This window comes from Cinclus cinclus, chromosome 6 (assembly GCF_963662255.1).
Source record: "Cinclus cinclus chromosome 6, bCinCin1.1, whole genome shotgun sequence".
NCBI lineage: Eukaryota > Metazoa > Chordata > Aves > Passeriformes > Cinclidae > Cinclus > Cinclus cinclus.
This window is the reverse complement of record NC_085051.1, coordinates 40,603,984-40,675,116: the sequence shown is the minus strand read 5'-3', so window position 1 is coordinate 40,675,116 and position 71,133 is coordinate 40,603,984. Positions and strand designations below refer to the sequence as shown.

Here is a 71,133-nt window from a genome sequence, read left to right as displayed (position 1 = left end):
CGACCACACTGCTTGCATGTGACCAAAATCTTCACTCTCAATTTTAGTTGTATCAGGCCACATAGGACAAAAGGTTGTATCTAGCTCCTTCCCAGAGATTAAATCTCTTTTGATTTTGTGTTTGGCAAAATAAATAATTTTTATTTATCAAGCCTTTCTGGAATGAAAATGTGGTCTCAAACACTTCAGCTGAAAGAAACCATCCAATCTCCCGGCAGGTTTTTCCTGGTGTAAAGGTAACAATCAAACTCCAGAGCAACAACAATGTGGCAGCTAAAGTGGACACTCAAATAAATAAAAGTGAAACCTGCCGCAGGCCAGTTCCCATCTCTATTTGATTATGTTGTTTTCTTACAGAAGATTTTTGATGGCTGTAGCTAATCTAGAAACTTAAGTGCGATAATTGAACAAATCAGTTTAGCTGGGCATCTGATTCTGTGCAAACCTAAGTGGAATAGTAATGTGTGACTAATACACAACAGCATTTTGCATAAAATAAAGATCCATGTGTAACATATGCAAGTCTAAGACACTGTGGGAAGAAAACACCAAAGATATTGAACAGCATGTATGTGCTACTCCTCTACTCCAAAGCACACCCTCTTCCTGTACAACAGACAGTCCTGTAAGGACAGTGAAGCAGCAGGACCTTCACTCTCTGACATCAGGTACCCTGAGATCCCATTGCTCCCTCTTCCTTGTTTTCCACTCTGGAAACATGTGAGACACTTCTCACTCCTGATCCAGTTTAACTGACCATAGATCATCTGCCTGCTCTGATAAACCAGGAAGCTCATTTCAAAGGAAAATCTGGGATGCTGCAAATCTTGTTTTCTGTTATGTAACAACGATTATGTGTCATGCAAAAAAGCCTCTTTTTTTTGGTGCAAATATAAAATCATTAGATGTTCACAACTCTCTGGCCTTAATTCTGAGTCTGCATATGTTGGTATTTCATTTTATGCCTCTTAGGATGAAAAAAAGAAGATTCAGAAAAGGATTTCTTGGGACTGAGGGGGAGAGAGGCACGGATATTTTTGACTGGCATACCCAGGGAATGGTGAACATTTGGTCAACAGACTTGGAGCCACTGAAGAGCATTCTAGGACAAGACCTGTTTTAAACAACAGCCTCAGAAATGCAGAGTGCCTACACTCAGGTCTGTGGACCAGCTGCAGTAACTTCAGTAACTTCTTGGGTCCAAGAGATGCTAAGGCTGTCCTGCAGCAGTGAGACATCACCCATGTGGGCCAACAAGCAATGGCAGAGTTGTCACCCCAGTACGGACCAGCTGTCAGGTATCTTCAGTTCCTCAACCACAACCCCACTGAGACCAGCACAAAACATGCCACAGCCACTGCTGACCTACCAGCCTCTGGAGCAGGGAGCTGGAGGAACACTATACAAGAGTTAAAGTGATGCTCTCATTGGTAGTTCTTCACAGAAAAGCAGCAATGTGGTAGTTGTGGGAAGAGTAGCTCAGGTGAGACCCTACCTGCATCCAGTTCTGAGGTCCACAGCACAAGAAGGACATGGACCTGTTGGAGCAAGTCCAAATAAAAGCCACCAAGTTAATTAGAAGGATGGAGCACATCTCCTTTGAGGAAAGGCTAAAAGAAGTGGGACTGCTCAGCTCGGAAAAGAGAAGGCATTAAGGTGACCCAGTTGTGGTCTTCCATTACCTGAAGGGAACCTACTGGAAAACTGGACAGAGACATGTTGTAAGATTATGTAGTGATGGGACAAGGAGGAATGACATCAAACTGAGAGAGAATAGGTTCAGATTAGATACTAGTAAGAAATTCTTTGATGTGAGGGCGATGAGGCACTGGAATAGGCTGCCCAGAGCAATTGTGCATGCCCCATCCATGGAAGTGTTTAGGCCAGGTCGAATACAGCTCTAAGCAACCTGAGCCACTGGAAGGTGTGCCTGTCAACGGCGGGAGGTTGGAACCAGAGGATGTTTAAGCCCGCTTCCAACGCGGGCCATTCCCCGATTCCATGCAAACAGGCTGTGCTGACACCTGGCGGCCGGCGCGGGCACTGCCCGGGGCTCGCGGGGCTGCCGGGGGCCGCAGCGCGGAGAGCCCCGCACGGCCCCGAGCGCTCCCCGCTCTCGCCGAGCCGCAGGGCAAGGTCCTGTCTTCGGCTACGCTCCTGTGTTGCTTAGGCGTGGGATAGAGTTAATTTTCTTCCAAGAGGCTGTGTTTTGGATTTGTGCTGAACACAGGGTTGATAATAGATACGTTTTTTGTTGTTGCTGACAGGGCTTACACAGAGCCAAGCTTTTCTGCTTTCTGTACTGCTAAACTGGTGAGGAAGTTGGGGATGTGGGGGATACTGGAAGGAGACAGCCAGGACATGTGACCCCCAAATGTCCAAAGGGATATTCCAGACCATGTGATATCATGCTCAGTGTAGAAAGGGAGGAGGAGCAAGAGGAGGGGAGGGATGCTTGGAGTGGTGGTGTTTCCATTGTCTTGGTGACTTCCCAAGTCACCATTATGTGTGATGTGGCCTTGCTCTCCTGGAGACGGCTGAACACCTGTCTGCCATGGAAAGCAGTGAATCTATTCCTTGTTTTGCTTTGCTTACATGTGTGGCTTTTATTTTCCCTATTAAACTGTCTTTATTTCAACCCACAAGTTTCCTAGCTTTTTACCCTTCCGTTCTCCTCCTGATTGTGCTAGTAGAGGAGTGAGCAAGTTGCTGCTAGGGGCTTGATTTCTGCCTGGGATCCATACCAACCCTAGCCACAATAGCTTCTATGAAAATGTACCTCAGCAATAGTCAAGTGTTTAGAAATAGCCGAGAAACACTAATGATGTTTCCAGGAGTGATTAGGAAAAGAACAGAAAACCCTAGTCCTCTGTATGTGCAAACTGGCCAGCATTTCAAATGCTGTTCTGATTCTTCATCTCAAACTCCCCCATATTCTTTAGGTGAAGGTGGCACTGACTGCAATCACAAGGCAATTCTGGAAGAGTCACAGGCATCAGAGGACACAGACCTGCTGGGGTATTGAGCTAAAGTCTTCTGAAGGTGACTGCTGAGCAGACATTACCAATGCCATCATGCCAACCGTCATCTTGACCATGTTGACTGGGCATTGGAGCCGCCTGAACTCTATCAAAGGTTTCAAGTTATTTCAAATATTTTTTTCTACATGGGAATTCCACTGGGAAAGAGACACTTATCAGATTGCAACTAGCTTCTTTCCTTTCCACCAAAAGCTGTTCTTCCCAAAGTGGCCAACATTTCCCAGTTCTTCAAGATTTTTGTTGTGAAGTCGATGTTGGCAGTTGGTCATATGCAAAATGCACTTCCTGTACATGTTAGCATTTTCTATATTCTATTCTTAAATAAATATTAATCTATGCAAGGCTTTAATTCCTCTTAAGAACTGTAAAATGTATTTTTTATTGTTGGTTTAAAAAAAGTATGGTATTTATGCCATTTAAAATCTGTTATGTCTCCCATCTTTCTAACATTTTTTTCCCCATGGATATATTAAAGAAAATTTCTATCACCCATAGCTTTTTAAGCAACATGAGCTGTAGTTAATAATGAATTTATTTTTTTCTCTTGCAAAGGTCCCTGTGTCAGATCTGCTAAGGAGGCAGGGGATGACTGTACGGCCCTTATGTCAGGGTTTGTCCACATGCTTTACCTCAAAAGAAGATAATAACAATATATGAGCGTCTTAGTTTCCCAATTCCCACTTTTTGCCTTCATCTTTGTAAGTAAGTTCTTGCTCTGTCAGCATACAGAGCAAGACAGATTTAGTAACCAGGTAACCAATCCTTCCTTAATGGAAAAAGACCAAACTGTATAGGAACCTGCTGTGTAATGGAACATCAGCTTCATTTTTACATTCAATGACTTAGACCATCAGAGCTCCCCAGTGTTGGGCTTCCCCAAGCCCAGAGCCACTCTAAGCTTTCTTTCAGTGGATCTCATACAATCTTGCATTGTCTAACCTGCTTCCTTGCTTCATTTTTATGGCTCTTCCTTCTCTTCCTCCTCAATTTCCCCTTCCACAGGCTTCTGTGCTGGCTCCTGGTCTTTTAAGTGACTGATTGAAAAGAAGTGAACCAGTATTAATCTAGTAAACTGAACCTTCTCTGTCAGGTATTTTAAAGCTGCTGAGAGGATCTTGAGGAAACTGCCTGAGGTAGGAACAGTAAGGACAGCGAAGGTCACAATTCTTGTCTGCAAGGTGAATATTACCATTTCACACATGTTACAGTGATAAAATGCATCAAGATACTAGATAAGGGGTACATACCTGTATCTATTTTTTCCTTTATATCAACTCTACCACGTTAATAACACTAGATGAAGTCTTATCTGGCCACTGGGATTCAACAGTTTATCTGCTTCCTGCTTAACCATTGTAAGTTCTTTAAGTTGTGCCTGAAGTGCTTGGGAATTCCATGTAACCTCTGATTCAAGATTAACCAGCCTAAACCACATCTAGCATCTGAGCATGGGTGCTTTTAGTATGGCACCACTGTATGTGAAGGAATCCGACAAATTAATTTGGTTCTTTTTGAAAACATTAGGAGGCTAAGAGTAAAACTGACCCATTGCTTCTAGCTTTAAAACTAGGCTATAGCATATAATTAAACCCATTAGTATGTGCTGAGGGATGGGAATATTTGGGCATGATTAACAGGGCTTTCAGCTGATGAGTCACATGTCAGAACTGACTGAAAATCTAGAGGGACTTCTGGGTCCAATGACAAGCAGTTTAGCCTGCAGCAACTGACAGCCTCTTAGGAGTTTGCTGCTGAATGCTCAGGCTCTCAGAACTTGGACATGATTGCTACAGGCACTAAGGAGGAGGCACTTTCAAGAGAATGAAAAGTACTGTAGTTTGAAGGTGGGTTTCCAGGGAAAAGTAGGTCTCCTAAGAAGAGGAATCAGAGAGACGGAAAAAAACAAGAGTCCCTGAGGATGGAGGCAAAGTTTTGACAGCACAGATATGCTGTCTTTGCAAATCTTACTCTGGCTGCAGGGGGGATAGTGTTGAGCTGATGCTTCTCATCTTAGGTTTAGGATGAATGAAAATGCCATTCATCTCTGAGATTCCTGCAGGATTCTCATGGCAAGTTTATCAAATCAGAAAATAAGAGTTGTAGTTTGATTCAACAGAACTTCTAAGCATATAAAGTGTTTTTTCATTTGCCTTTTACTTGTGTAAGTAATGGACTGGGCAAAAGCATATGTCCCTTCACATCCTAAGGTGTACAAGTTTATGCTTATTTGGTGTCAAGCTGATTTAAATAAAGACAAACCAGGAGTCATTCACCTGTAATCCACAACTACTGTCTGATTCCAGTCTAGATTGTGCGCTAGTTCCAATTTGGACTCAGTTCAGTGGGGTGCTTTGTTGGCAAGAGAAGTGCTAGGAAACCTGGCTAATTTTAAGCAGAAAAATCCTCCATATCAGAGTGGGGCCTGGATGTCTTTTAATAGGTGAGCAGATGGCCTGGTGCATGGAGGAAGAGAGATAGAAAAAATCCAGAATGCTGGTGGGAAGGCAATTTAAGCCAATATTATTATTATTATTATTATTATTATTATTATTATTATTATTGTTATTATTATTATATTATTGCTGTTTTTCTAAAAGAGCTTAATGTCTGGCTGACCATTGCTACTAATCCCAAACACCACAGTGGTTTTGGCAGGAAGATAACTGTCTACTCCATTGTACAGATGAGGGTTTAGATGCCTATTTTTCACTTCGCTGTAGCAGTAAGACATAAGAATCTGTCAAGATCCTGTATATCCTATACAAACAGTTGGTGTCTGTGATATTCTAAAGTTAGTCCATTATCATTAATGCTATCTACAGTATTTATTTGGTGTCATGGCATTTCTGTTGGTCTCATTCTTGGTTCGACTTTTGCTATGAGTGAATTTCGCCTTTTAGCCTTAACAATCACAGAATAGTCTGAGTTGGAAGGGACCCAGAAGCATCATGATGTCACCAGCAAAGCTGGCTGGCAGCTGTGCTGCAGCAGAGGGGTTTCCCTAGAGCAGTACCCTACCAGAAGAACATCTGCATCATGGCTTTCCAGAAGGCTGCCACAGGAATCTTTATGATTCCATCCTTATCAATATTCCCAAAGAAGTTCTCCAAGTTGTAGGTTGTGATCTTTCAAAGAGTGCTATTGGAAGCAGAGATAAAAACACAGGCATGACCATGAAGCAACTACTGATACCTGCCTCCAGTTCTCTTATTCTTCCATCACCCTGCTTTTATTCAGCCCGTCACTGAGAGATACTAGTTCTATCTCCTTGTGCAGTCGGCCTTTTGTCAGAATAAAGACCTTTTGTTCAGGTTGATTCCATTCTTTTCAGTTATACCTCCTTCTCCCCCAACCTTGAAACAAGACTCAGTAGCAAACCTGGCTTTTTTCCCCTTATAATTGCATATGCTTATTTGGTCCTTATCCTAGCAGCCACTGCTTGGCTAGGCTGTCTAATCAAGACAGTTCTGTCGCCCAGATCTTTGATCACTTTAGTTACCCTTCTTTGAATTCTGCTTCTGTTTGAATGAGAATACCTGAATACCATAATGATTATTAAAAACTGCAAAGCATGGTAGTGCAAGTGTCACTAGATGTGAAGCACAGCAGCATTGTTTGATGTGAGCTAACAGTCCAAGCTTTTGCTTAAGTTCATCTGAAACCTTATCCACAGCTAATTCTCACCCAATTAGCTGAAAATCTTCATAGCAGCAAAGAAACAGAGTGAAGCTGGTAGTGCAAAAGTGTTATTTAGTCAGCAAAGCGCAATTGCTTGCATTCGTTTCCAGAAAGGAGGACAGCACCATCTGCTGCTATCCGTGGAGACTGCAGACTTTGAAAAGCTGAGTAATGTCTATTTCAGGTAGTAAATACCGTATCCTTGTAATACCATATCCTGCTTCCATGAAGCACATTAATTTTTATGCTAAAACAAAACTGTCAGAGAAGTGTTTTATGAAAGTTAGCTACTGGGGTGGGCTTGTGATGAGGATAGACATTCATTTGGATCATACCTGAAATCGATCAATTTGTTTTACACAGCAAGAAGGTATCTATTCATCTTCCTTTTCTACCCCTCAGTGCTCTAAGATCCCGAGGTAATAGCTTCTCCAGATCAAAGGTTTTGCTTAGTCAGTCTGTGTGTACTGAGATGTGTGAACATTGTGATTATCTTTGTGCATTTACTTTTCTAAAGGAACGTGACTGAATTTCTCACTTGAAAGAAAACTTACCCCTTTGTACCTCCATCCCTCCAAGTGTCTGCAGCATGTGTACTGTGTACAGGGAACTAAGGACACAATTCAGTAACTTGCCTGAATCACTTCCATGGGATTTGGATGCTGTTGGGGATCTTGGCAGTACAGCTTTTGACCTTACTGTAGATGACATCTAGTTCAGGATGCATTTGACACACCAAGTCCTGCAACTTGATGAAGGTTTCATTCACCAACTCATTGAGCTACATAGAGCAAGGAAGTGCAGTCAGTGTGGACTGAGAACAACAGTGTGGACCCAGAGAACAACAAAGCCTTTCTTGTGTTCATAAATACATTAGCCATTCTCTCCTAAGGACAGTGCCTTCCACTATCTTTGCTCTCCACTTTCAGGAAACCCTGGAGACCCAACTGTAAGTAAGTGTTAATCTTTCTCTTTTTCCATGTCTGAGACAGAAAAGATCTATTAATTTGCATAGAAATTAGCTTAATGCAAGGTAAGTGTTCATCAGTAAATGTCTACACCAAAGACCTCTTATTTTCTGCAATTCAGGTGATTAATGTTCATTCCTGCGTCTCCTCTCCATTCTATTAGGACCAAGACTGCAAGTTGAACAGTTAATGGCCACAATGTGGCATAGAGTTCTAAAAAATAAGCAATCAAAAATCACCCAAGACCTTAAAGGACTAGTCTCTCCAGCAATGGAACTTTATAGCCCACAAGAAAGATTATCCTCTCTGGGAAGTGTCTCCAGATGAACAGAACTTGTGGGAAAACTCTGCTTCATTGTGTAACCCTAAGAAGTTCCAGTCAGCAGAAGAAGCCCTGACTTTTTTTTTTTCCCCTAAGAATTTCAAACAGGATAGTGACAGCTCAGCATTTCAGAGCTCATGTTGTAAGTTTTATGCTTTAACATATACTGAATGGGCAGTAGCGCAGTGTCCTGATTCAGGAGTTTGGACTGTTAGAAAGTGAGCTGTCAATGCAAATATTATTGATGCCACTGTAAATTATTCCTCTAAATTTAAGTTATAAAAAATTTTACTTTGCATTGATTGATATCTTAAAGTCATGACTATGATTTTGTTCATACCCATTATGAAAGGGGAATAGTTCATGTATTATATTAGTTATATATTTCATTGTTGAAAGTTTCAAGGCAGCTCAGAAAATTTATGAAAGCTTTTGTTTCTGTCATTGTGAGAGGTTCAAGCACTGTGTTTTCCCCTAAAGTTTATTTACAGTTTGCCAATACATTCTTACAGTTTCTTTTTGGAAACAAGATCCACTCTTCTGCAGATCCGTCTACAAGCTTATCATCTATTGTGCAATGTTTCTTGACTGTTACTACTCAAACCCAGTCGTGAACCAGTCTGGGTCCAGCTGGGTTTATCAGCTTTCATTCAGCACCAAGAGTTTGATGGATGTGGAGTGGCTCTCTGAAGAAGCCATTGCACTATGGACAGCAGCAGAGTGACTTACTCCTGGGAATGAAGCACAGGAAAGCTCGAGCTGTCTTTAAGGCTGCTGGCTCTCCCCAGGGTTGCCCACCTGGTTTAAGCCCATTCCAAAGCTGGTGGACTGCCAGTGCAACTTCAGGTGCAGCATAGCCAAAGCACCACATCTGGCCTAACAAACAGTGCTGGGGTCAGGCAGCATCTGGAGGGAGCCAGCATTTCTGTATGTTTGACACAGTCAGTCCAGTCCAGAAAAACAACACACAGGCAGCTGAAAGGCAGCTGAAAGTAGTTTCCTGTGTACTGTGATGCTGAAGATGAGCATGTTACAGCTAAGCTACTTTGACTCATGATTTCTGAAAATGTCTGATTGTCATTATCTGCAAGTTGGAACCCTATAAAGAGTAGATTATAAAAAGAATGTAGGGAACAGTCATGCTTAGAAATATTGTCAGAAGGAATAAACTTTTTAAAAATATGCCTTTATATTGCTTCACTATTGCTAGTACTGTCAAACCCATGCAAAGATTTCTAGATATCCTTATTCCAAATTCCTTTTATAGACACGCTAATTATTCATTCTTTAGAAGTCAAGATAAATATGCATCACTGAGAAAAGGGGCTTTTATTTATGTCTTCTCTTAAGTTTCCTGTAAAGGATTAACACCTTTACTTATTTCTCCAAGATTCAAGACAATGTAAGGCACTTTATATTTACAGTTACTCAGAACTGAAATGCAAAGCTCCCTACATCACAGGTGGAATGAAATCTGTCAGACAGATCAGAAGTTTACCTACAAACATTTGATTGAGATACTGTAATATCATTGCAAATTCATGCCATTGACCATTTATCTTGTGAAATGCCAGGTAATTTAGACTATTGCAAAGGTGAGGGGAAGAAAACAACTGTTAACCCTAAAAAGCAGATCCATAGTGAGATTTAGGTTGAAGATTAACTCCTTGCCTAAAAGTTTCTGAAGTGTTTTCTTTTAAATAAATGAATTTCAATAATCTCTTTTAATTTCTCAGAATTTAGCTAAAATTTATTGTTCTTTACAATTTTATTAATTCTTTAGGTTATTAGTAATAAATAAATTAGTAATAAATTAGTAATAAATTACTAATAAAGGACCATGTCTATTGTAATGCAGTCCTTTACACCCATACAGCCTGTTTTAGTTTTCCTTTGCAGAATGAGGCCTGATTCCTTGCAGATTTGGAAAATAATTCTCTTTAATCTTAATTTATGCAGGAAAAAAACTTTACCCTAGAGGAATGCCTGTTCTGCAGATGATCTCTGCTGAAAGTACTTGATACTCTCAGGAAAGACTATGGATGAATATTATTTATTCTGCTTATTTTTAGTTTATTTCATTAACATAGTAACAAAGAAGCACATGCAAATGTAATTTAGATACAACCCATTACATGAGTGTTCAAAACTGCCCAACTACTTTATTTTTAGTTGGTTTCAAGTGTGAACATAATATTTATGTTCTAAGTCCCAAATCTATTTTTTTGTCATGAAAGCACTCTTTCCTTTAATCATGGTGCTCCCAAATGTGGATGGAGGGCCCTGAGGCCCCTGACACCTGTAACTACTCATGAAGAACCAGTGGATGGATGGGAAGGCCAGGACTGGACTAATATATAGACAGGTGTTGCCCTCATGTTGGTCTGCAATACAACCCCTGCCCTCACTCAAGGGAGTGTTTCTCAGTCTCCTATTTTAGAAGCAATAGAGGCAGCACATGAAGTTGCAAGAATATGTGTCATGCTCCCACCTTGCTACAGAGTATACTAAGATTTGGTCTCTTTGGTTTCCTTTTCCTTCCTACTAGCTTTTTAATGTTTTATTTCCATTTTTTAGTAGAAATGCCTTGCTTTCAATGCCTTGAAGTATCCATCTTCTATTCCTCGGACATACTGATGGAGTATCAAAGTACTTCACAGTATCTAGCATCTTAGGCTACCCTGTGGTAATTCACTCCTTGTTCTAGTTCTGCTGTTAGAATGAAATGTGGTGAAACTACAAGCACTTCTCCAGAGCTAGACCAAAGCCAGATTCTGTATGGCACCTGGAAGAGTTATCAAATACTAGCCTTTTTTTATTAATGACTGTGCATAAATGAAACAAACAGCAAGTGGTAGAACAGTCTTGGAAAGGGGCAGTTCTGTGATCCACTCACCTCCTAAAAATGAATAGCGTATGGTGCTGGAGTCTTGAATTTGGAAAGAGATCTGTTCTTCCTGATGGTTGTGACTAGTGCAGTGGCATCTTCTGTGGTCAGGGGATTACTGGCCGCCTGTAAAAGAAGAGACATAGATCCAGACATGGTGAGAATAAGGAAGTCATGTCTAGCAGAAGGCATGATGTAACCTCAAGGATGACCCTTTCTTCCCATTCTTCAGCAGGCCCATGGAAAAACTGTGCTCCTTTTCAATGGGTTTGTCTGTTATCTCATATCTTGTCTTTGTCCCACAAAAGTTTGCAAGACTTCCAAGTCAAGTGGAGTTACCCTCTCAGTTTCTCTCTGCCTCCCACTGTGAAATTCCATATATCAAGTCCTTTACATCTGACTTACGGAAGGATGTGATGTGGATCATATTCAGTCATGTGATGCGGAGAGGCTGAGACAATGGGCTACATTTAAATGTGTACTTGCTAGTAGTACAACCCCTCTGGATGGGGTTGTGCACCTTGGGACATTTCCCATTTGCTTGACTCCTCTTGGCAGCCCAGCAGATCAAAGCTCAGGCTGGTTATCTCCCTGCTACAAGGTCAGGCTATCTGGTGTTACAGGGTTGGCACTACTGTGTGCCTCTCTTAGTGCATGAACATCATCTCTCCCCCACTTTGGACCTCATGTGCAGTCCCCATTATCATGATTAGAAAGAAAAGCTTCTTTGTTAATGTTGGCCAGCAGAAGACATGCTCTTGTTTAGGTCCTTTGTACTTGCAGCTCCTAAGACAATCTGAGTGGCTACAAAGAGAGAGGAATGCCTCTGGGTGAGCTCGTGACTTTACCTCAAGCCTACCTCAAGGTTAAAAGCAAGGTACACAGACACTTTTATTTACATAATCTGAAACAGCAAGCTCAAAGACTGGTGTGGTTGCAGTGATTTACAAAGACAGGGGTGTCCAGAGAGAGGCCTACATTGACAGCTTTAAAGATGCTTCTCAACCACCATAATGTCATTTGCAGGCTCTCAGGATGGTGATGTTAGATCTAGCTGAGAATGCAGCTCGTATGCAAGATGACTTTTCTGAACTGAATTCCTAGAGTCTGATCTTGGATTGAGAAGGTGTGTTACCTCTCAGTTCTCACCTCTGGAAGAATCTTAGCTGGTTATTTTTTTTTTGCCCTTTCAGGGATTATTGACCCCTGTCTTACTAGAATACAGTTTTGGCTTTCTTTTGCCAGGGCTTGGTAATACCCCTCTATTTAAGTAGTGCTGTGGCATTGCTCTGTTGTGGCAATGACAGTTTATCCTGTGCTTGAATAAATTCTTAGCAAATCATTTACATTGTGAAGGAGAAAGGTAGAGAGAGGGAGAATTTCTTATATTAATAGACACTGCCTGTTTTTCTGACTATGAAAAATGGCCAGATTCTCCTTGCCACATCTAAAATATCAAGACTCATTCTACTTATGTTTGATTAGCAGAGGAGAGGAATTCAGCATCATATGATAGCTGTGCCCAGCTGTACATGTGCCAATTCACATGCATCACACACCTCATGGTGTAAGTTCTACTTAGAGCAGGGTATGTGTGAATTCATCTGTGTCTGCTGTGACACTGGGAGGCACAGGACTTGTTGCCAACACTTGCTTTGCATTCTCAGAGAGAATTTCTCATCCAAATTTTCCATGTATGGAAGGTTGTATGGAGGCAGATGGTGAATTTAGCTGACTTAAAAATATTCCTTTTGGAAACAAAACAGAAAGAAACAGATTCTGCAGTAATTTCTGCTGCTCCTGCCTCAAGTGAGCTGGAAGGAGAGAAGAGATGTAAAACCTGGAACTTTGGAGAGGCATTTTTCTGGGCCAGAAGGTCAAAAGTTTTAGTACTGATCTCTGTGTTGCCTGTGGGCTTTTTCAAGGCAGGAGCACATTGCCTTGCTCTCACTTCAGTTTTAATTGTTCCACATTTTAAAGATATGGACTTCTATTAGAAAGAGATAACATATCAGTGGAAATACTGAATCAGGAGAAGGAAGGTGTTAATGAAACAGAAGACATTGTATTATTGAAATGTTCAAGGAACACTGGATGCTCACAGCACATGCTTGTGGCCATTATGGTAGCAGGTGAGGGCTGCTATGGGGAAAATTAACTCCATCTTGACCGGACCCGATAGGGAAGTTAGTCACTAGTCTACTTTGCTTCATGGAGTTGGAATTACCCAAAGATGTTTGAGATGCTCCAGAAATTAACTAAGTTCCTCTTGAGGGATGGGTTTTCAGAGATGCTGGAAATTGGGCAGGTCAAATATTTAATCACCTGAAGTCTAGATTTTCCCAGATTGTTAATCTGGGTTCCTGTCAGAGACGTTGCTGAGAGATTGATTTTGCTCATAGTCTGAGTAATATTTTCAAGGTGAGAGACTGGAATGAAACACGTATTACTTCACTTCTACTGCCATCAGTGTTTGTGCACATACAGCCCCCCAAGAACTGAAAAACATCGAGGTAGGACAAATTATCCAAAAGCAAATTGTCAATGGCTTCAGCTCCTGATGTGTCTAGATGCTTATTAGACATGTTTTGGAAGAAAAGAAGGGAGTATAAGAAGGACGAGTCCAAATAATTTATTTGTTTTACTGTCTTCTTAGTGCCCAAGATACTAAGGGAATAATGCAAGACGAGCATTATGAGAAATGTTAGCCAGACAGTAATGAATGTGTAGGTTTCCTAACACAAATAAAGCCCTAGAGTCATCAATTTCAGTAGATCTTTGTCTCCAGTGAACCAAGAGGTTCACTGCTCCTACCTCTCTTGAGCTGACTGACAATTCCTCAGGCACAGGAGCTGACTTTGTGATCAGACTCTGGGAATGCTTTGCAGTATACTCTTTCTGTACGGCAGAAGAAAAAAACATTTTAATGCTACCATATATTTGGACTGAGTGTATCACTGGAAGCGATACAGCTTCTCTTGCCCACAATTCATAATTTATTTTATAGTTATAGGGAAAGAAAATTTGGAATATTCCTTTTTAAGGGGACTAAATGCATAAACAAATTATGAAGTGTTATTTTGCCAAAATAATTTCTGGCTAATAGCATAATACATTTTTTTCCTAGTCTAGATCTTCCTTTTCCTTCCCTGTCACTGCTTTTATTGCCTTCCCTTACTCTCTATTTCCCTTTAGAGCTCCAGGCTATTAACCTGTAATTTTGTACCCTTGCTGGGTGTCACCAAGCATTGATGTGGAATGTGGAGCAGTTTAGCTGTTCATTCAGATCTGTGTGGGGAACAGACTGGCCAGCTGGCATCCACATCACCATCCACTTCAACCAGCTCTGCAGCTAGCTGCAGCTCCTTTATTAAGACACTTTCCTTCTGCCAGATTTTATTTGTCAAATGATGGATTTACTTACATTACTCTAGTGTGAGAAAGACAAAGGGAAGGGTAAAAATAGGCTTAAATCCCATGTAAAGAAGTCATGAGACAAGTCATGTGCCCAGTACATTAGTCAGTCCCCCAGTGTATGGATCGAGCCTTCTGAGTTAGATTCAGAAGTGATTTTGGCACTTCATAAATTGCATTATACACTATTTAAATATAGAAGAACAAGCCTAGAGGAGTTGTCCCACATATGTCCATGCCTTACATTTAACAAATAATAGCATATATGACAACAAAGGAAAATAAGTAATTACCTTGTAATGACTAAGTGACAGGCCAAAGGAGATTTAGAACTTTGAGAGGAACTGTTATGCTGAGCTCGGAAGTCAGGTCAAAGAACTGTGAGCAGCCGTGGCACCTGACTCTCCTGTGTACAAGCAGAGTCTGAGAGCAGCAGGTTCACAAAACCCTGCTCCCATGCCCTGCCTGTCCTTCTGGGCAATGAAGAGCTCAAAAAGGGTCTGGTCTCCAAAAATGCTGAGCTCTGACATCTCTTATGGGCATTAGGGGCATCTGGGTGGAGTGTCCTGGAAGCTGGTACTGCCAAGTCCTGTAATGATGCATTTTGTTTTTTCCGAGCTGCTCCCAGATGGCAACTCCCATTCTGGCTGCTGGTACCCTGGATGCCTGCTTGCCACCCTTCTTCTCACTGCTGCCTGGCCTGGGGAAAGAAACTTTCCCAGCTGATCACCACAGTCCCTCTTAGCTGCTGCTGATTTTTCTTTGGTAATTTCTGACAATTTCTGGAGTGAGTTTTCCTGTAAGTAAACCCTGCATCTGCATCCTTCTCAGATTCATTCTCTGTGTTACCACCAGCGAGTTGCAGGTTCATTTGCTTTTCCTTTTCTGTAACTGAAGAGTTCACAGCCACGTCCTGTATGTTTTTCACATTTACACACTAAAAGTGCAGCAGCTTGGAGTCAAAACATTTTCTCTCCAGGAGGAATGGTGCCACTTGTAAGACCTGGGTTCTTGATTTATGCTGTTTATAAACAGGAGAATCCTATGTCTTGCTTGCAGGGGCTGTCCCGGTGTTGTGAGAAAACCCTGCAGAGCCTGTGGTTAACCTGTGCTGCCGCACCATGCTTATGTGACCTCACCTCCACCTTTGGACTCCTAAGGGTGACATTCAGTGCCCAGAAACCCCATTGTTCTGGAATCCAGTCAGCTCACAATAACTGAGAATAGCTATGGTTTTGCTGTGGACCTTCCCCCTTCCTCCCTCAATAGTATCAAAGAGTCATGCCAGGCTGCTGCTAAGTGTTCTTCTCTCCTTTAAGTTCATATTCCAGTTTGTACAATTTCATGATAAAGTCAGACTGTGGCAGTTACAGTGTTAAATGAGATGAAGATAGGAATGTATCCACCTTTTTAGTCTGGAACAGTTCAGACTTCCTTACTGCCAAATTCCCAGTATGTTCAGTAATAAACTGTGGCTTGTAAACATGTCAGCACTTAATGGGGTCTTGAATCAAGTACTCACTCACTGTTGGTGCCAAAAGTGCTTCAGCGCTTATTATTTTACATCTCTTTACTGATGACTTTCTAACTTTTCATAAGGTGCCAAAACCAAAACTGTAACAGAAGAGGTTTTCTGATAAAGGTTGAGCAAAATTAATTCATACACTCAGAAATATTCCCATTTCCCTAAGAATAGGATAATTTTAGTGGCTTTATTCCCTTAAGTTCTACATAGACCTCTCAAATAGTCCAGTCATTAGAGACTGTGGAAGGATTATTATATGTGGATAAAGAACAAAATACCACAAAACCCAGTGGAAGGCTTGACCCTCAAGTGGATGACCACTGTCAGCTTTGATTTTATTGCCAGAGTTTGTAAATATTTTTCTAGTGTAGGTCAAACAACTGTGGCTATTGGCCACAGTTGCTTGCTTGTTTGTAGCATCAGCTAACATTCTTCTCTGATTTGAGGCAGATTATTCTGATGTGGGTTGGGTCTGCAGAACTTGTCTTAGATTTTTCCTTTTAAGGAACAGGCTGGTTTTAAATAACCCAGTCATGAGCTCTTAATGTGGCAGATCCTTCCTCTGGAGAGCATCCTCCCTTCTCTGACTAGAAACCAATGATGGACTGGTTAGTGCAACAGAAGATGGGAGTCCAGTGTTTTGCCAGAGACATCTGTGGGATTTGAGACAAGTCCCTGCTTCTGTGGTGTTTTATAAATGTGGGTTTGAAAAGGAATAGTAGGATTATTATTTATATACATTATATCATAATCTCAGATCCTAGCTGTGGACCCTCATTATTCTAATTGCTGATGGGAGAAATGGGTCTTAATGTCTTCATAAAAAACTCTATGTGAAAGAACCAATTAGGTTCTGGAAGAATGGCTGTGGGGATTTTAGGAGAAATGGGTCTTAATGTCTTCATGAATATCAAGCTGCATTTTTTGCAGAATCCAGATTATTTGAGATTCTAAACTTTAGGGCAATGTATAGTAGGTAGCTCGGGAAATCTGTACCATCCTAATACCTCAGCTAATGGGGGAAGGAAGAGGGCATCGTGTGGCCAGGAGTTTAGGATAAAAGGAGGCTGTGTCCTCCAAAAATTTGAGAGAGACCCCACAGGGGTATGGCCTAGTAGAGTCTATCCCTTTTCATGAATAAAGTTGCAGCATTCCTCTGTCTCTTTTGTGGACACTGGCTTTTCACAGCATGATTTTCTACACATGACCAAGTCTAATTTAGTTATGACCCATGAGATGGCAGCTGGTCACCATGAAGAGGACAGTTTCACAGAACTCATCAGTGCAAAAGGCAGGGATAACATGAATCTTGACATCATTGCAGGTAACCGTGTTAAGAGTTTGGAAGAAGGCTACTGAGATTGCACTTTAGAAATGTGTATTTGGTGTAAAAAAGGCTGTAGTGTGCTCAGCTCAATCTGTTTGCCTTTGGATGTTGAAACATTTGATTGTGGAATGAAGCACACATTGAAATTCTGGACTTCAATCAGGACTTCACTTTTCATATGCAACTGTTTTCAGCATGTGATGGATCTCAACTTGCAAATGCCAGAGTACTCACAGCCAGGTGAGGACTGATTTTGGAAACCTCTGATAACCTCTCAGCAGCACCGAGCGAGTGCACGATCCTGCTCCACTGTCTCCCCCACCCCATCGCTACTGCCGTATAGAGCTTGTGCTTTGCAAAACCTTGGCTATTATCCGTGGTGATCGAAAAGCCTGTGTAACATTTGGAGCAAATGGTGGCTTCCCACGAGGCATAAAAACCCAATAAAACAAAACCAAACCAAACCAAAACAAAAAACAAACAAAAAACCAAAAAAACCAAAAAACATATATATATATATAGTCCTGATTATATTTCTGGAGAACAGTGGGTGAACATTTTTGTTTTCATCTACAAATTTAAGGGTGGCGGGGCCATAAGGCAACTCAGCCCAGGGTCACAGCACGGCTGCTGGGCCCCTCCGCCGGCCCTGCATCCCGGCCGCGCTCCGGCCCTACACCGAGGCGGGCAGGCGGGCAGGCAGGGCCCCACCCCGGCCGAGGCCGTCCCACCAAGAGCCGCGGCCTCCCGGGAGCGGGCGGCCCTGGAGCGGCGCTCAGGGAGGGTCAGGTCCGAGCCGGCTGCGGGCCCCGGGAGCTCGACGCGGTGAGTGTCTGGGTACGCCGGACTCCGGCGAGCCCGCGCCGTGAGGCCGTAGCTGAGGCGGGGCCGGCGCGGCGGCGGGGCCGGGCTGGGGGCGGTGGAGGCCGGGCCGGGCGGCATGATCGGCACCGTGCTCTGCTATGTGCTGCTGCCGGCGGCGCGGCTCCTCCAGGCCGTCCGAGGTAACCCGGCCCCGGGCGGGCGGCGGTGCGGGCAGGGGAGCTGGCGGGGGTGGCCCGGACTGGTGGGGATGTCCCTCGCCGTCCCCCGCCCCGGCCTGAGGGGGTGCGGCCCGGCGGCCGGGGTCGGCCGGCTGCCCCGGAGCTCCTCGAGGCCCTGGCCCTGGGCAGGTGGGGCCTGGGGCTGCTGTGCCGGGCTGGGGCCGCTGGGCGCGGGTAGCGCGGGGAGCTGCGTGTTTGGAGGGAGCAGCTGCCGGCTGTTGTGCTGCAGAGGCAGACTGCGCTTTGCGCAGAGGCTCTAGCTCCTGCCCCCAGCCTGCTCTCCCAGCTTGGGGAGATCCTTGCAGATAGGCTGCCCAGAGATCTGTGAATCCCCAAGGACCTGCGGGTGACTTCGTGGATGGACTTATGCGTGCATCTCTATTTCACTTACTTTCCCTAGATACTGCTGCTACTTCACAGTCCCTGCTCACTGAGCTCATGTAAAGCCACCCTCCAGGCTGAACCTGTCCCCGGGCCTGTAGCAACTACTGGACGAGCTTACTCCTCTCAAATTCAGCTCCTGCTGTGTATTAACAGGCTCTTGTAGGCGCCCAGCCAGTGGTGTATGCAAACATTACCTTGGTGCGCTGGTGTCTCTGACATTAATGAACTTAATTACAAATCGACAGAGAGGAGTATGGTTCTTAAAGCTCCTTTTCTAACACATACAGAAAACTTTGAGACAACAGATACAATGAAACTATACATGGATGTTGCTGACTCCTGACAGTCACTGCTGTGGCTGACTGACAGGGATGCAGAGAAAAAAAGTGATTTGTAAACAACAGAAATTTCTAGTTAACAGTAGGGATGAGTGTCTGCGGAATTCATAGCAAAATGTAAATGCCATCTCTTGTATAGATGCAAGTGAAAGATGTCTTTTTCTGCTTTGCCACACAAATATTAGTATATTCAATGTTACATTAAAAACAGTTTAAAGGGGTTTTATTTTTTGCTGTGTCAGTCATCAGGTAATCTGTATTCTTACCAGGACTTCTTCTGTGCATATACTCTCTCTAATAAGGCATATGTTGGTCCTTCTGTGTCTTCATTTTTCATCTCTTAGTAACAGCATGCTTTTTCTTCTGCAACACTTTCTTGTGATATATTTTATTTTGTTAACTCACCTCTATTTCTTAGTCAGTCCCTGGAAAGAAACTTGCTCCAAGTGACAATCTAGAAGACCTTGATTTCTTAGTCCATGCCCCTGATCAGCTAACCTTTAGAGACTGTGCCTTTACATATGTTGCTGAGAGCTGATAGTTTCTACAAGGCCTTTCAGCTTGGCTGTCTGTGGTGCTGCATGAGTTAGAATTGCATTCCCTAGATTCAATAAAGCCATTGCTATTGTGTGCAGTTTCCATGACTTGGACTAGTATAACTGGACTTGGACTATGGCTTAGCATTCTGGAGGAGGCAGGGGAAGTTATTTAGACTGTAACTGTTTTTTCTCAGAGAAGTAATTTGTTTGGGTTGCTGTACTGAATGGTTGTATTGCACAGAGTTACAGCAAATGCATTGGAATAAGAAAAGAATGAGTAAGAAAGCATTTCTAGCTCTCTTATTTTGATTTTGTTTTTAAATGACAGATGCTTTCTCTACCTGTCAAAAGAATGTGCTTCTGGCAAAGAGCCCGTCCACCCAGATAGAAGGTGTCTTTGCTGCAACCACAGGAAGATCAGTCCCAGAAGAGCAAGAAGCCCTTCTCCAGCAGTGGCTGGAGGAAGAAGTAGGGAATTTGCCAGCCATTGAGAGTGTTCCAGCAGCAAGGAGAGTATCAGTTACACTCACTAGTGCCTGGTTAGAAGGTGCAGAGCTATTGATGACCAGCCTCAGTGACCTGAATACATCTCCAGAAGTCACCCAGTGTGCTGATCAGCAGCTCTCGGAGCTAAACACCTTGGCTTCTTCAGAACTGCAAGATCATGCAGTGGCTGAACTGGCAAGATTACCAGCAGAGGAAACAGTGACTGTAGCAGGCAGTGCCCCTTGGGAAGCTGTGGTGCCACAGACAGATCACCAGACAGCTGGCTGTGCTGCTGTCAGTGTGGAAGTGCTGAATGATGACCCAGCTGTGCTGGCCTGGAGTTTAGAATGTGATGCAGAGACAGTGCCACCAGTGCTCCCAGCCCAGCCCATTCAGGATGCAGTGCCATTTTATCCTGTCCCAATAGAGGTGCCCTACCATGGTCAGTGATGGCTTTGTATCTAATGTTTCATTTGGGATTGGCATTTGTAGTGAATGTGGTCAGGCTATTGTCAGGGCTTGCTGTCAGTAAGACATTGATTGTCCCTGCGAAATTTACAGGATCTGATAATGGAAACTATAAAGTGGGTTTTGGTGAGGAGGGGCTGGTCACAACTGGTGGTTTCTGTGCTGTTAGACTGTGGTCTGAATATCCATACATGGTCCTTACTGTTCTCAAATGCTGGCTTTGTACTCTAAAAAGCACCGAAAAGTGGGTTGGTGTTTCAGTATGCTTGACTCTGGTCATGTGTTATCCCTACAGACAACTATCCAAAGATATCCAGAAACAGCATCTGAAAACTAGAGTGGATGAGGGTTTGCTCAGAGGCTAGAGTGTCCTAGCTTAGAGAATGAGAAATTTCCGGGTCCTAGGGGAACCAAAGTATCAACAAGATACCCAGTGTGGCTGTAACTTTGCTTTTTGTCTCTTGCATATAGAGATCTTATGGAGAGACTGGGAGGATCTTTCTGTCCAGCCCTGTGTCTTAGAGCAGGTCTCAAAAAACACTTCTCTCTTTGAATTTCGGGTCATGTCTTACAACATCCTTGCCCAGGACCTGGTGGAGCAGGGTCTTGATCTCTATGTGCACTGTAATCCAGACATCCTGAGCTGGAACTACCGCCTTCCAAACCTTTTGCAGGAGATCCAGCATTGGGATCCTGACGTAAGTATGATGGAGCCCTCCCTATATCGGTGTCACCAGAATCTGAATTCCTTGTTTGATCTAACAGTATTAAGAAAAGAAAAAGATGGGGGAAAGTCCTAGGAAGATACTGCCTGCTTGGTAACTGGACACTGATTGCTCTGAGAGTGTTTGAGGACTTTCACAGACTGTGTTTTTGGTGTCTGTCTTGCTTTGATTGTAGAAACTAGTCATACTTTGATAGTGGGGCTTAATTTCTATAAACAGCAGAAGTAGAGGAAGAAGGACCTGTTTTCTAAGGCAGCACAGGAGGGGAAGCCTGCACAGAAGAGGACTCCACAAATTTCTCTATTCTTTGAGTCCTCTTTGTGGGATGAAAGATCTTTTATCTCATCACTGGAAAACTGAATGATGCACTAATGTGACCCAGAGAAGTTAGTGCTTTTCATCTGAAAACTGCAGGACGGAGTTGTGGTGATGACATTTCTGTTTAGAGGGTTGGTCTGTGAGTGCTCTTTTCCACTTTCTTCCTTCCCCAAAACGAGGTAATTAGCAAATACTTGTGGAGCAAGTGAGGTCTCTGCCTTCCTTCCAGGTTCTGTGTCTCCAGGAGGTGCAAGAGAACCATTACTGGGAGCAACTGGAACCGACATTCAAGGAGATGGGTATGTCCTGCTTTTGTGGGTCTGGACATTCAACTCATGGGACTGGCCAAGCAGTGCTTCCTGCTTAATATCTTCAAAGTACTCAGTTTCAAGAGACTTCTTCCTGTTTGCTTTGTGTCTGCTAGCCCTTCTGATCTATCTGCTTAGACCTTTATCCTTTCTTTTGCAATTGATGTCAGAGTAACAAAACAGAGGGCTCTAGAAGGACAAGGAGAGAGAAAATACCCCCAGTGACTAATAATAAAGGGTGATTATTGGAACAGAATTGGGTATGTTGCTGTACCCAAATGTAGTAGGAACCTTTTCTATACAGAGAAATATATATATATTCTATACAGTTGCTGAGCCTGAGGTAGTGACTGGATAAACCTTTTAAGAGGTGATGGTTTCTTTTCAGGCTTTGCATGCTTCTATAAACGGAGAACTGGGACGAAGACAGATGGATGTGCAGTGTGTTATAAGCACAGCAGGTTCCAGCTGATCAGCCTCAGCCCTATAGAATTCTTCCGGCCTGGCCTGGACATCCTCAACCGGGATAATGTGGGCTTGGTGCTGCTGCTACAGCCTGTGCTCTCAGAGGACCTAGGTCTGAAGGAAGTCAGTCCTTTGTGTGTGGCCAACACTCATGTGTTGTTCAATCCCCGTCGAGGAGATATCAAACTGGCCCAGGTGGCCTTGCTGCTAGCAGAGATTGACAAAATTGCAAGAACTACTGATGGCAGCTACTATCCTGTCATCTTGTGTGGAGACCTGAACTCTGTGCCTGATTCTCCACTCTACAAATTCATCCGAAATGGTGAACTTTCTTACCATGGGATGCCAGCCTGGAAGGTAGTTTTCAGCCAGAATTGGGATTGGATAGCTCTTTATTGTGTCTAGCTAGAGAAATGCATGCCTGCATTCTTTCTCTTGTGAGGAAGTAGTCTTAATACTGAATTAAGTTATTCAGCAGTCTTCCCCAATGTCTCCAGCACTGCAGAGGAAAGAAACAGACAAGTGTGTGCATGTTTCCATCACTCCTCTTTTGGTTTCTCTTGAGGCAGACTTGTGATAATAGACCACTTAATTTAAAAGTCTTTTTTTCCTTTCCTATGGAGTTTTTATGCCTGGGTGACTGGAAGTGTAGGGAAAGGCAATTCCACGAAGACTTACTGAAATTTTATGTGGACATTTGTTCCAAAAGAAGTTTGAAGTGGGTACTTTTGTTAGAGTCTCTTGTAGTTGTGTCTTGCTGTGTGTCTGTGATCAAATACTTAGTTGGTGTTCAAGCTAAATCATCACTTCAATAAGATGCCTGTAAAGTATCTTGTCAGGTGATTTTTAGCTAATTGTATCTATCCCCTGCAGCTGAAGGTTTACTATACCTACACCATATTATGAATAGCTTAGTTCGAGCATTTCTACAGGGGCATTCTCCTGTCTTGTTCTTGGCAAGTGTATATATATACATGGTGTATGGCTTTCACATCTGCTCTTTCTCACTGATGGTTGCTCTCCTTGTCTGGCCTTCTTGCAGGTGTCTGGTCAGGAAGACTTTTCCCAACAATTGTATCCACGGAAACTGCTGGCCCCACTGTGGCCAAGCTCATTGGGTGTAACAGACAAATGCCAGTATGTCACCCTGTGCCAGCCAAAGAAATTTGGTGAGTTCCTGTATGCACTGAACAGCCTGAGTTTGCTGAGGATGGGCAATTTGTGGGCCTTGCTGTCTCTCTGAGTGGCTTGGGCATGTGCTGCATGAGGCACTTGGCAAAGATTCTATCCTTCTATTTCATATATTAATTAAATACAACCTTTTCCGGAACCTATTGCTGTAGCCTCGTATCTTCCATTTTCTTTCTCTAGTCAAGAGCTGAATGTACCTCTACCAGTAAAAATTACTCTATGTATTTCTTTCATATTCCCAGACTTATTTTTTTGTGCAGCTGTAAACTATGTTCAGCAGACACAACTTTCATCTATAGGTGTTTGGGGTATGGTTTTGGATAGTATTTGCAAACCACTGTAAAGAAATAATTCCTAAGACACAGTTACAATCATGTCTGTTCTCTGCATCAGTAGAGAGGATTAAAAAAATGGAGTCCACACAAAATAGCTTTCTTAAAATCTTGAATGTATAATTGTATTCAGCCTGATCTTCAGAAATACTTTTCCTGGCAGATATTTTCTGGAGTTGCACACTAACTGATCTGCTTAAAAGTCCCTTGAATTTTTGGTGTCTCAGAGAGGGCATTCTTACTTTGTGCTGACCATGACTGCAGCATTTGAGGGATAGCAATGGCTGTGCTCTGTTCTTCTACTTTTATACATCTATTCTGTTCTACATGTAGGTTATTAGGTGATTTCTATTCTCATGGTATCAGACTGCTTGGGCACAAAAGCCTCTCAAACAAAAGAGGACTAAGAGGCTCAAAGGTCTAAAATATATGTAGGTGTTCCCTGATGATGTGACTTTGCTGCAGTTATTTCTTCTTTTAACTTGCCCTTTTCTCTGCAGGGAGACGTGAATACAGCCGTGACTTCCTGCTGCAGTTCCGCTTTTGCGATGTTGCCTGTGAACGACCACCACAGCTGGTCCTCTTGGAAGGTGTGACAGATGCTAAACCAGGTATTAACAGGAGACTTTCCTACTTGTCACTCTCCTAGCTCAATGGAGCCTCTCCTCTGAGGACAGACTGAGGGAGTTTGGACTGGAGAAGAGAAGGCTTCACTGAGGCCTCTTTGTGGCCTTCCAGTACTTAAAGGGGGCTTATAAATAAAGAGGGAGAGTGACTGTTTACACAGACATATAGTGATGGGACAAGGGGAAATGATTTTAAACTTCCTAAAACTCTTTACACAGAGGGTAGTAAGGCATTGGGCCAGGTTCCCAGAGAAGCTGTGGATGCCACATCCCTGGAAAATTTTCAAGACCAGGTTGTTTGGGGCCCTGGGCAGCTTGATATAGTGGGTGACATCCTTGACTATGGGATGGAGGGATGGAGCTAGATGATCTTTAAGGTCCCTTCCAGCCCATGCTGTTCTGTAACTGTATGATTCTATGATTTCAAGGAAAACATGAGGTGGAGGTAATGCTACAGCTTGTATTTCCTTTGGATGTTTTCCTTTAAGATGTTCATGACTGGAAGGTATGTGCTCTTCTTGGGCAAAAAGATTCATTTGGTTTCAGGAGAAGCTTCTCAGATTTGGATGAGCAGCCTGTTCTGGGATCTGTATAGGACTGGCTGGAATCTCTTTGCTCCTTTGCAGACCGCCCTGCGCACTGGCCCAAGCCTACTGCCATGGTGAAAGACCCTGATCCCCAGCCATTCATTCCAAGGTAACTTGGTGCATCTTCAGTGGCCTCAGTCTTCAAACTCAGCCTTGTTTTCCTGAGCACTGAAAATCTGGCTGATGTTAAGGCTGAAGTAAATGTGAGAGTGAAAGAGATAAGGAGGGGTATCTGGGAGAGCTAGATCCACCCAGGATTGTCCCAGCTGCTGGGTGCTCTTTGTCAGCATTGTGTTGGTGAGATTGAGAATGAAGAGCAGAGGTGTGTACAAGACTGCTTATTGAAGACAAAGGAAATTCACAGTCTATCTTTCTTTGGTGTAAGTGGAGTGAATAGTTCTGAAAGATTTTATGTGCTCACCAAGTAGGAGTAGTTTAGACAGCTGCATCAGCAGGGGAACATTCAGCTGTGACTGCAGTATTGAAAAGGCATAATTCTCTTTCCTTCATTGGTAAACAGTGACTGTTTGTGTGCAGGTGTTCAGGTGTTATCCAGCATGGCCTCAACCTGACATCTGTCTACAGCCACTTCTTGCCGCACAGGGGACGCCCGGAGGTCACAACGATGCCCATGGGGCTTGGAGCCACTGTTGATTACATTTTCTACTCAGCAGAGCCTGTGGAGAACAAGGCGGGTGAGTGCAGCAGTGCACAGCTTATCCCTGTGACATTGGAAGAGGACTTTGAGGCAGGCCAGATGGGCAGTGCATTTCATTAAGCTAGTGGATCTACAGGATGTGTCTTTGAAGTAATACACAAGGTGGAAGTAACACTTGCTCATGTACCATGAGAAGACACTGTTTATCTTTGCTGTGAAAAAAATGAGGCCACTTAGGTTCATGTAGACTTTTGAGGAGGCTAGAACAGAATAGATTCTTTTCTTCTTAGTATCTTGTGGTCGTGGTAAGAGGCAATGCTGGGTCCTGAGTGCAAGGCTTGGACTTTAGATCTCTCTGAGACCATATGCTGTTCTTGGAAGGAGGTGACTCTGGTTCCTTTACAGTGGTACCTTCTCTCTGCTGCTGGAAACATGAGCTCTGTTGATGGAAAGACTGCATGTAAATGCACCCAGCACTCTCTTGGTGAAGATTAGGGTCATGTCAGAATCAAGTTTGGGGGGCATTCCTGGGGGGTAGGAATGAAGAGATAAATTCATTCTTGAGGGAGAATCTGAAGTTATTGCTAGGTCACAGTCCATGAAAGGAGCTTCTCATGTAAGCAACTACCTGGTGAATTTAGTATATTCTTGCTTCCTATGCCTGTAAGTATATGAAACCATGAACAGCAGTATTGTAGGATGCTCACTGCTTTCATATCTAGACTCAAAGGTGCATGTAGTGTTTGTTCAGGCTGTCTTTATTTATCAGGGGAAGAACAATAAAGGATTGACAAGCATCCCTCTGTGAGTGTGTAGAGTTAATCTCAGTTAATGCCAGTCTCTGGCTGATGTTTCTTTCCATTTTATTTGTCAGGTCGCAGGCTGTACAAGGATGGAGCCCTGAAGCTGCTTGGCCGTCTTTCTCTTCTTTCTGAAGATGTCCTCTTGATGGCAAATGGCTTACCAAACCCTTTTTGTTCATCTGACCATCTCTGCCTGCTGGCTAGCTTTGGCTTGGAGATCTCCAGCCTCAGAAAGAGTTAGTGTTGTTCCCTTTCCCTAAAGAAAAGCTGTTCTGAATACAGCAGTTGAGACTCTGGATTGCACAACCTGCTTGCAAGAAAACCTTTTCCTTGTCATGCCCTAAAAGTCCTTTTCTCACCTCACACCCTTACTAAAAGCAGGGATGGGAGAGTTGGAGTGCTTCTTGCATTGATATTTTCTGTATCTCTGCAAACCTGAACTGTGTTTGCAGTGGGCTGCCAGGTGTATTGAGGCATTAGCATCTCTTAAAGGGATCATTGTTTCACTGCCTTGTTTAGCAGTGCTGCAGGAACCAACACAACTCCCATGTTTGTTTGTCCCTGTGTGAGATTTTCAAGGAGCTGAAAAAGAGAGGGACAATGCTCTCTGCTTTTGGTTAGTTTAATTGCTACTAAGGAGCATGGGATGTATATTCCAATACTTGTTCACACCAAAACAATAGTTCTTTTAATTTCTCAGTAGTAGTTCAGTACTTTCAGGGCTAGTTATTACTTTGCCTTTTAGATTGGATCTGCTAACTGCTTAGAAATGTCTTTTACTTAATGATCTGTAAGGGCTGACTTGCTGACAGAAGGTTTTGTGTGGTGTAACAGTTTTTACAAGAAACTGCTTGCTGTAACTAATGGACCAGGGAATGGGATTGCTAGAAATGGAGCCAGGGGTTCTACAGTGCTACCCACAGTAGCTCTAGAATTGCAGCAAAAGACTAGAGGCCTTGGGGAAGGCTTCTTTCCTTTCTAGCAGTCTCAGAATGGTACCTAATTTGTCATTTTTAGCAAAAATATTTAGGATCATCCCAGTGAATACCTTATCAAAATAATTACCCTGTAAGGCATGACAACCCCAGAAGGCTATAACTGTGGATGTCCCTGAAGAGAGATGAAAATGGAAGGCATGTGAGAGTCAGCAGAGCCATCAGATGGAAGAGCTGGTCTTGTCACTTGCCCTGTTTTTCTCTGTGCTCTCCCCATTGCGTTGAGCCTGCCAGGGGCCAATAGCCAACCTGTAGCATCCATCTCCTGTGCCAGATTGAAGGCCATGCTGCATCCTTCTTCTGGACCCAGCCATGTTTAGGTGTAGATAGAACCATTAGGATCAACTCCTGTCTCTTGGCATGTGTTCGGAGGAAGTGGAAGGCTGTGTAACTTGGAGCCAGACTGCAGTCACTTGGATCCCAGCATACTTCTGGTGTCCTGTAGGTGTGCTTTTCTTAGCAGTGGCTTGGCCAGTACAAAAGCAGTCAAGCTGTACCTGTTCCTAGAGTAAATTCCCCAGTTCAACCTGACATTTGGTGCTCAATTTTTCCCTAAGAGATAAAACCAATATTGGCAGAAACCAATATTGGTAGAAACATTATCAATCTTCTGTTCACAAGCAAGGCAGGAAATCCGCTCTCACCTCAGGTTTTTGCTGGAGGGTGCAGGAGACTTGAAACATTGTTTGTTCTTCACGGTCTGTATTGAGGGACTTTGATATTTTAAATGTTACTTTCTTTATTGAAAAATAAAATACTGCTAATCTAAAAAAATACCACAAAGTAACTGAGGCACCTTGTATTTCTGGCAGCTGTACCTCTGAAGAATTCAGGACAAGGCTTTGCTGGCTGCAAGGTGAAAGAGGGCAAATCGGCTACGCAAGAAAGTAATGAGGGTTGAAGAGAGGGAAGAAGTAAGCCTAGTTTAATCTCCCAATACATCCGTAAGGTGGCTTCTTTGGCATTGGGCTTGTCTTGCCCCTTCCATTCCTGTCCCCCCCCCCCCCCCCCCAAAAGATTTGCCTTCAGGAGCCCTTGCCCTCCTCCTTAAGAAAGCAATACTACTGATATTTTACAGATCACTTATATAAACTACAAAAACAAGGTGGGGGGGCGAGGGGGAGTTGTATTTTGTGCCCTTATGAGCATTTAGGGACTGCATATTCCCCTCTTGCCCTGCCAGATGGTGTGGTATTTGTCTGGTGATGTGTGGATGGCTTTTGCTACCATTTGTGAGTTTCTGTAAGTGAACAGCAGTCTTGGGGGGTATGAATTATTTTGCCCTTAGGTAATAGTTCTGGCATGGTACTGGTACATGAGGAGGGATGGATGCAGAGGTGTGCATTTATATGACTACATTTATCTCAATTTCTGCAAGTACTCTTATGCTGATTTTGTAAGTGGTGGTAATTATAGAGAGGGAAGGAAAGGGTGAACTGAGAGCTTTGCTTTCTATCTGGCTCAAAAAGAGGTTGCCAGAAGGCAGCCTGGTTTCAGATGACTCCCTCCTGCTGTTAACATTGTAATAGGAACTTTAGAAGTCACTAAAGGTTTAACAACAACCAACCAAAAGCACCACAAAAAATTCTGTGACACGTGGTGTTGGCACTTAGAACTTAAGCTATCTGCTTCTATTGTAATTGCTGGCTGAATCTGAGGTCAGTTGGTGAAGAGGTGTATATATGTGTGTGTGTATGTGTGTATGAAAGCTGCCCATAAGAGACCCATAAGGTGTGCACCATACACCAGCAGATGAAGTGGTTGCCCCTGCACTACCTGAAGCATCTTGCCAGTCCTGTGATGTAACTCAGGTGGGGGACTTGTATCACAAGTACATTTTCCATTTTATGTAAGCCAAAACCTTGACTTTTGGGCAAATTGAATAGGAGCATCTCATGGAGGTTTTAAGGTTCCAGCTATACTTTGTTGGAAAAATAATATTGCGCAGGTCAAACGAATGCTTTCCCTTTCCATGCATGAAATAATATGGTATGCACTTGGTGTTGTTAAGTTTTTGAACACAGGATATGGAGTCATGTGCAGAGAAACCCCAGGACAATGCTTACAAGTCCCCTTATTCTTCTTTCTGGAGGTTATGGTGCTCCCAGGGTGACTTGCAGTTCTTAAAGCACTGGCTTACACCTGCTTTATTGGGCACTTATAAGTGAAACTATGGCAGAAATGCAGGACCATTGCTAGTGAGTGCATAGAGACACAAAGGCAGAGTTGAAGACTTGATCTCTGTGTTTATCTCTTGTATGGACTCTTATGGTCTATTTCAGGAAAATAAAAACTCCAGTGTTCTAGAGCAATTTGGAGTTAATATCACATGGATCTGGAGACCTCTGAATGCATCCTAACTGTGTGGGATTATAGGAGAGGTTTGGAGGTGGGGTGGGTAGAAAGTTCCTAACTAAAATTGCAGCTAGCATATAGTTGTTGGGAGAAAATAAGGTTTTGTGATGCTTTAAGAATAGCACCCACAGATAAAATCAGAGCCTGTGGTAATGAGCGTTGTAATGGAATGTAGAACTGAGATTCCATATCTTAGATCTCTTAGAACTGTTCCTGGACCTAAATGCATGATGAGTTGTCATTAACATAGCTTTCTGATGAATTACAGAGGGGTCTGTAAATGGTTACGAAAGTAGAACAGCAATATCTGCAATGCTCAGAAAGGGAAGGTGTCACAGAGGTAATTAACAGCCACATCACCTTAGTAGTGATGTAGAGTTCAGGGAGACTGGTGCTTCGTGGAAGTGATGCCAGAGAGCACTGGCAATGTGTGTACATTTCCTGTTAGCAGCCTCCTAAGCTGCAGGAGCTCGCAGCTGTAGAGGCAATCAAGTATTTGACAAAGTATCTTTGCTAAAAAGCTTTGTTTTCACCACAGCTGCTAGGCTGTATTTAGTTATGCTATTTAGATAGAAGTTGGACTTCCTTCATTTTCTCAGTTTTAAGTTCGTTGCTTCAGGAGGTTGCCCTTCATAATCAGTTTTCCCAATTACATGGGATGGGAGGAGTGGTAAACAATATAATTGTTCTAGCTTCTTTCCTGTTCTTAATAAATGAAACTTGGCTGCTGTTTGAGGTCTTCTTTCTCCATGCCTTTTTCTTATGAGCTCTCTCTCCAGCAGCTGTTTTCCCATGACTGTTCTGTCCAGTTATCTTTCTGAGTTACTGATGTTTATTTTTTCTGCAGATGTATTTCTTAAGTTAAAAGTTATGGGTGCAATTCTCTAAGGCTAAGTTTTATTATAAATGCAACATTTAAATGGTGTCAAGATGTAAGAGTGTGTGTTTCCTCACCCCTGAGGAATTGAGTGGGAACTCTGAAATGAACACTTAGATGGGAATAACACTTGCTGTATAAAACAAAAAAAAATCAGATTTCTTGTTAGCGCTCTGTACACCACCTACTTTGTGAAAGCAGAACTCGGAAATGTACTTGACCTTAGTTTCTCTTCTCTGAGGAATCTGAAAGAGGTCATAAGAAATTCAGCATCTCAGCGAATCAAGGTATGAGTCCTGCTCTTAACAATGTGTTGATGGTGTTGGCAAAGTCTGCAAAGCAGGGTTTTGCTACAGTCCAGTATCTGCTCCTATTGCCACCACCTCAGTATTGAATGTTTCTTGGATGTACTGTTTAGAAATTTGCATGGGTCACCCAAATGCAGATGAACCCGTTTGTTGCTTACCTAAAGGGATACCACACAAGTGTTAGTGGGATACCATCTCCTTTCAGGCTTCATGTTGTGCAGACTAATTGAATTGCTGGCTGTGACCTGCTTCTTACAGACTGTAGCTGCCTGGCCTGTAGTGCTTCCCACAGCACTGTCATGCTGAAATGCACGTGCTGAATTGAATATTTTGCATTGTGTTTCTAAGTATGATACTGAGTTTCTGAAGAGAGCTCACCTGTTACACAACCATAACCAAGATGACAGATTTCACAGCTGGCATGCCTCTTAACTCCTTGTGTCAGCTGTAAATGTCTGGCTTCTCTTGTCAAGGCAAGTTGTCCTTCAGCTTCCACTGAAAATGTCATTCTAGACTTGAAGCTATTTTTATTTTTATTTATTTAAAAATTTATTTATTTTCTTTCAAATTTCGACTGTACATTCTTGTGCTCTTGTATAATAGCTGGAAAATTTATTTTTTTGTAACTTTGATAAGATAAACACAGCAGCTTTCAAGGTCAGAGTTTGGCAAATGGGAGAAGGACTAGGCTAGACACTGGCTTGTGCTACAACAAAAGATGTATTTGTTCCATCCAGTCTTTAATTTATACACATCAAAAAAAAAAAAACCAAACAAAAACAACCCAAAACTGGGCTTTAAGCTTTAGCAATTTTATTCTGTTTTTTGATTTTTTTTTATTTCTGGATGCAAAGCCCTCTACTTATATTTATTATATAAATTCAGTTATTGGCCAGTGTCTGGAGCTGCTCTTAAACTGGGAGTAGATCAATGCCATAGTTATTTTATAGGTATTCCTCTCCTCCTTTCCTTTCTTAAAATGAGGTTAGAGATAGGATGGCACTCACTCTTTGCCAAATATATATATATATAATCCAGGAAAGCAAACCTGGCTGAGTTAACTTAATTCTGTAATGGCCTGCTATCCACAGCATGTCATATGCCTTTGCTTGCCATAATCCTGCAGTCTCTGCCTGGATGATGCTCTTAAGGCTCAGTCTCACTCTCTCATGAATGAACTTCTATGTGCTTTTAGACATGTGAGAGCCTAAAGTTTTGGGCCTCTCAGTGTAAAAACTGACAGGTTTTTTTTTGTTGTTGTTGTTTCTCTCTTTTTTTTTTTGTTTTCTGCTTCAACATGTTGTTTATCCTTCCCACAATAAAGATTTTCCACTTAAGGTCCAAGCAGCATAATCTCTAACTGACTTGAAAACCAAAAAGTGCAGGAACAACCAGTAGCAGGGGAAGAGCCTGGTGTAAGAAACAGAAGGTCTATGGCCACATCACTGTTTTGCTGTTCTCACTCCACTGTCTAGCAATCATCCTGATCTATACATCCATAGGGAATATGAAGTTATATAGAAGTTATCTGACTTAAAGCAAAATCTGCAAGACATGGACCAGGGAGTGTTTTTCAAGCAAGCATCTGAAGTAGATATTTAGAACTGTGCAATTACTTTCCCTCAGGGCAGAAGCTGTTCATTTAATTAACTTGGCTAAGATGGACTATTGCATGTGCCTTTCTTTTTGGAGAATGTTTATTCCTTTCCTATACACACTGTAGGCTTGCCTACATCCTGGCCTTGGTCCCAGCTATTACTCATTTCCCTAGAGAGAAGGGGTATGTTATGCCTGAAAGATGATAGCCTGAATAAAGTTGGATCCCCTTGTTGGGGATTCTTGCACTGAATCTTGCAGCTGACTGTCCTTTATTAACTGAGCATTTGTCTTGAGAAGTCCTGGTGAGGTCATTAGTCTGGAAGGTCACTAAACACAGACTTTGAGCAGAATTGCTTTTCAGGCCAGGAAGGGAAACTGAATTATACATTGAAGAGTTGAGCAGTGCAAGAAGAGGTTTGTATTAACCCTTACAGTACTGTTTGTTGCAGTATTGTAAGACTGAAATTTTTGATGCTGCCTGCACTGATTTTTTTTCCCCATTCAGCCTGACTGATGGCAGTTCAAGAGGAAAATGTGAATTATGACCTTTGCTAAACATACATACTTACTTACTCTGGTAACTGCTCTGTGCACAAACATACTCACCTGTTCAGATGATTAAAGGAGGCTGAGGGTTCTTCCATGTCCATTAGTGTAGCAAGTAAAGGACATCTTCACATAATTTGCCTGATACCATCACTCAAGGCTGTCCCTTTGACTTCTCAGCTGACATGTAGTGGGCAGGTTTAAAGCAGAAAGGACAGTACAGACAACTTGTTTTCTCTGCACGAGCTGAGAGCAGTACAGAGGGAATTTTATTGTCTTAAGTGTCAAAGGAAGCAGGAAGAAGTATCAACATGAGGGCCATGGGAAATGCAGTAAAAACTAAATCTAAATAAAAATTCTGTGTTGGCTACATAAGAAACAGAACCACACTGATTAAATACAAAAAGACACACATGATACTGTTTTTAAAGAAAGAAACTTTACATTTCTTAGTTCTGAGCTGTACCAGTGATAAAGATGTAAATGGTTTTGGAGCACCCTATCAGTGCTGGAGTAGAATACTGATGTGCATGGAGGGGGACTGCTCTGGTCCCACTAGCACCATCTCAACCCTGACCTGGAAGGAAACTCTGCTCTGCAGAGATCATGGGGGATTCAGTAGCCTTCTGGGCCTGAACAGAGTTGCTCTTGAGCAGAAAGGGCCAGGGCACCACTGAAGGAGAGTGGTTGTGATACAAGTAAACAACTGCTCAGAAGACACACAGAAATATTAAATTCACTAAGGAGTTCAGCTTGGCTGTAGAGGGGTCATCTCCACCTTGCTCTGGAAGAGCAAACATCAAGCCAGAATAGCACTTGCTTTCTTAAGTAAAATTATAAATCCATAATGCAGGTCTAAATGTTGTCAGGACAACAGTGCAAGGCCACTGGAATGTGTGGTGTTATTTCAGCCAGACTTGCACACACAGTACACCTGGGACACCCTCTGCCTATACCTACTGTTCAAGTATCAGGCCCACTTGAAATACTTCACTCAGAAGAAGCAGGTAGCTAAAGCAACCACCCAAAGTGATTAGCCAAAGCCACTGCAGCAAGGTCAAGCCAATCTAATCCAGACTCTTGCCCTTTGGCAGATAGAAACTTCTGTTCATTATGGTTTCTTAACTCTGAATTTTTAAGGACAGTCATGTTCCAGTCTATACAACACCACACATGAGCCTACCTTAGGGGGCAGGCACCTGATTAAGGCTTTCACCTGAAATACTTAAAATTCATCGTGTTAAGCAGACTTGAAAACAGCAATACAGCTACTACGTGAACACATGTACAGTTCTGGAGTAATTTATTCTGATAGAAACTATGTACTGACCCATACCCTGGCCCACAGGTAAAATAGTAACTGAAAAAAAAGCACTCCACTTCCACCTAAAACACTTGCTAACACACCTCACATTCCTAATCACTCCTTTAGCTTCTACCAGTTAAAAAAATAGGCTAGTGTGTCACACTGATAGACACCCAACCCTGCTCTTTAATATACAAAGTTTATATCAGAGTGATGCTGTAGCATGAAGTTTTTCTCACTAATGAATCTGCCCATTAAAAAAAATTGCAGTTGGCCAGGTATCAAGGGACTTGTCTACATAAAAGTATAAAGAGGGGCTGTTCTTTCAAAGTTTGCATTACATTTAGAATAGTTTTGCCAGTGATATGTCAGTGTTTGTTGAAGTCTTTCAAAGCTCACCTTGGCTTTATGTACAATGCAGGCAGTGTCTATCCATTCCTAGTGTATGAACAAGGTTCCTTTCCAGAGTTCACAGGACTTGTACTGCAGAACAGACATCAGGTGTGACCTACTGAACACTGAAATTTACATCACAGAGCTACATGAGCAACCCTATTAATATTTAATATTAAAAAATTAATAGGACTCCTTGAGATCCATCTTCCTTGTTCTGCAGGCACTAAAAGAGTATGAGTTACATTATCATTCCTCCTCGGTAGAGCTCTAAAGCCTGCAGAAGAAGAAGCCTCTCATCACCAGCCTTTTTTCCTTATGGTTCACGTCAGACAAACCAGAAACCAGTGCAAGTAGAAGGGGAGGAAGAAGTCAAAGTACTAAAGTTTGTCTTGCACTGTACCCTCAGGTTTCTTACAGCATAAAGCTAGATTGCATGAATCCTCTCTCTCATGGAAGAATGTGGTCTTGTTTGGTAGGAAGGAAACAAAGCTTTGTATTGAAGTGATTAATCCTGTTACAATGATGGGGGGGTGGGGCGGGCAAGAGCAAGAGGAGGAGAACTCTATGGTCCTTTTCCAGTTTCTTGTACCATCTGCTATACTGGAGATACAGAAACAGTAAGGAGCAGGAATTCTACAACATAGAGAAACACAGTAGAAGGCTTGAAATAGTAACCCTAGCAGAGTGCACTTGTCTCCTGTGTCCATGTTGAGAAGTTAATCAATGTTAGATACAAGCAAAGAATTAAATACTTCCTAGCATATATAATTGTGCAACTAAATCTTGAAAGAGGATGTTCTTGTCTAGCTGCAGATGAGGATTAAGAGACCTTGAACTCTACCTGTCATTTATATCTTAAACATCCATTTCCTTTGGTTTTCTAAGCTACTGGCCTCAGTTACATCCTACAGGAAAGCACTTAATTACAAAATCAAACAAAGCATTTTGTTTTAAGCCATTCTGCCTTGGTGATTTAACACTGCTGAACACCCCTGCTCTCAAGAAAGCATCATTAACTTGCAGCTGACCCCTCATTTGTCTCAGCTATTGTAAAATCTCTCTTCCCACCCCCGCATTTCCCCTTTCCATCTAAAAAAGCTCAAGTCTGTCCAGTTATTCAATGTTCTCTGTATTAAACTACTAATTACTCTCAAAAGCTCTCCAATTACTCTGAAATAACTAACCAATCAACTAAACAAAGTCATGGTAAAGATTCATTCTAGGCATCTTTTGTAATTTTTTTAAAATACTGGATTTCATCCACTTTAAAAAATCCTGACAGTCAGTTTTCCCTTGCTGACTGCTGCTTGTATTTATCATATGATTCACAGTGGCATCTGAACTTTCAGTCTGCTGCAGAGCAGACATTATGCAGTTTGTGGCTTCCAAGTGGCCCATATTATTTACAGGTAACTGTGGTGCCTTTACAGCTAACGTCATCGCTAGCATCCAGACACTAAATATGTTTATTTACAGCCACACAAAAATGAGCAGAGGACACATTCAAATGGGTGCTTGGCTCACTGCTGCTGTTAACTTCAACTGTTGCATGTAGCTGGAATATAAGGGAGTAGACAGGTGTCACACTGCACTGTGGAAACTGGCATTCTCTTCTGGATTAACCTTCTCTTGGCTCAGCAGCAAGTTCAGACATCTTCTTACAGCTTCTCCTGGCTGTACAGCACAGCAGAAAATAGACTACAAAGGGATATTGGAAGGACCGACTGCAGTGGTATGGATACACCTTGCAAGTTACATCACAGTTAAGGATGTACAATTAGGAACCTGTAAGGCGTGAGTTAAATAGCTTGTGGGTGGTGCTTCGAGGATTAACTGCTTTAACTAGGCAGAAGAGCTGATTTGTTTGGGGTTAAGAACCCATTCTCTGCCACCAAAATAGCTCTGCTTATTATGAGGATGCGGCACAGGAATACTGCAACAAAAAAACTAGTAGAGCTAAGCTCCATCATGTTTCTAACAAAGAAAGGAAAGAATAGCCTGGTTCTAACAAAATTATATATGTGGTATTTCAGAAAGTTTAGCTCCTTATCAGTGCTGTGATAAAACAAGACTTTTTCTCTCCAGGATACTCCTACTTGCACTCTCAGTTTTTGCATCCAAATCACTTTAAGACCATGCTGTTCTGACTTCTGGAAATCCCGCTGTTCTGACTTCTGGAAATCCCACTGTTCTCAGGCCCAGAGGTCTGACAACACTCCAGATTTCTGACAAGCATTACACTGCTTAATCAGCAGTACAACACTTCCCCAAAAGAAGCATAGGAAGTCAAGGCCACAAGTGGCAGAAAGGCCCAGTCCAGCCCTTTGGGGAAGGTTAGTGTAAACAGTTGTGTTACATACTGCAGCTATCCAAAGAGCCAGAACACAAGCACAGCTCTGGCAGTGGGGTGGGGAACTGCTTTCAGGAGGCTCCAGGGTGAGCTGTCAGGAAAGCAGCTGCAATTTCCTCCAGCAGAGCTTTTCACAAACACATATATATAACTCTGGCACTAACACTACAGGGAGGAAGGGGCAAGAGCCTTGTGGAAAGGAAAAAATGCTTGTAAAACCTGTTCACATTATTATATCCTTCTTTAACTATTTACTCTTAAAACTTGTACCTCAGTGACTGAAGTGCTTGCCACAAACTTTCTGATTAGCAGCCACTAGAAGTTGATAGAGAGAAGGCTGATGAAGACACGATGTGAAGTTCAGGTTTTCTACCAGCCCCCACCTGCCCCATCTCCATTGCTGGAATAATTGAGGTCTCTGTGCCTGCTTTCATGTAGCAGTGGCATAGGCATATCCTGATCCATTCAACCACCAAAGGACCTACAGCAACAGGTCATCAGCATTCCACTGTCTACCCCCTCAGAGACAATGAAATGCTTTGAAATAGGCAGGACTAAACATACAACATGTGTTTTTTCTGGATGAGAAGACTTTGTATGGTCAATAAATCAGGCTGAGCAAATTCAGACCTATCTCTCACAAGAGAGATGACGATAAACAAAGTATTCATAATGACAAAACCAGGACTTTTGTACAAGATTCAGGGGCCATCCCATTCCAGCATCACTTCTCCCATAGCCCTGCAAGCCTTGCAGGGGTTGAAGACTTCTGTGCAGACAGGGAAGAAGTACTGTTGACAAGAAGGCTTCATCTACTTGCTGTCAAGGCAAAGATAGCAAGTCTATTGACCCCACTCACTTAATATTCTTCCTGAAGCAAACTCCCACTAATGTACAGATTTTTTTCTTTTTTTTTCTTTTTTTTTTTTTTCTTTTTTAAAAAATACTTAAGTGAATTAAGATGGTCACCTCTCCCAGAAACAGGCAGGCGAATCCTCTGGGACCCATGGGATCCAGCTCTGGGACTGGCCCACTATTAAGTACCTGGTTAAATCAGTACTCTTTTGCTCCCACTCCCCTGTCCCATTTGTCAGAATCACTGCAGGTGGATCCAGGTCCCAACCGTGGCCAGCAAAAAGTCCATGGAGCCAGGCACACAAGGCACAGCTGTCTTCACACCCTGATCTGGTACCCATTGAGGTCTGGCATGGCTTTGGAATCAGCAGGCTTCTTCTCACCAGATGGCCTGTGAGCAAAGAGGGTAACAACTCTTCAGAAACTGCTTCAGTCAGGTGATGCTGCACATAGAGATAGCAGTACAGGAAAAGGTACACAGAGCTTCAGATTGATCCTGCACTACTGAGGACAGAACTATTCTGCAGCCTCCAATATGCTCCCAATGATCTCAACAGAACAGAATGCAAGTTAGGAAATAGGAAGTCCACTCTAGAACCCCAGGTTATTATCAGGAAAACAATCTTGCTGACAGGAGAATAATTTTTGGAATCTCTTTAAGGCACAGGTCTGTGAGACACCAGAGCTCAGACCCATGCATAAGATTAAAAATCTACTACCAACATCACTGTCTGTTTGAGCTGCCTTCCTCCTCCCTGCCAAAACAAGCAAGCAAAAAAACCCAGCTGTCAACTCAACTCCCTAAACAATGATAAACTCACAATGGTACTGACTAGGGAAGAATCCTACTGCAGGTCAGAGAAACATCCACTGTTCCAAAGAAACCCAGTAGGACATCAGAAGGATCCAAAACCAAACAGCAAGGTGGAATCTGAGTAAAACAGATGTTCTAGATAGGTCCTGCCCATCAGCCCCACTCACCGTCGGTCCCCACGGCTGTTTCGCCGATGGGGGCTGGCCTGACCTCTTTGTGGGGAGGAGACATCTTTCTTTCTGTCCTTGGTGGGAGACGGTGGTCCAGTTCCTTTCCCAATCTGCCAGAAAAATAAAATTAAGAGCTACATGTGCAGAAAACTAATATGAGTAATAGCAAAACCCACAAAAACTAACAATGATTTATTATATGGGGAAAAAAAGACAAAAAGGCAAGGCAAGTGCATCAAAAATGCAAAAGCCAGAAAAAAACAAGTTACAGTGACAGCTATGGCTCCAAGGACTGTATACAGTCCAACCTAATCACAACTGCAGCACTGCATGAACATCCATTAGAGGACTAGCCTGTATACAGTGGGGTGGTATTCAGTAAGAAAGGGGCCCCAGTCTCCAATTCTCTTTCTACTCCACACATCTACGAGTTTTCTGTCACTTCATTCCCTCAGTACACCAGCAGCCAGGTAAGACAGTGGGTGTGACAGTGAGTTACTCCATCCTTGCTGCTTACCTTCAGCCTCATATCACGGGCATGTCTCTCAAGCTCTTTGCGAAAGTCTTCGCGGGTTAGCTTGTCCAGATCCAGGATGGAGCGCTTCCACTCAATCTGCTCCACACTGTGTGGGTCATGGGACACACAGTGGCCCAGCTTCACCTTTTTCAGAGTGTGCCAGCAGCGGCGATACGCCTCCTCGAAGTCAAAGATGAGTTCGCTCAGTGTGCGGAAGACAGGTGCTTTGTACATAAGTTCCTCACGTCGGCTGATGCCCAGTGCCCCATAGCGGCCGCCAAAGTTCACCCCCAGCACAATGTGTCGGAAGTAGTTCCCTGAGAAGTGGGTTTTGAAGCTGATGGGAAAACGGTCCAGTGTGGTCATGTTGTTGGTGAGGTAACTGACAGCAGCCACTATTCAGGAAATAACTGGTGATAACAGTTTCCTGACAAGATGTATCCTACCTGCTCCAGACCCTCCCAGCCTGCTTAGCAGACTCCCCATTGAGTCAGGCATCACATAGACAGGATTTGTTCTCCATGTCAAGAGGCCAGCTCATTGTACCGTGCCCTACTTTCATCTGGATTATGGGGAAAATAGACTTGGCCTCTTCAAGGAGGCAATCAACAAAGAAAAGATAATTTTGATGCAGTTCTGTGATGCAGAAGTTGCAATGCTAACACTGTAAGTGGACTGTATTCCATAGCTCCCAAACTGTTAATACTGCAGCATTATTCCTCAGTTTGTTTTAATTTGTTTCACTAGCTACTGTTTCATACACCTTCAGGATAAAAACTCACCAACCTCCACTTTTGAATCATTCACTCACCATCTCTGCCCCTCCAGGTGCATGAAGAACCTATAGCCCAAGTACCACAAACTAAACATGGAAGATAGCTAGGAAAGATGTTTACTTAATGATATTGCACATCTACAACTAATAAAGGTATTGCCTAAGCTAGTAAATGACATACACTGTAATTAGAAGTTGGGGAGGATCCGTAAGTTATTTTAATGCAGAACACATGCAGGCAGTAAGGGAACAATGCTATCCACAAAGGATTTCCTGAGCTAACTCTAGTATTTTTGCTCCTCTTTAGATGTTCTTTTATCTTTTACAATCTTATATGGCTGACCAGAGCAGCACCACTCTTCTTAGTGATGGAGAAGCAACACCAAAGGACTAGTTCTGATACTTTAGATAATTGCTTGGATTTGGATTTCATTGGTGGGGTTTTGTGGGAGAAATGGGGAGGAAAAAAGAGGAGTGTGGGGCTTGGTGTCAATATTATTACCACCCTCAAAGCATCACAAGCAAGAGAGCAGTGAAAACACAAGGATGGGAAGACATTCACAACTCCAAGAGGAAAGGATACATTCCCAGGATCACAGCTTCCAGGCATTTTATTGGCAGGGCCTCTTTGGTCATTTCTTTGGCCAGGTCCATCAGCCTGCAGAGTGGGACAAGGGAAAGATGAGGACTGTTAGAGGGCTTTTGCTTGCAATGTAGCCAGTTCAGCCCTTTTGTACTATATTTGTAAGGTAGGTTTCCAGGAGAGAGGGTGGTCCACAGAGGATAGGGAACAGATCAAAGTATCTTCTTTAAGAAGATATTAAATCCAAACCAGGTCTCTGCCACACGCTGTTGTTGCTTCCAAGGAATTCACTTCAATGGGTTGCAGCAAAATTGCTTACTGGCCAACCTGGGTTCTCAGGGAGACTACAGCACCAATGTGTCCACAAGTAAAACCCTCAAAGGACCAAGAGCCAGCAGTGTTTGCCACACAAGGCTCAAGCCAATAAAGCCTTCTTCTCTGGCATTAACCCTAGTATCTGTTCAGTGAGTACCATGGAGGAGACATTGGACCAATTACAAAACAAGGCATTTAGACTCACATAAACCTATGGACTAGACCAATAGTAAGAAGCCAGTCATGGGAAATTCTCCATATGCTCTTCAAGAGAGCTAATGAACATCAGGTGCTTATTGCCAGGAACTTCTGGGGCACAGCAGTTCCTAAAATCTGCAGTGAGGAGAATACCCTTTCTTGTTCAATGTGTGAGTCACCAAAAGCTTAGTGATTCTGCAGAGGCACTCACAGGAGCTATGAAGTCAGACCTGTAAAGATGCTTGGCTTCCACACAGCTTACGTAGACCAGGATCTAATTTCAGAATCCCTCAGAAGTTCATATAGTTACATTCCAATTAGAAGCAAGCAGAATGTGCACATTTTTGCAATACGTTATCTTTGGTTTACTGGATTTACTGATTCATGACAAAAAGAACCCTACTCTCTTTCTTGAGAAAGACCAGATACAGCTCTGCCCAGCTATGCCCCGGGCAACAGTTAGTTACCCAAAGCAGGATGCAGCTGCAGTGCTGAAAGCCCTGACTGCCACTAGACCTTGGGTAGGGGATGGAGAAAAAGCACTTTGTATAGCAGGATTCCAACAACAAAGAAAGGATTAAATGCTGTAGAGGCTGCCAGCACTTACCCAGTCAGAGGTCTGCTCTTCTTAATCTCAAAGAATTGTGTCCCAGTGTGATTGTACCTGGAAACAAGAAGTTAAGGGCTTGGCAGCTTGGGAAGTAGAGTTTGAAGAAAACGTGTGTGAAGGACTTTAATGTTATTTACTATTCTCACAAAAAAGTCATGATCCCACAAATGTAGCAGCAGCACAAGAAAATCCCTACCTCCCTTTCCTGCATTTCTCCCATTTATAATTCCTCCTTACTTCTACTGTATTTCCTTGTCAATTCTTCTCTTACTCATACCCACATACAGATTTCCACTCCAATTCCCAAAGGTTCATGCTGACAGCACATGCTCTGCTCAGCTTTCCAGTTCTCAGGCAGAATAGTTTGATAAATCTCTTCCTGCTCCAATCTGCACATAATACATGGAGCAATGAAACATTCATGGTATCTTATTCTAAGATTGACTGGGATCCAATCTAGAGCACAACCACCCTGGATGGGTAAAAGATGCCAAAAGGTTGGCCTTCTTACCTTGAATTAGGGCTGAAGCCAGAGCTAGATCTATATCTCATCAGGGCGATTAGACTGTGTTTGTATGGCATATGGCTCTCCAGCACAACAGGAATGGAGAAATCTCTTTCAACACAGCTACACAGGCAGTTCTGCACATAAAGGGGCAGCATACCAAAGATGCACAAAAGCAGGGTGGCTGAGTGCTGTTTAGGTAGAGAAGAGTGATTGAATAGGATGACCTTAGAAGGTTTGCCCATCACCACAACACACCCACACCTTAACAATGAGGTGATGCAGTTTGTAGTACATCTGAAACCTGGCTGTCAGGATCTCAGATATGTGTGTTTTTTAATGAAATACCACTGTAAAGCCACTGACCTAGAAGAGTGGTTAGTAGGAAAAGGCCTTTGACAACATGCCCATTTGTTACATGCAGTGAATATTATCCCAAGTCCAGCTTCCTGTTTTCAGAGAACAAGTGTCATTCTTTTCCAGCTGCAACAGAAGGAGCTTTTCTGTTTGTCACAGGGAAAGAAAGTCCTCTTGCTCTTTCTTCCTGGGTTATCACACCAGTAAGGTAACAGCAAAGGATACTGAAGCTCCCTGATGTAGCGCTGTATAGCTTCCAGGCGCTCAGGGATGGGGGTGGACGGCTGGAACACAGGCACACTTGGTATGGGAATCTGAAATGAGGAGCAGAACATAAATCACTACTTCCAAACCTCTCCAGCTTTTTGCTGAACTCAGTGGCACATAGCTATAGGGAGAATGTTCCTCTGAAACCAGATCCTTTTTGCCCAAAAAGTGACCACACCAGAAACATTCCTCTATTTCCACAATGGAAATTGGGAAGGGATTCAGAATAAGGCATCACCACAGAGCTGCAAGACAAACTATGTGAAAAGATCCTGCATTTATGCAATATTACATTGGACGAAATAGAATGAACTGACAAGGCAGGATACAGGACAGGAAAGCTATCATCTGAGGGAACATGGCCTCATTTGAGTATTGAAACTGAAAGGCACAAAACAAAAATAAAGAGGCAAAAATGGAAAATGAGTTTTCCAGTATCACCAGAGGGTGGAATAGTCCTGCAAGCAAGGGTAGACAGGTCCTTCACTGCTTCCCTGCATTTCAGAGGAGTTGGCACTGACTAGGACACAGGCTTGACAGCATGACTACCTGCTCTGCAGTGTCTAGTGTTTTGAATTACATGGTCAGAAAATTACTTCTGTATGTTCACCTTTCAGACTGCTGTCTCATTTGGAGGCCTCAGCCTTATGGGTCCAGTCAAGATTTTTCTCACCATTTGCTCCACATGGGATAACTGTAGTCTTGCCAGCAGCTGAGAAATGTGTCTAAGTAAAGAGAAGGGACCTGTCCACAGGACAAATAAAAAGAAGACACAAGTTTGAGATGACAGACAGGCTTGGAGAAACAGCCCAATATTTTCTCTCTGAAAGACAGCTCATGCCTTACATGCACCTTGCTAATAACAGACTGCATCTTTTCTCAGCTGTTCAGCTTTTAACATTTCAGTTCCTTCTCTGACTTCCCCCAGAGCTGGCCTATCCACAGCTATGAAAAAGTGAGTCAGAGACAGTTGTTCATTTGAGCCTTCCACTCTGCTGGATGTATTTTTGTAGCCAGTGGTACTTCTTAGTGCACCCTTCACATGTGTTTCTGTGGCCACTCTTTTCCATATACCTTCTTCTTCTGTCCTGTGTTGGTACAAGTGACTGGTGAACCAGATCGGGCACCAGGAGCAGCTGAAAGCTGAGCCAACTAGCATGGGTATTTTTCAGCCAGATCAGTTCCCTGTCCTGGCTTGCCACAAGATTGCACTCTGCTTGTGCTCCCGCACAATACAAGGACCAGAGAACACAACCTTGAGATGGGCAGGTGCTGCCTTCCCCCATCAAGCCGAGGCACTGGCTGCCTCATTCGCAGGGGGCACCACAGGCACGTGGGAGCAGATGTGAAACTGGGTTTGTTCAGCAGGAGCAGGGAAGGCTCCAGAGAGTGGCACGGGAATGGAGCCATCTCTGGAAATGCATGAGCTGAGTCAGTTTGGATGCTGTGAGGTGACACACTGACTGACAGGAAATTATTTCTAGGCAGAAACAAGGAAAGAGGTAACAATCAGGGCAGGCTGACTATTTAACTTTGTTTCATTTCTTCAGCATGGAGATTTTCATGGTTTTGAGAAGACAGATAGATTAAGTGCACTTTGACAGCACAGACTAATGATTCTGGGTAGTTCCTCCTCCCTTTACTAGTACAGACCCCCAGATCTTTTCCTCAAAGGACTGTATAACACTGAAGCAGCATAATGGCAATCTGTTCAGCAGGGGACTAGTTAATGTGGAAGAGCCTCCTGCACCTCAAGTAATTAAACTGATGAAAGTACACTGTGCTCTCTCTCAGATCTGGGCCTGCAGCCCAGACTGGGCTACAGTTTCTTTTTTGCATCAGGTCTACAGCATTTTAATAGGGCAATAGAAACAGAAGGAGAGGAATAAGGTCTCCATCCCTCAATTCCACACTGACAGGATGAGAGTTCCTTACACTTTTTTATTTCCCAGCATCATCCACTGCACATCTCAAAAGAGCTATAAATATCAGGTAGTTTTCACAGTCTTTCAGAAAGCATAGAGGAATTTATTTATAACAGAAAAGATAGGAAATCAGATCTATTTTGACTTCCTTTTAGCTATTCTGAAAGCTGGAGAGAAAGCAAGGAAGAGAGCCCAGATTTCCTAAAGTATATAACGTCTGCCAGGCTTAGCCTACCAAATGAACACACCCTTGGTCCTTCATCACTCATGTGGAGTAGATGCATCACCCCACTCCTAGATTCATGCACCCTGGCAGGCTGTCTATACGCATGGGGTTGGGACTCTGCTTTTAGAAAGGGGATCCTGAGAACAACCAAGATTTTCATACACTAAGTTTGAAAGGCTGCATGAGAAGCAGATGGGAGCGAGGCACAGCCAAAGCTCCTTTACTGGTATCACAGAGGTGCTCTTCTGGCCAGCCTAGTTTAGCAACGGTTTCTTTTATGGTACTTATGTGTACCCAAGCACCTCCCTACTCTTCCTTCTGCAAATAACACAGGAGCAGTATCAGCCTCGGTTGAGAGCCTAAATGAAAAAATCAGACTATTCTTTTCTGTCTCACTCAGTCTGAATCCATTAGATGCAGCTCTTCCTGTCTTTGCCCTCATAACCATCTCATTTAAAATCCATAATTTCTTTATGAGCCAAGCACACATCACTTTGTACTGCCAGCATGGACCCATTGATGGTTCCAGCAGCTTGAAGCAAGGCAATGCCCCACCCTGTTTCTGGAAAGAACACAACCTACAGGAGAGCAGCACTCTCAAGCCTGCTCACTGGATGCCCACTCACCCCAAGTCTACTGGAAGGAAATGGAGACTAGAGGAGCTCTCAGACACCAGTGAGAGACACAGCCCCTGAAGCTGATCTGTAATTGTGTCTAATCACAGCCTCCTCCAGTCATCATTTTATAGTTTTTTCATTAATTGACAGTTTTGAGAGTTATTTCCCAACACCCAATGCTGGCTATGATCCATAGCCAAAATTTTGGAGTAGGCAAGTCACTGTCTCATTCCCAATGCCTAAAAAGGACTATTCACCCTTCAGTACATGGAGACAACCTGGCTTTTCAAAGGAGCTAGCCTTGCAGAGTACACTTACTGATTCTCATGTGTTACTCCAGCCTTTCAAAGAAACTTGCTGGCAAGGAGACAAGTGGCAAAAAGCAACCCTCAAAGAAAAAAATACATCTCTACAGAGGAGAAGGAGCTAAGGAAACAGAACTCATCCATCCCTGTGGTTTCCTGAATTCCAGTACCCTCCCAGCTGTATGCTGAGTGAGCTTGGGAATGGGATCTCAGATGGCAGAGTACTGAATACAGTTCGTAGATCTATTTCCCAGGGGTGCTACCAGATGCAAAAAACCCCTCAACAACCCAAAACTCAGCAACTCACAAAACAAAACAGCCCAAATTCACCTCTTATTGCAAGAGCCCAGACCACTTGTGTCCGCTAACTGTAACCCTCTTGCATGAAGACTGTAAAGTGAGAACAATGGAAGTTCTTCACGTAAGATCAAAACAAGGAACTGAACACTGTATTTCCCCCCATCATTGACTGGAGTGTTGTTTGTCAGCTTCTTTCTTCCCTCACTTTTTTTTTTGGCCAAATCAGTCCTTCTGTTTAGGAAATTAGGTAGTGTGTGTTCTGACTGATCTGAAACATGTTTTCAGCCTTCACCTAGGCTCAGGACAAAGTCAGGGGAAAGGAAGGAAATCTGAAAAGGAAGGAAAAGTCCAATGGAGTTAGAATAGGGACTGTAATCAGGACTCAGGTTTTGTTCCAGTTGCTGCCACAGATGCCTATGACTCTTTACTGCACAAAGGATGTTGCATCACATGCTTCTCCAGAATTCCTCATGGAAAGCAGTATGAATTGTCTGTGCACTATATAACAGCATGTTCTTCCATCCTTCAAATTACCTTCCAAAGGAGGTAAGTCCTTGCTAAAAAAGCCTGAGATGAAAAAGTTTCATCTTTTTGTATCTGAATTTCCTCTAGAAGAGCGATGGGAAGACTCTTACAACCCACCAGTGGAGTGACATACCAAATGTTTGCAGTGTCTTTTGTCCACAGCAGGACAATGAAAGGGAGAGATTTTTCTCCAGCTGAGATGCAATACAGATAGCAACAATCACAATAATTCACATTCAAATGTTTCAGTACAGCACAAAGCTCAGTGAAATAGTCACTGGTTCCTATTTTCGTAGAGTTCTCTGCAGCAAGGCCAGGAACACGCTTGGAAGTCACATCTGACCCTATGCCAGCAATAAGCTCTGCAAGCGTTTGCTAACTCCTCTTAAAACGCTTGGCATCAAAAGTCTTTTTTGACAGACACAGTTGTGTTCCAGAATGCCTTTTGGTGTGGGAGCCTGTACCCAAATCAAATTTCTTCAGGTTCAAAGGCTCACCTCCGCCTGCTCAATCCCCCACCTCAAGTATTTGTACTCTTCTAAATTTAACTCTCCTCATCTTTTCATCATTTATCCAGTCTTTCTCTTTAGGCATTGACCATTCCCCCCTACCCCTCCAGGCTGCTCACACATTAGCTACCTGAAGTCCGTTTTCCAGCAAGGCCGCAGAAGAAGAGGGTGCTGCTGGCGCACCAGACAGGGCAGAGCCCCGCAGACACCCTCTCGCACTCCGACTTAGAGCGTGGCTTTGCTTCCGGCAAGAGCAGTCCCGGGGCCCGTTTATCCGAGGGATCGCTCCCGAGCCGGGGACACCGGCCTCCTAAGGGGACAGGCGGGCGCCTTCTCCCAGCGGGATGCCGCCGTCTCCCCCTTCCCTTCGTCCGCCCTGCGGGGGACGGTCCGCCCCGGCCGCTTCCGCTGGGACCCCGCGCCGCACCAGCCCCGGAGTGGGGTGGGGTGGGGTCTCACCTTGGGCAGGTCGGCGGCGCCCCGGATTCTCTGCGCCACCCGGTCCCCCTCGGGGTGGATCCTGCCCACATGCCGCCACATCCGCTCCCAGGTGGGCTCATCCACGGGCAACCCGCCGCGGTTGACGAAGAAGGGGACGCCGCCGTCGCGAAGATCCTCCTCGCCCTCCTCCTCCTGCTGCTCTTCCTCCCGCGGTGCCGCCGCCTCGCCGGACGGGGGCTGTCTGGCCGCCGCGGCCCCGTCGGCCCCCGGCATCGGCATCGCCGCGCCCGCACTCAGCGTCTGCCGCCCGCCGCCGGGCCGCCGGGGGCCGCGCCCCGCATGGCCGGCGCTCCGGGCGCGGGGCGTCACCGCCCCCGCCTCGCCCCCGGAGATATCAGAGCGGAGGGTTCGCCGCAAGAAGGGGAGAAAAAGCCGGGCGGGGCGGTGCCGGGTGCCGCATCAGGCCGCCGCCGCGGCGGGGGAGGCGCCGGCGGCCCGAACGCCCGCGGCAGTGACGGCGGGTACCGCGCGGGGCGGGCCTGCCGCCGGGGCTCCCCCGCCGCGCCGCCTCCCGGGCGCTCCGCGGAGCGGGCGGGCACGGCCGCGCTCCCGGGCGGGGGCTGCATGCGGGGGAACAAAGCCCCGCGCAGGGCGGGGAGGGGCGGGGCCGGGCCGGGCGCCGCTCCCCTCCGTCCTGCTCCGCCCTGGGCCGGGTCTCAGCGTGCGCCCACCGCCGTACCGCAGCCGGGCTGCCGCTGGCGGGGCGCGGCCGGGCGAGCGGCGGTGTCGCTGCCCACGGGCAGATACGGGCGATAAGGGAGGCGGCTGCGGCCGGGCGATAAGGGGGCGGGACGAGAGGGTGGGAGCGGGCCCTGGGGGTGCTGGGGTGGGGCTGCTGGAGGGTCCCTGAGAGGGGCGGGGCAGGGCAGGGGCGGCTGAGCGCGGCCCGCGGGAGGTCTGCCCTGGGGCTGCGGGGGCGAGAGGGACGGGCGCAGCCGGGGTGGGCGGCTGGCCGGGCTCGGGGGCGGTCCCGCAGACGATAAAGCACTGCTGGGAGCCAGGGGCAGGTATCCGTATTGATATAGTTTTGAGGAATGGAAGAGCTGGGATGAGCTTTCCAGGTAGGAAGCGGGGGGGGAAGAGCAATAGTGAAGAACGGGCTCTTGTGGAGCCGCGCCGCTTATCTAGGGGTGTGCTGCATATAGCCAGACCCCTCAAGGGAGGGGCCCAGCGGGGCTCTTCTGTCCGAGAAGAGGCAAAATACACTGCACCTAAGGTCTGGAGATGCACCACAAGTGAAAGACTGAGTGTTTTGCTCTGCTTCATAGTCTAGTTTTGTTGAAGCTGTCTTGTAGTGCTGAGAAGTGTGAACTCTCATGGCAGGCTCTCCACATACTGCAGGAGGTTTGTAAGCCTGTTCTCCAGTGTGTACCTGCTACAATGGTTGTGGCCTCATCTGTAAGAGACAGGCTATGTGTCACCACAGACAGGACTACTGGCTGGGTTTTCTCATCACCGTGTAGTATTAATCCATATTGAAAGGTCTGGCATAAAAGTATTCTGGAATTCAAGCACCAAGTACAAGAAATGTGTACAAATTACCAGGTCAGCTGCTGAGGAACCCTCTGAAAGGCATCTCAAAATACTTGCATTTAGCACTCCAAACAAAAGGCTGTAGTTCAGCATCGGTGTGGGGAAATGAGGAGAAATACGTGTTGGTTGCCATGGAATTTGATGTGCCCTGAGAACAGGGTTACCATTTACAGAGCTGGGTAAAGGATTTCAGAGAGAAATTCCACTTCTTCTGTAGTGCTCTACAGGCTGTTGCTCACATGAGATAATTTCTAAAGGCAAAATACTTGAACACAGTTTTCTGTTGAATTCAACATTGCCCAAAATGCTGAAAGGTTGATTTTTTTGTTTTTAAAGGAAAATTAGACTGAATGTACATCCCTGCTTCTGCCTTCCAAACAAATCACCAGCATCACTTCATGCAGCCTACATTAACTTCTGTGATAATCGAACACATAAGTCATTGAATGAGGATTTCTTTTGAATGGGGACCTTAAGCACTGCAGATTTATCACCTCTGTAAGGTTTTTATTGCATTTGCCTTTTACTTGTGAGCAATGGATGATTGGTTGAAATCGACTCCCTATATCTAAAGAGGCAGCAGGGCCCGTGGCAGAAATCACTCTATAGCCCCTGAATTGACACATTTTGTAAGAATAGTTCATAAGCTCCCGTGTAATCAGTCCCTTCTGCCCTTGTCCTCAGTCTGTCTAGAGACATGGGACTGGGAGTGTGCCAGTCATGCAATGGCACAAGCCTATTGGCACAGGGACATCATCTGTATTTTGTATTTGTATTTGATGGGCAGAGGTATTGGCAGTAACAGCACTGGGAAAAGGACAAGGTGCAAAGACTTTAAATGCTTCTTTTAGAGCTGTATTGCCTCCCCTGGCTGAAATTAGGCAGACCTGTCCATAGAGGCAAGGATGCTTCTTTTGATTCTGAGCTCCAGCACTAATCCAGGGCTGGTACTTCATACTGCCTTCTGTACCTCATATTATATCCTCAGCTTATAACCTCAGTACAACCTGTTAGAGTAAAACACTAATAACCCTGACTTGCAGCCAGAGATTTTGAAAAAAATAGTTGGCATTTTTGGCACAATAACAACTATTCTTTCTTACAAGAAAAATATTCATATTGGAAATGAAATACAATTCTTATGTTCCGTGTCTTAAAATATATTCTCAAATATCAGTTGGAGGAAATGCAGCTGATAAGTATCAGCAGACCTCAAAATAAGCTTATCAGGGGATTTTTGTTTCAGTTTGTATCGGATAATTATTAGGCAGCATCCCTATCTTCTGACCATCACTCAAATGGTCAGGGGATCTGTATTTTAAGGTAGTGCCATGGCACTAAGCTTTGCATAGCTGAAAAAGGATAGAGCAGAGCCTTGCCAAGTGAGCCAGTCCCTGCAGTGGGAGCTGGAAGCAACTGTGGTGACAGCAGAGGACAGAGACTTCACTTCCCTTTCTGTGCATTTTGTGCTTCTGTGCCATGGGTGCTGTTGCCCACATGCAGGGTGTGTAATGCTCATTAAACACTGCCTTGTTGTGGCTAGGATGATGAGGGACCAGAAGACATGCAATTTCTGTTTAATAACAACATAAATTGTTAATTCACCTGTGCTTTGTAGAGGAAGACTATGCAAATTCTCTGCGTGTGAGAATGGTTTAAATGGGTGAAACTTTATTAAGACAGAGTTAAGTTTTGCTGTTAGTGAAAAAATAAATAAAATTTATAAAAGATTGAAATCATGGCAGAACTTATTGTAATAAATAAGTTATTTTTAAGATATAAAATATTTGATAAAAGTATACAAGTGGTATATAGACCACTTAAGAAATAAATTATTTCCTCTGTTCTTCTGTGTGAAGTGGGAGTTTTGTCTCTATTAGAGAGGATCCAAAATTAATTTCTGTGAACATGGAATACATGGAGAGTGAGTGATAGTGTTCCCTTTGTTTTATAATGTCTTCTAGATTTTTATTAATATTTAGTTCTTTTTACTTCTGGCAGTCATTTGTTTTTATGCTGTCTTTTTTTTTTTTTTTTTTTTTTAGGTTTTCAAATGCAATGTCTTTGTGGTCTTCCATAAGACTAATTAAAACACTTAGCAGAGATTTCTTCTTCTTAATGGCAATTTTAGGCCACTGTTTAGTTACATTTTCTTAGTATGAACTGGAACATCACAATGATCTTATGTTTTTTTTCCGAGCTACATGATTCTGTGGAACACTGAATGTTGCTTACAGCATGAGTACAGATTGTGCTGTCTTTATCCAACTTGGCTTAACTTTTTGTGGTCTAAGGTTCTCTGTGGCACTAACTTCCTTTTTTTGTAACTGTTTCGGACTGGGTTTACTTTTTGTTTGTTTGTTTGTTTTTTTATTCCTGAAAGAGCTCTGTGAAAGGCCTCATGTGACAAATCAGCGTATATTTGAATTTATTTCCCAGAGTTAGTTTTGAGGCTATTACCTAACCTTGTTGGGTTTCTTTCACAGAGCTCTTTCAGGTTTAAACAAATCAATTCTAATGTAATCTGTGTGTGTTTGAAAGTCTTCTTTCAAAGGCACCTGTAGTTTTTCTAAATTGATATTTCAGAACTTTGCTTTCAAGTCAATCAGTGCCTTTGTAACGCACTGAATAGTCTGCAGCAAATTAGGTAAACTACCTTTTTAAAGTGTTTGATTTGTTGTTTCCCTTTCCCCTTCCCTTTCCCCTTCCCCCCTCTCCTTCCGTTTTTTAAACTTTTCAGTTAGAGGGTTGAAACTCATTGCCTAAATGGTGTTTATTTGTGTGTTTAGTTTTCTTCAGCTCACAGTGCTCCCTTTAGCCTATTCATACCAATGCCTTTATATGCAGTGAAATTCTCTGCTGTGCAGAAACCCCTCTGAGATCACTGTGCTGCTGAGCTGGTTGCGTGTGCTGCAGTAGATCTTTGCCCTGAGCACAAATTCTACCTTTGCCCCTAAATTTGTTCTTGCCTTGGCTCTAATCAGGACTACCTATGCAGATAACAGTAAAGCTTTTGTTACTTTATTCCAGTACATGTAATGTTTAGTCGGTTTGGGAGATCAATTGGCAGAATAGCCCAGTTGTGTTGGCAGCTAAGAATGACTTCAGCAGAGACTGATATAATGACTGCACACATTTTTCTCTTCAGGTGCAGTCATTCTGATTTCTTTTCATGTGTAGGTCACACCTAAGAGAGAGGAGACTTAGATCCAATCAAGTTTAAAATGTCAGCAAATATTTATGAGACTTCTTTATTTATTATAGAATCATAGGATGATTAGGGTTGGAAGGGATCTTAAAGATCATTTAGTTCAACTCCCCTGCCATGGACAGGGTCATCTTCCACTAGATCAGGTTGTTCAGAGACCCATCCAGCCCTGGTCTTGAACACTTCCAGGGATGGGGCATCCATGACTTCTCTGGGCAATCTGTTTCACTGCTTCACCACTCCCACAGTAAAGAATTTTTTCCTAATATCCAATCTAAACCTACCCTCTATCAATTCCAAACCATTCCCCTTATCCTGTACATGCACTTGTAAAAAGTCCTCTCCAGATCTCTTGTAGACCCCCCAGCTTTGAGTACTGAAAGTGGGTCTACAAGAAAGACAACAGATTGATATGATTTCACATCAAACTTCACTGAAAGGAATATGGCTATAAATATAACAGGTATAAAGCACTGTACTTAGCTGGGACAGAAAAGGGCTTTTTTTCTGAAGGGAGTGTGGCACACAAATTGAGAAAGATTATACCTGTTTTTAAGTTCATTAACTTCTCCAGTGAGCTTTTGGATGAAGGTAGAATTTTATAATAAAATTCTTAATTTCCCTTTGTCTATCTGATATTATTTTCTAGAGATGGAGAGGAAACAGGCTCCTATCCCATAAAACTATTTTCCTGTTCTACACTGGTACAGAACAGACACTTCTAAAAGATTGGACTGGAAACACAATAATTAATATACCAACAGATGGGGTTCAAATCCCAACAATGCTTTGTGTGAAATAGAAATCTAAATGTAACATTCCTCACATCAAACAAGTGTGCTGAGCTTGGTCTAGCATGTGAGCCTTTCTTTCAGGAGTTACAGTGAGCATTTAGCTGTGTATGCAAAAGACACCACTCCTGCACTAGCCAGGTCAGGAACTTATGGGGAGCCTTAGGTTTAATTCCCTATGCCAAGTCTCATGCATGCAGTTTGAACTTCTGTCTTATCATTAATGCTGCAGATTGTCATTCTGGAATTGGTGCCTCTCCCTTTTCTCAGAAAATCCTCCTTGAACCTGAGTAACCTTTCTCAGCAGAAATTTATTTTTCTTCAAGAAATGTCAAAAAAGTGGCACTTTCCAAGAGTAAAAGTATTTTCTTAAGACATTTTTTGTCATTTTCCAGTTTTCCAAGTCAAATTGATCCTGATCAGTTTTCGCTTCACAGCTTGGTCCTTAGTGTCTCCAGTTCTAACTTTATCATTTAGTAGTAATGGATTAAAAAAAAAATCCTGATGCCCAAGATAAAATTATTGCAGGAAAGCAACTTTCAAGTGCAGCATGGGTTTTAGAGTTCTGCATGCATTCCCTCCTTTCTGGCACTCAGGTCTTTCTGCACTTCCCCAGTTTTCTTGTATGCCGACATCTTTGCAATGCATGGAAGGGCTATTCTTCTCACTCTTCAAATAGAGAAAAGAGAGAAAGAACCATCAAGTCCTTTTATTATTGATGAAGAGACACCTGAGCAGGCTGTGTGATCACTGACCTTGTGAGCCAGGCACCCACCTCCATGCAATGATACCTTAATGTACCAGTACTGACTGCTTCACACAGGTTCAGCAGTGCTGTGCCATGTGTGTTTCCTAGCTTGGGAATCTGCAGCTCAGAGCACTCTGCATTGTTCTCTGCTGTGAACTGCAAACATCTCCATGATCCCACAGGAAGACAGTGGCAGACCAGGAACATAATGTGAGTTTTCTCCTAAGCAGCAAGCCAACCTTCTGTATTTTGGTTTCTAGGCTACATGAATTGTAAGTGAATAAAAATCCTGTGCATGTGAAAAGATTCCAATATTTTTTTGAAAGTAGGTTAATTCCTATAGGAAAGTATGTTTGGGGGACTGGAGAGGACTGATTACAAAAGGATTAGCTATGCTAAAGAAAGTTACTTTCACTATTGGAAATACTTTATTGATGTTAGAGTAGAAATGCATAGATCAGTGGGACTATACTGATCTGCTCTGTGATGTCATAGACTGAAAAGAATATAGGAATTTTTTAATATTCTAATACACTGAGGAATGTACTAGAAGAGTATGAATAAAAAGTTTCATTTTAAAAAAGGGTCTATCACTATTAACAAGTGGTGCATTGTTTTTTTGCCAGCGTTATCACTTGGTTTTTGATTTCCCCTCCTTCCCTTTTTCTGTTACTGTTTCAGTCTTATCATATGTTCCCTGTTTTGCTGAAACCTGCTAATCTAGTAATTATACTTTCGCATTCAGTTTTGCATTGCATTTTTTTAGGCATCATATGAAATGTACTTGATGCCACACAGTGGCGTGTGTTTCTACAGGGGAGAGAATTTATCACGGCAGGTTTTGCAGGTAGGGTTAGGGTTTCATGAAAGTTAAGGTATAGTACAAAGAACTGAATTATTTTTTTTTAACTGGTTGAAAACTGAAAAGGTACCTTTTCCAAGAGAATATCTTATAAGGTATGTGGGGAGTGAGAGCAGGTAGTCAGCTTCATTGGGATAGGGGTGGAGTGCCCAACTTTAAAGCATCTTTAATGCATGCAATTGCATGCAGTGTAGGGAATAAAGAAGAGGAACTAGAGATGTGTAGGTGCCTGCAGGGCTATGATCTTATTGGCATCACACAGTTGTGGTTATACCTATATATAGTGTCTTTGTCCCTCCGGTCTGCTCTGGTGAGATGGTGAGACCCCCCCTGGAGTGCTGCATGCAGCTCTGGGGCCCCAACATGAGAAGGGCCATGAGGATGATCAGAGGGCTGTTCCACCTCTGCTCTGAAAGCAGGCAGAGAGAGCTGGGGCTGTTCAACCTGGAAAAGGGAAGGCTCTGGGGAGAACTCCTAGCAGCCTTCTGGTTCCTAAAGAAAGACTGTAAGAAAGCTTGAAGAGGGACTTTTGACATGGGCATGTAGTTACAGGACAAGGAGGAATGGCTTCAAACTGAAAGAAGATAGGTTTGGATACTAGGAAGAAATTCTTTACTATGGGAGTGCTGAGGCGCTGAAGCAGAGAAGTTGTGGCTGCCCCATTCACAAAAGTGTTGAAGGAAGGCCAGGTTGGAAGAGGCTCTGAGAAGCCTTTTCTAGTGGAAGGTGTCCCTGCCCATGGCAGGAGGCTGGAACTGCATGATCTCTAATGTCCCTTCCAGCTCTTAACATTTTAAGGTTATGATAAGGATAAGGAATATACTGCAAGGATCAAGGCTCACACTTTGGGAATGTAGTGGACTTTTCAGAGGCTTAAGAGGCGATTCTTTCGACCCAAGTTATTCAGTTTGTTGCTGTTTGAATTGGAAATTAATTGAACAGTTAATAAATCTGTGACTGTAACTATGGAGTTGATCTTTTTACCCTCTCCATCTGAAAGTGGTGCTAATCTGTCTCACTTCAAAACATCTTGACCTATGCATATTTGAAAGCTGCTTCAGGCTTACAAAGGGGCTGTGTTTTGGAAAACTTTGTATCCTATTTGACAGGTTTTTTATTCCTCCGTAGCGATTTTTCAGCTTGGTTTTTTTGTTTGTTTGGTTTTTTTTTTTTTTTTTTTAAATCCCGCAAGAGTAAATTGCCACGGTGGTGGGCATGAAACAGAAATGGGTTGAGTGACATCTAGTGGTTAGGAATGAAAATGTGTAGGATCGAGTGCTTTTCCTGCAGGACAATGAAAAGCAAAGCAAGTCCTAAAAATCGACTGGGATTTACTTAGAATCTAGAAAACTTGAAATTTAGAGAACATTTCCAATAAGTACAACTTCTGTCAGCCTCTGTAAGCAGTAACTTTCCTGCATGATGTCTGAAGCCAAGGAATCCATTTGGTGTCTGGTGCCATTTACTTTCAACCCATTCTAGTGTCTTCTTGTGTCTCTTTCCCATTTCATTGCGTGTTTGGCTTTAGGAATAGTTTTACATGTCTCTTCCTTTTCCACAACCAGAATGAATTTAGGATCGTACAGGTTTCTGATTGTTAATTTTTTTAGGCCATTGGGGAGAGCTCAGTTGTGAGAAACTGATCTTCGTAAAGATCTACTGTATAGTATTCCTGAGAGCCCAATTGTCTTATTTGTTATTCCCAGTGTTAGAGGAGTTGACACCATCCACTGTTCACTTCCACTGGGAAGGATTCTAGTCCCGTTCTCTGCTATCTCAGACAACCTTGTCAAATTGATTCTGTCTAAGGGTACAGAGTGGATTATACCTGTGTGATGTGCCTGGTGGAGGAAATGGATGGCTTTAATAGGTTATTTCCTCTTGTAATTTCCAATTATTTATTTTCTAGACAACTGGACCAGTGTAACTCATCTTGCTATCAAATAAATCCTTATGAACAAATTCCAGCTGGCCAGCTGCCATTTAAGTGGGTGCTAGATAAAATCTCTATCACTGTAGGGCTATGCCTGTCTTCTTGTGTTATACAACACTATGCTTTCTGGTTATATTTGGAATGCTGAGAAATGAACTAGTATACGGTCATATTTTTTTAGATTTCAATGATGGAAGTGTTGTGCCTTCCTACTTGCCTTGCAGGCTTCAGAGAAAATGTAAACAGATTTTTCTTCAGACTTGAGAAAGGAGTGGGCTCCGCTAAAATTAGATCTATCTTTCTTATGGCTTCTTGAGAAGTCACAAGCATATTCAGAAATCCACCCACCCATCCACTATAGTGTGAAGCTGGGTAAGTTGTTTGGTCAAGTTTAGACTAAGTGACCACTACATATGTTATGGAAAATTCTGGGAAAAGAGGTGGCATTTAATACATAGGAGGAACAGTAGCTATTGTCAATCTGTCTGGTCTCACGACTCTTTGGGCCTTGCATACATCCAGATAGTTCTGGCCAGATCAATTTCCGCTCAGTACTGCAAGGGTGAAGAAATGGAGACAGGAAGATAAAAGGACATGTGGCACATGTGCTGTGTGTGTTAGTAACATATCCACCGCAACTGTGGCATCTGGAAGGAAAAGAAAGGAAGCAGGTGAAATATGTTGTGCTCATAGGAAGCCAGCATGTGTTTGAGTGCTGGCAAATGACAGATTTTTTTCTTTAAAAGTCTGCTCTTATGACAGTGGGACAGGCATGCCATTATTAGATACCACCTTTATGAAGTTGAAAATTGAGCTTATTTGTTTGGTTGCAAGTTTTGGGGAGAAATTAATGCTGTAACAGGGACAAAGCCTAGTGCCATCATTGAGTTCCTCTGGAGCAGGGAGTATCATGGACAGGAGCTGCATGTAAGGAAAAACAGCGAGGGAATTTTTGCGAAACTTAAGTAGTTAGAGCTACCAGGATATAATAGAAACAATTCTGATTTTAGCTTCAGTGTTCTGCGGGGCAAATCAGTTCTTCAATGTGTGTGCCTATTGCATTATAACTTCTGTACAGGTTTTTAGAGCACATGTAGTCTGACAATGGTTACAGGGGAAGCCACAGCAGCTGCCTCTCCTGCAGTGAGTCTGAGCTCTTAGGCCTACAGTGGCAATTACTTTCTCCAGTCATGGCTTCATAAAAGTGTAAGAAATATCTTATTTTGTCAAACCTAAGGCCTACCTAGACAGGTATCTTTGCCTTGGACAGTAACAGCGGGCAGTGCTACATGGAGCTAGGACAAGATCCTGGCCCTTCATTTGTGCATTCCCCTCATTCTTACTCAGCATCCGTGGTCACTGAATTAAAATCTCAGGGAGGTACACCTGTGAACATTCCCTTACCCATTTTGGAACTGCTGTCCATAGAAAAAATTCTCTTTTTATAGCCTGCTTGTTTTATCTAGCCTGCTGGTACTATTGGTCTCCTAGTCCCTCATCACCAAAATTTTACTACAGCTGTGTTTGCAAAATAAAATTATTTCTTTTGTTTGTTTGTAATCTTGCATGCAGTTGAGTGAGTGCCCATACTTGTAGTATTACAAGGTTTGGCAACTTACAATCTGCTCTCACTTTCTCTACTACCTTCATGATTTTGCAGTTCTCAGTTGTATCCCCCTCAGCCTGCATGTCTTCAAATTAAGGAGAGAAATCTCTCCTCATAATGCAGCTGCTCCATCCTCTAAATTCCTGCTGTACAATTTATGTGCTTGCATGAAACATGAGTGCTTAAATGCGGATGAAATTCAGTCTCTCCGTAGCTACATTTCCCAGCTGTCTGTCACAAGGCAGAGTTGGCTGCCCAATTAAAACAGACAGAGTGATCATACATAACTCTTTTTTGAGTAACTCCTCTCTGACCTTTTTTAAAGCTGTAGCAAGCAAATTCCAAGAACACTTGTGGGATGAATGGCAGCAGCTTTCTCTGTTTGTAGGTGGAGACTGGCCAATTCACAGCCATCCCTACAGATGTTCAGCTTTTTCTTGGCCTGAAACCAACTGTTACAAAGGGCCAGATCCTCACTAGTTGCTTGTGGAGTTTCTGGTCATTTGGGTTACAGTGCTGGCCAGACACCCATTTCTGCTTTTTGTGGTGATTCCTGCCGGTTTCAGTGCTGAACAACTAAAGTAACTTCTTCTTGGTAGTCAGTACCCTTGCTGTATGTGACAGGATCCTACCCATGGTGAGAATGTGGCCAGCTGAAGGGCAGATACATGTAGCAGCCAAGCTTGGAAGCACTTGCACTGATTTTTTTCCAGGACATTGATGCCCTCTATCCTGAGAAGTGAATCTTTAGAGGAAGTCGGTGCTGCAGCAGCATCTATCAGTTCACTGGTCCCTGGAAAGGGTGGAAGTTACCTTCCAGTGGTGTGGTTATGATAAAACTGTTCTTATATGTTATAGTTATTGACTTCTGGTAGTTTATTGTATATTAAGATGTCTTTGTTTATTGAAATTAGACAAAATATTTTTTAATCAATCAATTGTAATCAGTTGATGATTTGTGTCTTTCATGAATGACTGAGTTGCTCCTCTTGGGAGCCCATGCTGAGCAAAGATCCTTTTCTCAGTTTTAGATCCTGTAACTGATTTGACTGAATAGCAAAGGGAAGGCTGAAATGTTAAATTTTATTATATTAGTAGGAATCAAAGGGTGCAAAAGAAAAGATAGGTAAGACTTACACTTGATCTATCTAAACATGTATGACTAGTCTGGTAGGCAGAAGATTGCAAATGGAAATGTGCTGTATTTTTTCTCTTATAGAAAAGTAAAGATTTAAAGAAGGGAATGAGAGCAAGTATTGCTGTTAGATATTAATACAAATCACTGAATGTGTCCACCTGCTCTCATCTTATTGCTGATTTTGCCATATTCATGTGTGAACAGTGTGAGCTACAATGTCTTGCATTGCAGTGACCGTAATCGTGTAAGGCACAGAGCACATCTTCTCTATGAGGTTCTATAAACACAGAGCTGTGAAACCCGTAGCACCTTTTCTAGATGCATTCTGAATTGGAGTGTCTTCCTGTTTCTTAATATGAATAATACATCCCAGAGTCAATCTTCCATGTCTCTAGCTGCTACAGTTCTCCCTGCCAAGAATGTAACCTTGTTCAGCCTTTGCACCAAATGGTGTCCTGGAAGCTTTGTAGGTCAAACTAAGAAATGACTACATACCAGAATAAACTCTCACAGAAAACTAGTAAAGAATAAACACACACACAGTTGGTTTACTCCTGATCTTATGTCTTTTGTTCTCTATATCTTAGGATGTAAAACTGTCACTCTCAACTGTAGACTCAGCATAGTTGTTATACTGAATAATTTCCCTTCTCACAAATTCTCACTGTTTCACACTAGCAATTATGTATCTTTGTTCCTGAACAGAGAGAGACCAACTGCTTTTTCTCTTGGATGATTTACCAATGCCTATCGAAGTCAATGCAGAGTTCTTGTACTCAGCTGTACTCAAAGAGGATTTTTGATCTTGCAGAGTTGGTTTTTTTTGTGGTTTTTTTTTTTTTCAGTTTTCACGTTTCATTTAATAAGAACTACTGTGTGCAAACTGTTCTTAGAATAATTTGCAGCTACAGCAATGCTAATGCTGTAAGGAATAAAAGTGACTCAGTTGCTTTTCCCTCATGAGGGACAATTGCTCCCTCTGCTGTGTAATTCTCCTGCCAGAAGCTCTGCGCTTGCAGTAGTCATTCAACTTTGCTTTTCCTGTGACACATGTTGCTGGCTGTTGGTACCTATAGCATAGACAGTATTAATAAAATCCCTCATTTTTATTTATGTAGCGTAGACAGAGCCAGTAGGCTAATAATTCCTTAGTGGTGGTGGGTTTTGAGTTTGGGTATTTTTAACTTTTAGTACTTTTATTTTGTTCTCCTTCTTCTGGGAAAGTTTGGTTTTTAAGGAATAGACATTGTTAATGTGATTCCTGTGGTAGACAAGACATTTCAAAAGGGGAACAACATTTCCTGGAATGTCATGCAGCAACCACCTGATCTTTTAAAGACTGTTTTCCAGGCAGATGCCCAAGGAAGAACACTCTGAACTCCTGCAAGTTCCTTCCCTGGTACTTGTAAGCTACATTGTCACAGGGAGTATAGCTTCAGGATGCTGGAGTTCCAGGTATGCGTCCAACCTACAAAAGACCACAAAAGTCTGAAGAAGAAGCTTGTTCTCACCACTGCAAAGCCCTTCAGTGTGTCCTGAGCAATCATGTACCATTAGATGGCTCTCAAACTATAAAGAACACTTGCAACATAGAGTCATAGAATAGTTTGGCTTGGAATAGTCCTTAAGAGGTCATACTGTCCACATCCTTGCAATGAGCATGGACATCAACTAGAATAGGTGCTCAGAGCTGCATCCAATTTGACCTTGAATGTTTCCAGGAATAGGGCATCTACCTCCTCTGTGGGTAACCTTTGCTTATGTTTCACCAGCTTCATCATAAAAAAATTCTTCCTTATATTTATTGTAAATCTACCCTCTTTTAATTTAAAAACCTATCTCTTGTCCTGCAATAGGACTTACTAAAAAGTCTGTCTCCATCTTTCTCATAAGCCCCCCGTAACTGCTGGAAGGCCACAATAAGGTCTTCCCAGAGCCTTCTCTTCTCCATGCTGAACAAACCCAGCTCTCAGCTTTTCCTCACAGGAGAGGTATTTCATACTTCCAATCATTTTTGTGCCCCTTCTCTGGACCCACTCCAACAGGTAAAGTTCCTTCCTGTGCTGCAGACCCCAGAGTGGATTCAGACAACACTGAATCCACTCTGGGGTCTCAATGGAGCAGAGCAGAGGGACAAAATTACCCCCTCAGCCTGCAGGCCACACTGCCTTTGACATAGCCTAGGATATACTTAGCTTTCTGGACTGCAAGTGAATGTTGTCAGTTCATGTGCAGCCTCTCATCCACCAGCACCCTCAATCCCTTTTCCTTCTTATCTATCTCAATTCCTTCATCCCCCAGGCTGTATTGATACCAGGGGTTGCCTCAGCTCAGGTGCAGTACCTTGCACTTGGTTTCATGAGGTTGCCAGGTACATACTTCCTGAGTTTGTCCAGGTCCCTGTGGATGGCATTCTGTCCCCCTGGTATGTCACCTGTGCTACTCAGCTTGGTTCTTGCACTCAAATTTGCTGAAGGTGCACTCAATGCCAATGTTTATGTCATTGATGAAGACACAAAACAGTGCTCACCCAGTCATCTGAGGGACACCACTTGTCACTGATCTCCATCTGGACATTGAGCCACTGTCCACTTCAACCAATTCCTCATCTGCCAAACAGTCCATCCACCAAATCCAAATCTCCTCAATTTAGAGAGAAGGGTGTTGTGAGGGACTGTGTCAAAGGCCTTACAAATGTCCAGATAACAACCATAGCTCTTCCCTTGTCTGCTGATGTAGTCCCTTCATCACAGAAGGCCACTGGCTCACTTGTCTTCTTGTTGACAGATTTCCAGTTTCCACTGCTCCATCTGGACATTGAGCCACTGTCCACTTCAACCAATTCCTCATCTGCCAAACAGTCCATCCACCAAATCCAAATCTCCTCAATTTAGAGAGAAGGGTGTTGTGAGGGACTGTGTCAAAGGCCTTACAAATGTCCAGATAACAACCATAGCTCTTCCCTTGTCTGCTGATGTAGTCCCTTCATCACAGAAGGCCACTGGCTCACTTGTCTTCTTGTTGACAGATTTCCAGTTTCCACTGCAGGCTGGGAACTTCTCACAGGTTTATGAACACAGCATATTTATCATAATGTTCTACTTGGCTTATAATCATAATAGAATCTGGAGTGGGAGGGGGTATTAGTGCTGTTTTTTGATTTGTTTTATATATGTCAATGCCTGTCTTTGAAGTTAACGCCTTAAAAATCATAGTGTAATACAGCCTCACTGGAAAATCTTCCACAAGCCACAGTTGGTTACTTCAAAAGTTTTAGAGCAGGCTCCTGTCACATGCACAGGATGTTGGACTATCTTATTCTTATGCTTTTCCCTAGATATCCGTCTTTGGTCTCTGTTCACAGTGGCACGGACAGCAAGATGAGTTTTTTACATGCCTCTATTCAGGCTGACTGCTCCAGAGTTGAGTCTGTTCTGCGATTGCACATTCAGTGACTATGAGGTAGTGTAGGAGACAAGTTATCAGGCTACACCAGCCTCTAGTCTGACCCAGAACAGTTCTTGTATCTTCTATCTCTGTTCTCTTTTTTGGGTGAACTTTGCAAAATACTTTGTAGGTCAGCCGAAGGCTAGCCAAAAATGTAGCCAAAGAAGAGAAATGTTTCATTTCAAGACCCATCTCAACCAACCTTTTCTTTGTAGTCACCAGACATTTTCTTTGTTTCCACTAGCATGGCCCTGGTCTTTCCATCTGGCTTTTCCAGGTATGAAGGTTTTACCCAGAAGGTAGATTGTACCTGTGGCAAGTAAGGATCCATTGTCTATTTTTATTCGCCTCCCCTGTTGTACTGCTGGAGTTTTTACATTCTATGGACTGAAAACTAAACAAATACTGAGTTGAGTCCACTGATAATAAAAACTGATCTCACGAAGACAGGCACTAAGAATATGTGTACTTGAATAAGTGATTAGCAAAAGGACCTGTGATATCAGCCCAAGGAGACACTTAACCTGTAGGCAGCTTGAGTTTTCTGCATATTTGCTTAGTATAGTGCTGTGTTTGCTGGAAATGTGAAAAGTGAAGATGAAGAAAAATGTAAAAAACAGCTAGTGAAAACTAACTCATATGGTTTTCTTTTAGATTTAGAGGGGTAAAATAACATGTCAAAGTAGTCTGATACAAAAATTCCAATGTTATAGTATCTACTTCTGTGTTTTTGAATAACATTCAAGAGTTCAATGAGTTCAGAACTGACATAAACTTAGCTAGGTGTCAATGTTATTTGGCTATTTCATATCCTCTATGAGTGTAAGGTTGTGATGGCTTAAGAAGTTGAGGCTGGAACATTGATGAATGCTTATATGCATGTAAAAATATATGGGGAGGTGTCAGTCAAAGCACACAAATGCATGGAATCCATAGCCATTGATTAAAGTGATGTTGAAATAGTGCATTTGAGTGTTTTCCCACCATCACACTAAACTTTTCTTATGTTTAAATGGAGCTTCCTGTGTTTCACTGTGTGCTCATTGCCTCCTGTCCTGTCACTGGATGCCACTGAGAAGAATCTTGTTCTTTCTTCTTTCTGGATAGGTATTTTTGCACATTTGTAAGATTCTCCTTGCTTCTCTTTTCTCTGGGTTAAACAATTTTACCTCTATCAACCTCTCCTCATATGATAGGTGCTTCAGACCCTAAATGATCTTTGTGGCTCTTACGCTGGGCTTGCTACACTGTTCATGTCTCTTGCTCTGGGAAGCTCAGTCCTGGATGCAGCACTCCAGGTAGGATCCCACCAGAGCCAAGCAGAATGGAAAGAACACCTTCCTCAGTCTGCTGGCAATGTTCTCCCTCATCCAGTCCTGGAGGCTCTTTGCCTTCTTTGTTACAAGGGCACATTGCTGGCTCAAGTTCAACCAGTATACCTAAATTCCCTAAATATCCCCAAATCTTCAGAGCATCTTTCCAGCTAGTCAGCCCCAGTTTGCACTGATGAATGAGGTTATTTCACCCTTGATGCAGGATTTGGCATTTTGCTCTGTTAATTTTTATGACCTATTGACCTGGGTCCTTCTGATGGCAGCACAAATCTCTGATGTGTCAACTACTCCTCCCAGTTTTGTACTACCTGCAAAACTGCAGTGGGTGCACCCTGTCCCATTATCCAGACCATTAATGAAGATGTAAAATACTACTGGCCCCAGTATCAACCCTTGATGTACATTATTAGTGACTGGTCTCCAGCTGGGCTTTGGGCCATTAGTCACAATCCTTTGAACCCCTTGACAGTTCACCAGGTTTTCACTCCACCTTACAACCCATTTATCCAGCCCATGCTTTATCACCCTCTGAGGAATTTCACAGACACAGCTAACAATTGCCAAGTATGAATAGGAAATTGAATCTGTGTTCTCCTAAGATACATAGCATTTTTAGTGGTTAGACAGCAGTAAAGTGTTTCTGCTGAATTTGTTTGGTTTTCAGTTAACAGAGAAATTCACAACTCCTGCTGTGTCATTTTTGCATGGCTGAGGGCAGTGTCAGGATGATTTTGTTATGAAGAGTGAATTGATCAGTATTCACTGCATAGATGATTCAGTGAAAGTGTGAATTCAGTTATATAACTTATTTAGTTATAGGTATTGTATTTAGCTAGGCCATCTCTAGAAAGCTGTGTGAACAACATTAGTAAAATCAATTCTGTGAGGATTTTCCTCAACTTTTAAAATAGTTTTGTTTTCAACAATTTAACTGTCCTCTTTGCCAGGTCTGATCAGGAGTGAGCTCATGTGAGTGAACTCATATTACTGTATCACCTGGAGGGCAGAAAGTTTTGCATGAGATCTCTGTGCAGAACAACAGCAGAAACTGAATTAGTGCCCTTTCTGAGAGCACCTTTTTGATATCCTAATCTCTTATGTGGGAGGAATCAAGAGCTGTTTGTAGGACCCATCTAACTGAGCCACAGCTAGATCTCAAAGAACCAGCTCCTCCAAACTGTGTGAGGTCTCCACAAACTTGGATGCTTCTCAAGTGAATTTTTCACTATCACAAAGATTGCTGCGTGCTATTTTAAAATGCTGCTTCTGGTTCTCAAACTTGTGAGTGAGAATCTGTTCCTGTTTAGGTGTTGGATGATATGATTGAAACGCTTTTGTCTCCAAATAGAAAAGAAAGGTCAAAAACCTTTCAAAGTACATCTTCCAGGAGGCTGATGAAATGCAGTTGGCTCTGAGATAGGTCTCATGCTAAGGAAAAGAACTGTGCTTGAATATTGCAATTCTGGACAGCCTCTGTTTTTAAGACCAATGTGATTTCAGGTATTAGTCCCTGTCAGATACAGTGAGAGAACAAAATGGACCTGGTATGTGAAAGCCTGCAGTTAGCAGCTGTATTGTGAGCTCTGCCAACAGGCTGAGGTGCTCGACCAGGAGGAATCAGGAAGCAGTGCTGCTGTTCCAGCTGCCACCAGGTACTGCTTTGCAGGTAGACTTTCTTGCTCTCTTCCTGTCACCCAGGCTGGGTAGAGGAGCCAGCAATTAGAAACTAGTGCTTGTAGTACTCAAGTTTAGGCTTGGGCTTAGACCAGGCTCCGCATGTCTTGTGAGTCAGTGCAATTGTTCCCAGGGATAATCCCATGTTTCCCTCCAAGCAGAATTCAGCTTGATAGCCCTTCAGTAAGCACTGACCTGAGCACCTCTAGTACCCACTGGTTTAAGATCTAACCAGCTTTCCTTCTACTATGTGTCTTAACTTTCTCTACAGATATGTAGGGCCTGCCCATATACACAGTGCTTGGTACTAATGGAGAAGACGATGAAAAAGATATTGGAAGTGCTTGAATGGATGTTAATTTATTATTGTGATTGCCTCCCCGTCCATAATGGCAGGCAAATACTGAGAATAGCTCTGGATTACTAATATAAAACCTGAAATACACGTGCTTTTTCAGTGTACTTTTGTTGGTTTTGAAACCACTTTCTAGTGGAAGACTCCCTGCCCATGGCTGGGAATGGACTAGATGGTTTTAAGGTCCCTTCCAACCCAAACCTTTCTATGATTCCGTGAAACTGTGTTGTGAACAGGTTGATTGAAAGATCTCATTGGAAATAGTGAGTTTAATGTGGGATGGTCCCGTAAAGTGAAAATGGAGCTTCTTGGCAAGAAATTTATTTCAAAACTTCATTGTTTTTGGCTGTAGAATGGAAGCAAGATTATATGTGTTACGAAACACATGTAAGGAAGTCATTATACATAGGTTCCAGATCAAGAATAATCATATGGATTATTCAATGGATTGTTCCACATGAATAAAAGTGGGTAACAAAGGACAGGGGTGATAAATGAAACATTCAGAGACAGTTCAGTAAGGTGGAATTTATCTTCATGTTTCCTTGATTTTGCTTATTTTCTCTTCTCTGAGAAAATTTTAGTGTGAATAGGGGCAATGGGACTCCTATTAGTTGACTTCTACAGGTTTTTATTCCTTTACAAACTACCTTATAAACCCACTTAATTTTCAAAACTATTTTCATTACAATTGTGATTGTTTTTATTATGGGAAGCAGTGGATTGAGAGAAAATGGTGAGATTATAAGTGACAGATCTGAAGCTGAAGAGGGAATTGTTAATTGAAATGACTGGTACTGAAGGTTTCTATCACTTCTGACTACTTGTGACCAGGTTTGGTTTTGGAGAAGTTACAGGAGAGAGAAATACTGAAGAAAATAAAGGAATTTGGGAAGATTGCCAGGTTTCTTGTCAAAGAACTGAGAAATATGCAGCCTAAATTTACTAGTCCTCCATACTAAAGAAAATAGTAAAAAAATTTAGTATTTTTCCAGAAAAAAACAATTAGCAGATGTATCCTGATTCTGCCATCAATATCAAACAACTTTTCTTTGTGTATCAGTTTCTTCTTTGCAAAATGAGGATAAGGGTATTGGTCAGATTTTATAAGGTAGTTTGAGATCTGTAGCAGTAAGTGCAGGCTAACACAGCACTACTCTCCTTTGTTGCTGCATGCTTACCATATTGCAGAACTAACAAGTTGTTGGCTAAATGGTTATAGGGCATAGGAGCATATGACACAAACAGTGACATTTTTGATTTTGCATAAATTAATGTGATTTATTCTGTTTTCTTTTATATTTTTTTCCATGGGAGAAAATCAGGCAATTGCTTTTTCCAGTGCTGAGGTATAAGCTACAAAGCTTATTCTGATGAAAAAATAGACTATGGTCTTTTGATGATTGATCAAAGCAGGTGATTTTGAACTTGGTTTTAATCTATTATTGAAACAATATGCTAAATAAAAAACCACTTCAATAACTTCACGTTTGTTTTACCTTTATAGTTGAGTGGTGTTTTTTTAATTACATTCACTGTAAACAAGTGAATTTATAGCTTTTACTGACTTTCACAGGCCTATTGACATCACTTCTTGAGCCACTGCACGTAGGAGTACAGTTCACATGGTACCACCTGACAGCTCTGCTTTTTCCCAGAATTGTCAGAACTCCTGTGTGTATGTTGTAAAGGCCTCTTCTGTGTGGGTGTGGATGCCTTCCATAGGTATTTATGTATGGGGGTTGGAAACGGACACCAGAAGAGAGTCAAACAGGGCAAAAGAGCATGCTAAGAGGTCATGTCTGAAAGTCTCTCAAAACCTGATTAGCTCCAGAGTCAGAAATGCTGTTGAATCCACAAGCATGGATATATTAGCATGAGAGCCAGCCAAATTTATTGAAGGCCACCAGGCCTCCAGCAAACATGAGGATCAACAGTGGGATGCCTAACTCACATGGCCCCTGAGGCAGTGGAGCTTACACCACTCTGCAGAAAGCAACTACAGGTTCAGCTGAGACAAGGGACCGCCTGAAACTTTCTGAACCCCTGCTAGCCCTTGTAGTATCAAGGGCTTCTCATGGAATGGCTGGTGTTGGCCTCCCAGCTGTTGCTCCAATCTGGGAACTACCAGTTAATGTGTTGTGAGTTTAGTGAAGGGAATGTATTGCATGTAGTTAACTGTTATTGAAATTAACAGCTTTATTTTATTATTAACAACAACTTTATTTAAAAAAGAGTGTCCTCGTAAATATGGGTTGTGACGCTTGTCTTCTTGTCTTGATATTTTCAACATATGCATTGAGTAATCCAGGCACACAGATAAATCTGCCTAAGTTCCTCAATGATTTTGGGCAGGTAATGGCATCAGAACAATCCTGAGGACCAGTCAGGGTACTTCAGCTGACACATACAAGGCAGGGTCTGTATGTCATGGATGAGGCCTTCCTGTAATTTTGTTCATATATATTTGTAAAATTAATTATACCGACTTATCTAGACCGATCAGGTTATTTTTCTGGGTGTTGCATTTCTTAGGTACTAAGATGTGGGTGAGGGTTGTTGTTGTTTTTGTTGGGTTTTTTCCTTATTTTTTAAAAATGTATTTGGCAAGCTGGATTTGGATAAAACCTGTAATTTATTGAAAGTTGACAATAAAGCATTAAAAATTTATTAAAGTGTCTGAAATATATTAGGCACATTCACTTACTCAAAAAATTTTATTAAAATACAGGCATTTTATTAGTATTTGGACATTTCATTATTAGATATCTCGAAATCCTGAAGAGCAGAATCAACAGTGACATGCTCGAGGATAGAAAATTTTATATGAAAGCAGGAAGGACATCAACAGGTGAAAATAGTGTTGGAATATGTCGGGGAATAGGCTGGAAGGGCTAGGCCTTAGTTCGCCGTATTTTGGAGGGGTAGATGCTACTCTCTTCTCTCTGGCTCTTAGATGTGACTGGAAACAGGAATATTAGTTTCCTTCTTTCTCCATTCCCAGGTGAATTTCAACTAGCAAAACTAATTAAGGCATGATTTTTTTTGTAAAACGAGAGCTGGAAGTACCGGAACAATGAAAACACAAGGTTTTGTTCTGTGGTGAAGACTGGAAATATGCTTGTCACGAATAACTATGTTTTATGGAAATGAAAGACTATTATGTAAATTTGTATTTGTCAGAGCTGCAAAATGGAGACTTAGTACCAGCTATGCTGCCAGTAATATACAGACCTTTGATTATGAAAGGCTGAGTTCTGTAGAGCACACCAGTGCACAAGAGACAGGCTGGTTGGAGGAAAAAACTCAAGACTTTTATTCCCTGCAAAGGCAGTTCATTCAAAGAGGTGTTCAGACTGCTGGGAATATCTATTTCACCCTAGGCATGCTTTTACTGTGTGCTTCACATAGGGCATAGTTTTAGCAGTCCCCTGAAAATTTTAAATCTGCATGAAACATGGCACAAGCTTGCAGTGATGGTAGGTTGGCTTTCAGGAGATTAAAGAGCAGCTTTTGGTATTCAAATGCTGTGACTGTGTATCCATAAAAAAAAAAAAAGTCTTGTAAAATCATTAACCTTAAATTTTAAGGGAAAAAACAAAACCTGTTAGTTTTCCAGACCCTTACAGCGAGATTTCAATTGACTTTGAGGCAAGGATTTTGCTCAGTAATAAAACTATTAACTGATTCAGTCACTACAGTAATTACTTGTTTGTGTTTTGCTGAAAGGTGATCTAGCAAAGCGGATCATGTCTCTCTACAATTCTTGGTATGATGCCTATAAAGAGCCGTCTATGGGTAGACTTAAAATTTAAAGGAAAAAAATACAATATTTTATTAGCTAAAGATCTCATTTTCCTTTTACTATTACAGCCTAAATGTAAGCAGCTTACAATTAGTGAAATATTCATCATAAGTAAAACTGTGTAAGACAGAGGAAAAGCTAATTTTTTTTTTAGCTGTGTCTCACTTATTCACTTCACTCTCATGTGAATTAATCCAACACTAGGCACCAAAGGATCAAATGTAATTTTAACTACTGGGGGATGTTGTTTGCCTCATATTGCTCGCTTATTGTAATCTTAAATGAAAAAAAACCTAATAGAATCCAGCTCACAAGATGACCCTTCACTGACAAGAAAGTCAGTGTTAATTCAGGATCTTCCCCTTGATTGAAAGTCACTGTAGGAAAGTGAATAAGGACAAAATTTTCTGCAGACCTCATAGTGATGAAATGCTTTCCTAGATGAATAATTCCACTGTTCATCAGCTTAAAGATGAGTGTGGCAGATGTGTGAGGAGAGAACCAAGGTATCTAAGTACACAAGGTTCATCTCATAAAGGGAATTCTCAGACAACAATGGGTTGTGTTATCTTCTGCGATGGCTACAGCTGATCCTTCTCCTGGCCCTTCCTTGAATGCACTTCCTCCTTGAATAATTTTTATTTCTACATATTTATTACA

The 71,133-nt window shown here is 42.8% G+C and overlaps 2 protein-coding genes across 5 annotated transcripts; one reads left to right on the top strand and one right to left on the bottom strand.

Annotated features, from left to right (window-relative positions):
- Positions 1 to 17,160: 17,160 nt before the first annotated feature.
- Positions 17,161 to 28,364, top strand: ANGEL1 (angel homolog 1). Of its 2 annotated transcripts, none has more exons than XM_062495207.1 (10): positions 17,161 to 18,166; positions 19,795 to 20,394; positions 20,892 to 21,118; positions 21,693 to 21,762; positions 22,160 to 22,593; positions 23,279 to 23,405; positions 24,260 to 24,370; positions 25,012 to 25,081; positions 25,510 to 25,667; positions 26,505 to 28,364. In XM_062495207.1, exons 1-10 carry the CDS (start codon positions 18,103 to 18,105, stop codon positions 26,672 to 26,674), a joined length of 2,031 nt encoding a protein of 676 aa, XP_062351191.1. In that variant the 5' UTR covers positions 17,161 to 18,102; the 3' UTR covers positions 26,675 to 28,364. The 2 variants fall into 2 exon arrangements, with proteins under 2 accessions (XP_062351191.1, XP_062351192.1); XM_062495208.1 differs by having other exon boundaries at positions 17,799 to 17,987.
- A 4,977-nt stretch (positions 28,365 to 33,341) lies between these two features.
- VASH1 (vasohibin 1) lies at positions 33,342 to 48,401 on the bottom strand. 3 transcript variants are annotated; one of them, XM_062495203.1, is made up of 7 exons: positions 47,998 to 48,401; positions 43,090 to 43,178; positions 42,000 to 42,056; positions 40,880 to 40,954; positions 39,522 to 39,903; positions 39,002 to 39,114; positions 33,342 to 38,411 (listed from the first exon to the last, which is right to left on the bottom strand). In XM_062495203.1, the coding sequence occupies exons 1-7, from the start codon at positions 48,256 to 48,258 to the stop codon at positions 38,339 to 38,341; spliced, it is 1,050 nt and encodes a 349-aa protein (XP_062351187.1). In that variant the 5' UTR covers positions 48,259 to 48,401; the 3' UTR covers positions 33,342 to 38,338. The 3 variants fall into 3 exon arrangements, with proteins under 3 accessions (XP_062351187.1, XP_062351189.1, XP_062351188.1); XM_062495205.1 differs by lacking the exons at positions 43,090 to 43,178; positions 47,998 to 48,401 and adding exons at positions 42,514 to 42,698; positions 42,874 to 43,083; XM_062495204.1 differs by lacking the exons at positions 43,090 to 43,178; positions 47,998 to 48,401 and adding an exon at positions 42,514 to 43,083.
- Between the last annotated feature and the right edge of the window lie 22,732 nt (positions 48,402 to 71,133).

Bases quoted from the DNA above. Each gene is read 5' to 3' on its own strand.
- ANGEL1 (XM_062495207.1), top strand. From the start codon at position 18,103: ATGATCGGCACCGTGCTCTGCTATGTGCTGCTGCCGGCGGCGCGGCTC. The intron at 21,119-21,692 runs GTAAGTATGATG...CCTTCCTTCCAG, and splicing joins TCCAGCATTGGGATCCTGAC to GTTCTGTGTCTCCAGGAGGT. The intron at 23,406-24,259 runs GTGAGTTCCTGT...TTTTCTCTGCAG, and splicing joins GTGCCAGCCAAAGAAATTTG to GGAGACGTGAATACAGCCGT.
- VASH1 (XM_062495203.1), bottom strand. From the start codon at position 48,258: ATGCCGATGCCGGGGGCCGACGGGGCCGCGGCGGCCAGACAGCCCCCG. The intron at 42,057-43,089 runs GTATCCTTTGCT...TCTTGTTTCCAG, and splicing joins CGCTACATCAGGGAGCTTCA to GTACAATCACACTGGGACAC. The intron at 39,115-39,521 runs GTAAGCAGCAAG...TTTTTCTGGCAG, and splicing joins CCCGTGATATGAGGCTGAAG to ATTGGGAAAGGAACTGGACC.